At 32.2% G+C, this 55,830-nt stretch overlaps 7 protein-coding genes across 7 annotated transcripts in view; 4 read left to right on the top strand and 3 right to left on the bottom strand.

The window, feature by feature from the left end:
- Window positions 1-16,877: 16,877 nt before the first annotated feature.
- On the bottom strand, window positions 16,878-18,315 carry HELRODRAFT_182794 (hypothetical protein; the record flags this gene model as incomplete). The annotated part of the gene is made up of 3 exons (XM_009033522.1): window positions 16,878-17,102; window positions 17,237-17,588; window positions 18,272-18,315. The coding sequence occupies 3 exons, from the start codon at window positions 18,313-18,315 to the stop codon at window positions 16,878-16,880; spliced, it is 621 nt and encodes a 206-aa protein (XP_009031770.1).
- Window positions 18,316-25,043: 6,728 nt separating this feature from the next.
- Window positions 25,044-29,436, top strand: HELRODRAFT_182793 (hypothetical protein; the record flags this gene model as incomplete). The annotated part of the gene is made up of 6 exons (XM_009033521.1): window positions 25,044-25,061; window positions 25,322-25,455; window positions 26,292-26,450; window positions 27,810-27,876; window positions 28,512-28,669; window positions 29,190-29,436. 6 exons carry the CDS (start codon window positions 25,044-25,046, stop codon window positions 29,434-29,436), a joined length of 783 nt encoding a protein of 260 aa, XP_009031769.1.
- Window positions 29,437-30,717: 1,281 nt separating this feature from the next.
- On the top strand, window positions 30,718-31,955 carry HELRODRAFT_182792 (hypothetical protein; the record flags this gene model as incomplete). Its single annotated transcript, XM_009033520.1, has 3 exons — window positions 30,718-30,794; window positions 30,937-31,478; window positions 31,741-31,955. 3 exons carry the CDS (start codon window positions 30,718-30,720, stop codon window positions 31,953-31,955), a joined length of 834 nt encoding a protein of 277 aa, XP_009031768.1.
- A 360-nt stretch (window positions 31,956-32,315) lies between these two features.
- HELRODRAFT_182791 (hypothetical protein) lies at window positions 32,316-34,186 on the top strand (the record flags this gene model as incomplete). The annotated part of the gene is made up of 2 exons (XM_009033519.1): window positions 32,316-33,756; window positions 34,122-34,186. The coding sequence occupies 2 exons, from the start codon at window positions 32,316-32,318 to the stop codon at window positions 34,184-34,186; spliced, it is 1,506 nt and encodes a 501-aa protein (XP_009031767.1).
- A 5,910-nt stretch (window positions 34,187-40,096) lies between these two features.
- HELRODRAFT_182790 (hypothetical protein) lies at window positions 40,097-43,542 on the top strand (the record flags this gene model as incomplete). The annotated part of the gene is made up of 4 exons (XM_009033518.1): window positions 40,097-40,109; window positions 40,842-41,072; window positions 42,915-42,988; window positions 43,471-43,542. 4 exons carry the CDS (start codon window positions 40,097-40,099, stop codon window positions 43,540-43,542), a joined length of 390 nt encoding a protein of 129 aa, XP_009031766.1.
- A 2,092-nt stretch (window positions 43,543-45,634) lies between these two features.
- HELRODRAFT_182789 (hypothetical protein) lies at window positions 45,635-50,040 on the bottom strand (the record flags this gene model as incomplete). Its single annotated transcript, XM_009033517.1, has 4 exons — window positions 45,635-45,876; window positions 49,235-49,402; window positions 49,574-49,736; window positions 49,789-50,040. The coding sequence occupies 4 exons, from the start codon at window positions 50,038-50,040 to the stop codon at window positions 45,635-45,637; spliced, it is 825 nt and encodes a 274-aa protein (XP_009031765.1).
- A 3,494-nt stretch (window positions 50,041-53,534) lies between these two features.
- The window catches only part of HELRODRAFT_182788 (hypothetical protein), a gene marked incomplete at both ends in the record, with an annotated part of 4,284 nt that continues 1,988 nt past the window's right edge, over window positions 53,535-55,830 (bottom strand). The window contains 3 exons of the mRNA XM_009033516.1: window positions 53,535-53,706; window positions 54,439-54,644; window positions 54,811-54,997. Of these exons, the coding sequence (XP_009031764.1) occupies window positions 53,535-53,706; window positions 54,439-54,644; window positions 54,811-54,997 (565 nt within the window). The remainder of the gene's footprint in view (window positions 53,707-54,438; window positions 54,645-54,810; window positions 54,998-55,830) is intronic.

Here is a 55,830-nt window from a genome sequence, read left to right as displayed (position 1 = left end):
AAATTGTGTGACTTTAGTACGCGTGCGAAACTATGCCAATGAGCATAGAATCACGAATTAAGTCTCTTAGATACCAGAATAGGCACCGATTACTCGAGGCTGCCTAACTGGTGAACCCAAAGCGGACTCTTTTTGAGAACTTAAGACGTTTCCGTGTCAATGAGCATAGAATATCGAATTAAGTCTCTTAGAGACCAGAACAGGCACCAATTATTCAAGGCTGCCTAACTAGTCAACAACCTGCGGACTCTCCTCTTTCTTAAAGATAAAGAAACTCTATATCAAAGCAAAATTAGATTTTGTTTCGGGTGTTTTTAAACATAAAAATTTCCAAGGTATGTCCAATTAATCAAAAAAAACTACTAATTAAATTTTAAAATAATTTGTAATAATTTATGACGTCATCTAAATTGCAAAACAAAAAAATCGTTTAGCCACCTATCGAGTAAATTAACTTGCATCAGGCCACCTATCGAGTGAATTAATTTGCATCAAGCCACCTATCGAGTGAATTAATTTTGCGTTGAAGGACTTTGAAGCATTTTTAGTCAGTATTACTTCATAATTCTGACACTATTTATAATTTTTGTATTTGTTCTTACAAACTGCCTTTTTCTAATAAAAAACAATTCAGTTGTTATTTAAAAGAAAGATTTGTCATCGGTGAGTAACTGTCTCATAAATATAGAAAGAATATTTAAAAATGAGAATGGCGCTTCAACACTCCAGCTTGTTTATCTAATTTACTGTTTGTTCACGTTATTTTTTTTACTATTGTCATTCGGTCTCATGCAAACATGTATTGAAGCCATTTTTTATGAAACTCATTTAGGTTCATAAGTAAAAAACATCTGGAATATTAACAGGAGAACATTTGTGAACAACGCATTAAAAATTCAACGAATTTCGCTACAAATGCACACTCATAACTTTAACTGGGTGACAAATTAATGAGTTTTCTTTGAAAATACTGGCAGATTCAATTTATAAAAACATTTTTCAAAGCCACAGTGACATTTAAGAATGACGAGATAAGATACTCCATTTAACATCATTTTACTTCATTAAGGCGGCTTGCTGGTCTAGTGATTAAAGACGCCTGATCCTGTTTCGCAGTGCTTGCATTGACTGGATTCGAATATAACCAAAACCCGCCTATCACAGACTTTTTTTATTATTCTTTAAAAACCAGGACCTGACAGACGCTGTTGAAACATGCAAGGCAGTAGTACAAAATTAAACAAAGAAGTTAGTAAATAAATACAAAAACTGAGTAAGAAAAATGTTAATATGTTAATCATGCAGATCCAAAATTGATTCCATCCACCAAGTATTCGTCAAGAAGTTGTGTACACATAGAATTTATTAGGCGCATAAGTTTGTATATAAACAACGTTTTCCAGTTTGCGGACATTATGTAATAAAAGTTACGAAAAAGTAGATTATCATTTAGAAGTTTTCCTGTAAAAAATCAGAAATTATAAAAAAAGACCCCTACCTGTTCTGCTTTGACAAAGCAATGAAAAGTACTGTCATTCATGAACTAGTGTTACATTAGTGATTTTTTATCATTTAATTATTGTCGGAAGTTCAAGCATTGAACCATAATTTTTAGAAAGTTAAATTATATGTTACATTTTGTCATATAATTCTATAATATTTCTTTATATTTTTAAAAGCCAATTTGTTGAATTTAACGCAAATGCTATAAATATTTAATCAAAAAATATTTTTAATTTATCAGATAATAAATTAGATTTAAATGTAAGCTATATTTATTGAATTTTGAAAATGTAAATAAGGAGCTTGAACATCCTGGCGGCAAATTGTTGCAAGGGTCAGTTTGGTTGATGCCACTTCAATGTGTGCAGCTGAAGGAGTATTTTTTTTTAAATTATGTTTTATCTCAAAAAGATATCGTACCAAATGGACAATTCAAACAACGATGAGGAATTCATTAACAACTTCATATATAATCATGCATGCATATATATATATATATATATATATATATATATATATATAGTTTGGTACGAGGTTTTCAGAAAGACATGTTCGATTGAAAATAATACCCCAATTTGTAGTTATTTGCTTTTTAAATAAGACTTCAACAATTAATTTATCAATTATTATTTAACAATTTATTTATTTAATTAATTTATTAATTTAAGTAATTTATCGAATTCTTATTTATTTAAGTCAGTGATTTGGCTGACGGCCGTTTCGGCTAGCGCTAGAACTAAAAAAAAGTTTTTTAGTTCTATCATGCTGGATAATAAAAAATTTTGGTTTTGAACTCAAGAAACTTGGCAATGATTAACAGTTAGAAAAATCGAAAAATTAAACAGGAAGTTAATTAACGGGGAACAAGTTGCGATTTTCATCAGACAGATATATATATATATATATATATATATATATATCTATATATATATAAGCCAGTGTGTGCAACTGTAACAATAAATTAAAAGCACATTCAGACATAAAAATAAACGTGTTTAGTTCTTTTCGTTCATGTGCAAATAAAGATTGTCAGACTCAGTTACTGGGGCTCTGCCCGCTAGTATGATGAACGAGCGTTTGTGTGAATCAATTCGTATCTACTGTTGTGCCATTCTTTTTGCAACTCATGCGTCAAGAATAGCGTTATAAGGATTTCCGTTTTCAAAATGTTAAGAATGTCAGTCTTATATATATATATATATATATATATATATATATATATATATATATATATATATATATATATATATATATATATATATATATATATATATATATATATATATATATATATGTATATATAATAAATAAAAATTGAAATATCGTTATCATTATCGCAGACACATTTTTCATCTTACTGACAGCTGATGGCAAAAATTTGTAAGGGCCAACAATCACAACCACACTCATTTTAACCAACAGCCACCATCACCACCACCACCACCACCACCAACACCAACACCACCACCAACACCACCACCACCACCACCTTCATCCTTACCACCATCTTTATCATTGTTTTACTTCGGCACAAATAGAATAAAAAGTAGAGTTTTTTTTATAACAGATGGCATTGATCATGGTAAGAATTAATTGCGCATGAAACTGTGATGGAAGTTTCAGATAGGTTACGAAACCAAACAAACAGCTGCACCCACTGCAAAGGCGTTTGTTCTTTTTAATTCATGGCGACCACCTCTGAAAATTTCCACCTCATTACGACGACAATCAAACATTTTCGATTGATGAGAAATTGACAAGTACCACCGAATGGGTGAGGGAAAAGATAATTTTACATCGCTTCTCCTACTTGCAATCAAATCATTTCTACATCAATCACAGAAATCATTTAGAAACATTTGACGTCACTGACAACAGAATGCACACAGTTGACAAAAACGATAACAACAGCAGACACAATGCAACAAGACAAATATGAAGAATTTCTAATAACTGCAAACAACAACATCTATCATCAATTTATAAATTTAATTTTGTAGTGCCAACGAGATTTTATTTCACTGAGAATGAAATTATTATCGCGGAAAGAAAATGTTTGCGCTGGTTCGATGTTGAAAGTACTGAAGAATCTGGTTATAGCCCGATTTGAATACATTTACACAAGATGATGAACAGGTGGTGGAAAAGGGGTGAAAAAAATTGTGTTCTGAAGGGCGGTGTTCTGGATGGGGGCAATTCTAAAAGGGGATGTTCGGAATGGGAGGTGTTTTGAAGGGGATGTAACTATTTTGCTCAAAATATGTTTTACTATAAACGAATATAACAGCGTTTAAATTTAAAAATAGAACTATAAAATCAATAAATGTAATCAAGTTACTATTTTTCGAAAGTTGAAAATAATTTCCAAGCATGCTTACTGCGTATAAATAAATGAATAAAAATAATAGAAAACTTAAATTATCAATAAATTTGTAGATAAATAAATATTATAATTAAAGAATAAATAAATAAATAAACAAACAAACGAACGAACGAACGAACTAGTGAATGAATGAATGATTATAAAGTAAGCTCATTAACCAGCAAAAAAACAAACAAATGAAATAATAAATGAATGAAAAACCACCGATAAAACTAAACTGTTAAATAAATTTTTAATAATTATTTTAGAATTGTGTGTTGGGCATAATTTATTCCAGGACAATCGAATGATACACGTTTGAAAAATATCATCTCGGCTACAGTTTTTGAATTTGGCGGGAAACTGCACTCAATGCTGGAAGAGCGAGGAGGACGACGATGAGGAAAGAGCTGACGTAACAAATGACGTCACGGACGGCAGGGCAGCTTACGTGGAGAATGCGTGCGAGATGCCACGCTCTGCACATGCGACACACACATCCGGGGTTTTGCAAGGAATGCCGGTCACGTGATTAAGTATGTGGTGGTCACGTGATGAAGTAGGTGGTGGTCACGTGATGAAGTAGGTGGTGGTCACGTGATGAAGAAGGTGGTAGTCCTCTTCCTTCCCGTTGAGAGGTGGTCTCCCACAGATGTGCTGTCCCAAAATAATTTTTATTAGCCTGGGTGCCCTTCTAAGACATGTACTCCGTTTTGCATCTTACATGCTGAGATAGGTGCTACCATAAAATAAGCTTCCTGACGTGTCTTCTGATTTGTTGCACCATGTCCAAGCTTGCAAAAGTCATTAAACAGTCAATAAACTTTTTTAACGTTTTTTTTTTTTATTGGATTTGGGTAGTTTTTAAGTTCATTTTTCGCATGAATAAAATTTATATTGATATCACAGATTGTTAATTTAATTTGCAATAAAACTCGTAGAGCAATATAAAATGAAGCAATGTAAAATGAGTTAAGTTTTTTTTTATATTCATATTATTAATTAGCTTAAATTACTTTGAAATTTGACAGCGAAGCCTAATTTGCGTCCAAATTTTACTAAATTTTATGACTGAAATTAATGAATAATTCATCAACTTTTCTACTAAAATAAAATGGAAATATGTGATATTTCAAAAATAAGAACTAGCATAAGAATAATAAAACTAATAGTAAACAATAGTATGTAATAAAAAACTTAAAATTTAAAATCTAGAGGCCGTTAAAACGCATTCGGTTCCATACATAGGAGTATAATTTCCAACCAAAACCTAAAACGTAAGACTACGAACCAGCAGCACTAAGAATTCAAGCAAGCAAAGCACAGCTGGTTGGACAATAACGTCAATAGTAACAATGCAGGATAGGGCTGGCTAATGTTAAGCTTGATTTATAGCAAATTTTTTTCTGACTGAACTATTCAATCTGTGTACTATTCTGTTTATTGTCATCTTGCTTTTGCTTAATTAATTAAACAATTTTACATTTACAGAAAAAAAAATGTATACAGAGAAACTGCAATAGAATAAAAAAGCAGGAGGCAAGCCGTTATAAATTTAAAAGCAATGGAATAGGCGAACACAAATGGAGCATAATATTAGTAACATAGCATATATATGACAGTTTATTTTTTGATTTAACAGAAAATTTTTTCGTTTAATTTTCAATATGGATAACATTGTGGATTTCTTCCATAATTTCTTACACGTGCTAAAGTAGAAATAATCTGCAATGTTTTTAATTTTGCGGTACATTTGAAACATTTGCATAAAATGAGTTTACAAAATCTTGCGTTTAACGCTTTTTAAAATTTCAGAATTTTTACTTCAAATGTGATAAGGAGCACTGTATGGTTTGTTAAATAGTCTGACGAAGAATTAAACTGCCGATAAATATTTGATAAATAACAAACCATTTAACGTTTATATAAAATTGGAACTTTATTCAATAACAGCTTTGAGAGACATCACATCTGACTGACTTCTGATCAGAGTTCATTTAGCAATCACACATTCTAACCGAGATGAAAAGCGATCCAATGTATAATATTTTTCGGATAACCTTCCCGGAACCAGACAAAAAATTTCACTCACAAATCATTCTAAGATAGAGATGGATTGAAATGTTTAGATTGATGAATCAAACTTCCACCAATGTTATCGTTCAACTTTTTTCATTTAACGATAAATGTTTGTTAAAACATGTTCAACATAATGTGAATAAAAAATAATCAACGAGTTTTACGGGATAGCAATCAATTTTTTCTAAATTACAATATAAATACAAAAGATTTAAATGCTCGTTCATTTGTTGAGAAGCAGTTTCTCATGGCTTTAAATTGATCGGTAAAAAATTATTTGACTAAGTATTAATTGTTTTTATATGTTACATTGCAAAAAATTGTTGGCTATCAGTTTAATCAGCAGAATAAAAGCGCTAATAAAATGAGCCGCGTGTGACAGCATTTAATTAGGAAAGATGACAGAGATGCAGATGAATTTACGTTAATGTTCAAAAGTTCTGCCTGTACAAATTTTTTAAAATATCTAGAATCTTTTCTAAATCATTTTTCGTTTTTCAAATAATAATAATAATAATTATTATAATTATAATAAAAAATAAAATAATTATTATAATGGTAATAACAATGATGGAAACACTCTTTTATTGTCGCATAAAATAAAATGAACTAAAAGATTTTTAAAAACGGATGGATCTAAAATCGATTATAATTAAAACTTAAATAAAAAATGTGCGATCCGGCCACACTCATAGCCGATGTCATGTGCACTGGAGTAAAAAGAACATATTTAAAACTATATTTATTTATTGTCACAATAATAATAATAATCATCATTTTTGGTTTAAGCAGTGGGTATATTACATTCGGATATCGTAGATCTCAAAGATGTTTAAGAATGGGGAATAGAAAAGTTTGTATAATGTTATATATATATATATATATATATATATATATGTGTGTGTGTGTGTGTGTGTGTGTGTGTGTGTGTGTGTGTGTGTGTGTGTGTGTGTGTGTGTGTGTGTGTGTGTGTTATGTACTAAATAGTAAAATAAAAAAATGTTATAATTCACAAGAATTATTTGAAGTATTACAATTAATACTGCTAGATAAGCATCGTGATAAAACTGAAAAAACAAATGCAAGCAGAAACAAGTCAAAATAAAAACAAACCAAAACTGAAAAACCTCTGGAATGCTTACGCCCTAAAATGTTTGCAGTTTCTGCTGTTTTTTGCTATATTGTGCTCTTGAGATCATATCTGATGCGAGTATACATACATACTTCACTGTGCTCTGTGCGTGTGCTCACAAGACATTGTCGATACAAATGGTTGTAAATTTTTGTAAAATTTGTGTCTTACAAATCATATCCAAATTATAACTTTATGCAGAAAGCATGCAAGCGAGAAAGCAATAAAACTAGCCAGCCAGCTGGGCCGCCGACAGCCAAACCGGGCCCGTCATGTATATATATATATATATGTATATATATATATATATACATGTATATATATTATATATATATATATAATCTTTACCAGCAACAGTTCATGGCCCTTACAAGTCAATGTGAAAGAATGGACTTTCAAAAACATCAGCTGGGAATGAAGAAGATGGCATTTCCAATACGGTATTCTAACATGTCAAAGGGCTTTTGAGTAACATTGTCACAATAAGTACTACATAAGTACTTTAGTAACAATAATAATAATACTACAATAATAATATATTATATAAAAATATAATCATAGAAAAATATAGAAGCGATTCTATGCATAGTTATGTTATATGTGCGCGCATATTTCTTGTTAGTTATTCACAGTGTCACCCATTCGTCGAGACTTCCCATCCAGCCATCCATCAAAGAGTTACACACAAAAGCATACCAGCATATCAGATGCACACATTAGAAGTGATGTTTGGCAAAATGTTTACGAACGCATGACTGCACGAGCATAAAGCATTTTAAATATGTTTTTATACACATGTGTATTGAATCAGCGGGCACAAATAAGCATGCATGGCAGACCACACTCTACGTTTGCTCATCTCTGTATATAAAAGTGATCGCACTTTTACGCACACTACACACACACACACACACACACGCACACACACACGCACACACACCAAACACCCACATTAATATGCTACTACAACCAAAATTTAAAAAATTATATAATTGTAAAAAAGGATTATTAAATTTTGTGCATTTCCATTAACGATTTGATTAACGTGAATATGTGAAAAAATTAATCCGAACAAGTTTTTTCAACTCCGTGCATCTCAGCAGTGATGAAATTTTTTCTCAAACAGAGGTCCCTCGAACGAGCTTTCAAAAAAAGTTGCAGCCAGCCAGATTAAAATTTAATGCAAATTGGGCAGCAAAATATAAACAAAAAGTTAAAGTTCAATTTTTTTAATTCAAAACACGCATCTATTTGGTCGATGGCTTTCCAGTGTTATAGATCATGCTTTAAAATTCTAATTAATAGATGAATAATATTTGTTCAACATTACCTTCCAAATTTTGACAAAATTTGAAATTTTCTTCTGCAGATTCATTTTTTTAACTAACATTAACTTTCTATTTTTTTTATCATCGCACTAAACTCCAGCTGCCGCTCAAGCACATTTTACTAAGCACACTTTGAAGTTTCCTTAAAAAATTATTTTATTGCAAAATTAGAAAATCATTCACTAACAATCAAAAGAGAACATTTTGCAAATATCAATACATTATAGACTTCTAGAGTGTAATTTATCACATCACTTGTAGTTTTAACACCATTATAAAGTTAAATTGAAAAGAAAGAAAATTTCAACTGTTTCAACGAATATTTAATCATTTTAACAACAAGAAATCATTACATATTGATAGCAAATAAACACAATCAGTAATAACATGATCATTAGAGGTCCATTCCGAGGTCTTTTCCATCTGACTACTCTTGCAACGAAAGCATCTTTTACAACCTTACAGACAAACAGCCCCAGTGGCCATCGCATCACTATCGCCACCACACCAGCGACAACAGTTCAGCGCCATTAGCATGGACGTCACCGTAAAGCATCGACGTCAGCCTATCACTAATTATTGTACACATGCCAAGAGTAATAAACATCCCAGCTCTATATAAATGTTTTTCTTTGAATTTTTTTATTGCAAATATTTACGTTGTTATTGATGCGGCTAGAGCAGCCAGCGGTTGAATAGTACACATAGCATGTAATTCAGTACACATGTGAGAGCTGTTGCACATGTAGGTACGTATACAGGCCCTCGAACGCACCCGCGAACATCTTTAGACTCTGGTCTTATTGTTTAGTTTCATGAAATTCATCAAACGTTTTCATAAACTCATCAAATTTTACAATTATCATATTTTTATAGTTTATCAACGAATGTTTTTTAATTTTTTTTTAAATGTTATTAATTTTTTATTATTTTTAATTAATTTATTTTATGCATTTGTACAATATTTATGCATATTATATTATGCATATCTATTTTCTGGTGCATGTTGTACAGCCGAGCTGATTTGAGGTCGTCTTGCTTGGCAGGCCTCCCTGCTGTTGCACTTGTTGTTTTGCTGGACGTTCAACATAAAAAATTGTTTTTATTTAAATAATTAAAAACAACCTAAATTTTGTAATAATAATAATAACTCCCTGCAGCTGTCGTTCACCCGAATGAAGAAGTTGATCTAACTTAGCTGTGCTTCATATTTCAAATTCCGTGAACTTAGCATCGTTCATATTAATTAAGATAGCAATTCAGATAACAATGTCGTTGTTATGAGCTACATAATCTATTATAAGTAACATGATATTTAATAGTTAACAGTTTTATAAGTAACATGATATATTATATCTAGGTTATTTTAAAGCTAACGTTTCCACACTTAATATATTGAAGCCAATATTCTAGTAAAGTACCAGTAACGTGTATTAGGTAGATTTAGCAAGAGGTTAATTGTTTTTTTAGATGTTATTATGAGTGAGATATTTTTGTTAGTTACAATGGAAGGGTGGCACCGAATGATGGACGCCGATAGCAAAATGTCGATAGCATGCCGCCCAACAAACAAAAGTGCCAGGCACAACAACAAGCATGAAATAAAAACTTATCGCAAGTCTAAATGATTCGCTAATTGTAAAAAAAAAAATTTTTAACTTTTACTTCAAGACGTTAAATAAATGCTTTCAAATTAATGATAAAGTACTAGATACTATGAGAACATTTAAAATCAATTGAAGAAATTTTTTGCCTGGTGTCAATTATTATTATTTTGAACTTATACATCAGTGATGATTTTAATTTGGTACTTTAACTCGGGCTACTGATAAGTCACATGAAAGACAAAACACGTCTATCCTAAAACGAGTTGTGTGTTCACAGTAATGCACATGTGATCGTGGCGGGAGAGGGTGTACTTTACGTACTTGCACTGGCCAACCGTACCTGAAGAAGCAGGTCGGAAATTATCTACAACTATATTTGTATATATTTTTACAGTTACAAAAACAATTAAACATATGACCTGTTCATCAAATTACTTGGTTGAATTCAGTATAAAATAGAACAAAGAAAATGAATGTTCCATACGAAGCAAACCTTGCATTTAACAAAATTTATTTTTATTTGTAATATCGGACTTGAACATACATCAAATTAGAGCGCGATATACCCCAAGTAACATTTCACCAATATCTCATCCGACTACAATAAATCTCTGAAGGCCACATTATTCTGCCCAACTCAGCACCCACTATTCATCATTACAAACATAATGGCACTACTAACAATACGATAAAATGTACACAAACATTAGGCAATGTGAATGCTTGCAATATCACATTAAATAGGACGTATGCGTTGCATAATAAAAAATGAATGCGACGAGAAACTTCAATACCTCCAACAATCAATCATTTTTATCATTTGTTCGGCTTTCAAATATGTAAAAAAGTCATAACAACTGAAACTTACAACAAACAGCAACAAAGTAAAAAATTTTATCTGCTTTGCAATACAAAAACATATAATTGAAAAAAATAATGTCGTTGGTTTACAAAGACACGAGACAATAAAACAACAGCAGATATCGCATTTATTTCATTTTAAATTTGACAGAAAAAGTTGAACACAACTACGCAATAGCACATAGGAACTAAAATGAATAGATAAGAAAATATATAAAGCTAGAGATTTCGTATCAAGATAATTTTGTTCATCATCCAAACAACAAACCAAACGCCTTAATTTCAATGAATTAACAAAGGATCGGATAATTTTATTTTGAATTGACAAGCAGAAGTTTTTGCGAAACTCTACAGACACTAATGAGTGGCCATACAATTGCTTAAAATGCTTGCCTAAAATAAAAATAAAAGAATAATAATGAATAAATGAAAAAAAGACTAACTCAAAATGATCACTAGAAGTAAATAATAACAAGAAAATAAATAAATAGTGTGAACATATTTGAATTAATAATTTATAAACAACAGGGTTTAATTTACGTAGGTTTGTAAGTGAAGTGGCACGTGTTGTTGACACGCAAGACCGAGCTGCAGCAACCAAAATTTTTCAAACACAGTTTTGATACATGAAAAGTATTGGACAGCGCGATGGTGCAATGGTTAGCGTGCCTGACAACACTATTGTAGTGACCGCGTTCGAATGTTAAAGAGAACCCCGCTTATCACGTGTGTTTGTTGTTGATAACTCAGAAAAATACTAAAGAGATGAAAAATATAAAATTACGTTAAAACTAAAAGCTGTAATAAACAAAATGTAATCAACAGAAAAATATTATGAAATAATTAGAAAAAGAAAAGATTTCGGAGTTGGTTGTCAATTATTGTCCATAAAATTTATCATAAAATGTTTTTTCAAAAATTAACTTGATTACCAATCAAAATAATTTATTTTCCATCACTAATATAAATTATTACTTTTAGAAAAACTTAATCAAAGTTAGTTGAATGGGAAGAAGCCCAGACGGAAGAATATTTCGACTAATCAAAATTTCAGCTACGGCCTGGTATGAGCAAACTATAACAAAATACTTTTATATACATATTTTCCATTTATCACATTGATATACATATTGCAAGATCGAGATTTGACAGAAAGAAGTAAAACTTTAAATTTGAAATTATAAACAGATCGGCGTATTGTTGTTAACTGAGTTTGTACGTTTTGGATGAATCAAAAGCAAAAGACGTAAAATCTCAGTAAATAGAGACTTAAAAAATAATGCAGTGAGAAGAAGAGAGAAGGATGGAACATTAAAAGTGTGAGAAAGAAATGTATGATCGTGGTGCGTGCCAGTACATACAGATATCTCTCCTGCCTATTTGTCATAATTACGAATGAAATAAGACTACTTTTTTCCTGTTCTCTGTGTTTTTGTACTTCCATTTAAATAAATTGAGTGAAACTCAGTTTTAAGTTTTTTGTCATAAAAATTCAATTATTTGCGCACAACTACACAAATATGTGAGCATGAGGGTGTGAAATGTTGATTCAAAATGCAGGAATGTCTGTATAATTTAACTTTTCTCTCTATCGATCTCAACACAGGAACTAGTTTGCAACAATAAAATATGCTGAAACAGAATAACAAATTGTTCAATTATTTCATACAATATTGACAAATTAAAATGGATTGAGTCATAACATGCCACGAAACATATCAAGCAGGCTCCAGGATTAAATTTCAGTAAGATTAAAGCTAAAAAAAATGAAATCTCGATACAAATTTGTAAAAATTTTGACTAAAGGCATTTCAGCCCCCAAAATCGTTAAAATTAAGTAAATTTTTACACAGGACCGCTGATTTTAAAACTGCAAAATTTGTTTAAAATTGTTTGAAAAGGTGATAAGACAAAAAAACTTGTTTGTAGCAAGCATGCTCCGCGCTGCATGTAACAGTGAAAAGCAGAAAGAGCAATGGTTGGTGTTTACACAGTTATATAAGAAGAGCTTGCTTATATTATAATTATATACTTCATCACGTTTTGAATTGGATTTGTTAAAAGTTTACCACTATGATAATATAGTTAAAATGACGATAATTTAGTTAAAAATTAAAAGTCAAATAAATATTTATGTACCATAATTTCATTTTGTTTAACTTTTATAAATGTTAGACAAATCTTGTTAAATGCTAAACACTAAATAAGGTTGCGAATGGAATAATATTTGAGATATCTCTCAAAATGTCTTTGATTGAGTTACCATGCAAAATAAAATTGTCATATACTATCTCAATTGAAAAATTAACTTATTTCCATGAAAAATATGTAGAAAAAATTGTGAAACTTGAAAATAAATATTGTTATAACCGTCAAAAATATACTCGCTTCCATTTAAATAAATTGTTCGAGGAGGAACTAGCTAGAACCTTCCGACAGCGAGATATCTAGGACGTTCGAGAAGCGTCGGTAAGGTGGGTGTATATGGACGTGCGAGATATTGAGCGGTAGTTATTGAATATTTGATATTAGAAAGCGATTGATTGTTTGTGTCGAAAGCGATATTTGATATTTGACTCTGCGTCGTATTTTTACCGTATTTGCGATAAACGTTAGTGAATTGTTATTCGTTAATTTGAAAGTTTGTGGACATAAACTTTTAATAGTAAAATTAATTAACGGCGATTCTTGTTAAATTAATTAATTAATTTTTGTTTTGTAAGTAAATAAATTGGTAATTTGAAACTATAATGTCTTTATTTTTCACTGGGATTTAATGTCGATTGGCCACTTATAACAGCATATACGTCCTTTCAACAGTGTATTAGTGTTGTATATATATGGTTTGTAGGTATCTTTATGTGTGTATCTAACTGTGTTTGGATGCGTGCTCAGACTCGCAAGTACCAGAGTATCCGTACGAGAAAAATTTTTTTCTTCCTGGTGCTTTATTGTTAGCACCTGCCCCTTGTGAGTAACAAACCATTTTTTGCAATAACAAACAGCTCCTTGACAACAGCAATTTATCTTACACGGCATATATTCAATAAAATCCCCCTCAATCCGCAAAGGTTTTCAAAAACGTTTGCTTTTATATGACGCAGTCAATTTTTATAGTATTTTGGTCGGTGTGTTCAAATTTTAATCACATAATAAATACATGAGCTTTTAATTCATTGCGTTATTGCCATAATCTTTCTCGGAAATCGTATTTTTTGATAGACTTGTTCTAACACTGCACAAACTAAGTGCATGCAGCATATATATATTTTGTTTTTCAATGTAAAGAAACCATTATCATATTTAAAATATTTTGCACAGAGATCACAATCACCACACTACTAAAAATGTGTATGTATCTGATAAGTAAAAAAGCTTTGAACAAAATTAAAGATACGTACGTTCATTGATTTTTGGTATTATATATATAATCCATGTTTGAACATTTTTTAAGAAAAAAAACAAAAAACGAAAAAAGAATTTGCTTGTTTTCATACATGTAACTTCATTTTTGTTATATTCAGTGGGATTTCTAAGTATCAAAAAGCAAATGTTAGGTCTAGATATTTTGCAGTCAAGCCCCCAAAACTGGTAGCTCAGCCATATAAATAAATTTAAATACTAATTATTAAAAATGAAATAAAATAGATGAATCTGAAATAATAAATTTTGCTAAAGTATTGTAAATTTTGGTTGGCATATCTAAAATATCAACACTGTTACTGTGTTCTCCACCATACAATGCTGGATATGGTGTTCAATATTTTCCACCACATTGTGGTTTTTGTGATTCTGGTGTTATCGATTTTTTATGTTGTTTTTTTTTAAAGTTTCTCAATTTATCTGTTGGGTTGGAAAATAATTTTACTCACATTGCTTGTGTTGTCTTTGATATTCCATAAATGTTGTATAGATGATGGGAATGGATTTTTGAGATCGTTAAATTAATTTGCTTTAGATTAGTGACTTACGTTCGTTGAGTTATTATAAAAATTTACATAAGAAATGAAGAACCCATTTTTGAAATCTTTTTATCAACCAACAATTGCTATCTAAGTAAATGAGTTTTAATCAAACAAATATAAAATAATATAAAGTCCGACGTGATTCAACGCAGTTCTTGAGTTAGGAGCACTCTCGATCTCGAACCAAGTGGAACTATATAACTGAACAGAAGAATAGCGCGTTGAAACAAACAGACATAATTTTGGTTTTGAACTCAAGAAACTTGAGAATGATTTACGATCAACCGTTAAAAAAAAACAAAAAATTAAATAAAGAGTAAACTAACGCCGAACATGCTGTGATTTTCATCAATAATTGCATATATATATATTGATATTCAAATTGATATGTTGTGGTTGCGCCCAGATGCTCAAATCTTTTTTATATTTATTACATATTTATATATTATATTATAATTATTAAATATTCGAGCATCTGGGCACAACTACAACATATTAATTTGAACACCCAAGATGGTATAGGAATACCGAAAAAAGCTTTTCTGATCTATCATGCATAAAATAAACAAAATTTTGGTTTTGATCAAAAGAAACTTGAAAAATGATCAACCGTTAGAAAAATCGAAAAGTTAAATTGGAAGTTAACTAACGCCGAATATGCTGTGATTTTTATCAATAATTGCATTTCTGACAGACTTAATCCAACACATAAATAAATATATAAATAAATAAATATACATATATATATATATATATATATATATATATATATATATTTACAATATTCTATAAATTCTACCGAATGTTTGGCGTTAATATGTTTGTAGTTCGTTTTTTCTGCAATTTTAAGATGCGTGTAGAAGCAGTCCTAATTGACATCAATAAACCAAAAATAAATATTCAACAAAAAATGACAACCTCACTTCCAACCCGGCGCTTAACCAACAACGAAACCAAAGAAGTAATAAAAACTAGCATTGTAAATAGTGACAAAGAAGAATATGATGCTATCGATGAAGAAAAAGAGACCAAAGAGAATGATCAGCCAATAAAGAAACCTGACACCTAATTTCCATCTAAGTTCATTTTGACAAAGTCAATATTTCCCTATATAAACATCAAAAAGCACTGATGATGAATCATTCGGAATCGAAATATGGCCTTATTTGCAGCATGAATTCGGAAAATAAGTTTATTTTGAATTTTAATAAACTAAACGTTCACCAAAAAACTTTAGTGAGAAAAAAATTGAAAAAACGAACTACAAACGCCAAACATTTCGTAGAATTTATAGAATATTTTAAAAATTATGGTCTATTACCAACATATATATATATATATATATATATATATACATATATATATATTGTCGGAAAATTTAAATAAAAACAACTGGTGGTGTTGAGGCAATCTCCTCCTCTATCTTTCTCAGGGAATTTTTTTATGGTCCGACAATAATTTTTGTGTATATTTTTATCGTGAGTTCGACCAGTCCTGTGTGGCACTGGGCTTTTTCGAATTATATGATTTTACTGAGTACCACACGAACGCGTAAAAAAATATTGGATAACAATTTTATTAATTGACGGAAGTAAATGGAAAGGAATTGAACTAAATTAACTCTATAATAATGTAAAATGTCAATGAACAAACTGGAATACAGGAATTAGAACTTCTTCTTGTTGGGTCTTCAACTTGGGATATGTTTCTTGCCGTTTAATCGTACAACCTCGACGTGTGTGACCGATAGTGATGTCGATACAACTCCAAGAAATAAATAAAATGAATGCGTAAAAATTACAAAAATCAGAGCCTATGGAAATTCCAAACTGCGTGTGAAACTATACCAATGAGCATAGAATCCAGCAAAGAACCCTAGGTCTACAAATAGCACAAGAAACAAAACAACGAGGCGGATTCGTTTTCATAGAATCCAAGGCCTGTTTTCACTGGGCCTGTCAGTCGGCTTTTGCTCAACCCTGGCCTGTTTTCACTGGGCCGTCGAGTCTGATCGGCTTTCGCACAACCAAGGGCCTGTTTTCACTGGGCCTGTCTGTCTGTCAGTCGGTCGGCTTTCGCACAACCTTGGCCTGTTTTCACTGGGCCGTCGAGTCTGATCGGCTTTCGCACGACCAAGGGCCTGTTTTCAATGGGCCTGTCAGTCTGTCGGTCGGCTTTCGCACAACCCTGGCCTGTTTTCACTGGGCCGTCGAGTCTGGTCGGCTTTCGCACAACCAACACAAAACAACAAGAGTCAGAACAACACTGGAAACAAATTGTGTGACTTTAGTACGCGTGCGAAACCATGCCAATGAGCATAGAGTCTCGTACCAAATCCACTTTTGAGAACTTAAGACGTTTCTGAAACTATGCCAATGAACAATTGGGTGAAGAGTAACTTGCGTGTTGCTCCAATGTTGACTCTGGATTGCATCCTGTATTATCACCGAATAATTTTCAGCAAAATCCATTAAAGCAATACACTCCGAATTTTTTAAATTTTCTTTAGAATTGCTAAGATATTTCAATTGTTCTTTGCTTATGTAATGATGCGATGACAACTCGTCAAGTTTTTGCGAAAATCTTTCAATGAAACTGTCAACTGTATCCTGTACGGAAATCAATGAACTGCGATTATCATCATGGGACCATTGATAAAAACTGATTGTGTTGTCAGTTGAAATTACAGCTTCTTCGAAAATCGCTCTTAAGTTATTTTCGACACTCAGTTTTCCTGGGCATTCCTCACATCTGTGTAACATACATTCTAAATTTTAAATTGAAAAAAATAAAAAATATTGACACTTGAAAAAAATTTGTTTTGCCTGTTTTTGAAGTTGTTTTATTTTTCAAAGAAAGCAAACGCCAATTTTAATTTTTGATATGTTGTTAAGCTATAAAAGCACTATATAAACAAATTTTAAAAATTAAAAAACGTTTGGTTCTTCATAGTTAAAAATGGCGCCAAACAAAAGAAGTTTTTCATTTTTTTGACATTTTGAGCTCCGATAGCTCAAAAAATTCAAAACAGATTTTAACGAAATTTTGTGATTTATTTATGACTATAAGGTACTTCTAAAATAACAAAAAATATTTATTTATTTTGCGATAGATTTTGAGCTACGCTGTTTTGAAATCGGGGAAATTTTCAAAAAAATCATTTTTTTCTAGATTTTTTGTTCAAAATATCCTTTGATTCGAGACAATAACATTTATTTTTTTGTTATTACATTGTTTCACTGATATGCACAAAAAATTTCATCAAGATATGTTGACTAGTTCAAGAGATATAGCGTTCTACGTAGGTACACGTTTTGAAAAAAATTGCTCAAAAATTTGAGGATGCTGTCACAAAAATCTTCATAACTTGAAAAATAATTGAAATTGTTTTATAAAAATTTTATTTTGTCGATGAAATACATTGAGGTACTTACTGTTCAAATTTAAAAAAAATCGGAGATGGTCGGGCGTGGACCATGGTTCAAGTTGACAGAGAATGACCCATATATATATATATAATTATAAGAATATTAAACAATTTAAAAAAAACCTAACAAACTGCTAACTTAGATCGAATTAAACAAGATATGCATAGAAGAAAATAACCCTCCTAGATTTTCCTTTATATATTATTCCCTCTTACTATAAACAAATAAATGTGATTGTTGATCAGGTACATTAACTATACTTTGAATATTGTACAATTAATTAATTTTAAATATTTTACACTTTTGCATTTGTTATGGATAAGATAGGCGTTCAGACTTTTGGTCTGAACCCACCATTCCCACCGTCATCAAACCCTGTTATGTCAGTGGATTAGTTAACATTACCGTTGCCTACAAAATTGTGTTGCATTACATCGGCGCAGACGTCAGCATTGTGATCATTTGACGTGAAAACGTTAAACACACTTTACTTTACGAGCAAGACAAACTACTGGATCACGTGCTCGCGCATCCAGAAGATCAAGCCACCCTCACCCTCAAATAAGCCAAACTCGAAAACAAACTTTGAAAACGTTTTATAAGATGTGTCCTTGCTATTAATTTTGTTTTTAGTTAATTTTTAAAGGCATCAACAACAATAAATGCACGCGACTAATGTACGTGTTGTGAGATGGGCGGAGATCTTTCCGTGACGCCTCACTACTGCTCCGTCCTATGAATCAGTCAATAAACTTTTTAGTATTTGAATGAAAATATTGATAAAGTCATCAAGACAAGGGAAATAATAAAAGTAAATAAAAGTAAAATAATGTTTTTTACTAATAACTTGAAGATTGTGTTTAAATATTAATTTGTATATATTTTTTATTATTATTAATATTATTATCAAGAACAAAATATGGGCAAAACATTAATGTTTCTAAGACCAGATCAATGAAAGTTACATAAATTAAATGTCTTTTTCACATTAAACATTAAAAAGAATAGAAAAACAATATAAAAAAGTTATTTATCTACATAAAAAAATTCTCATTCATTAACCACATTAAGCAAAGCGATTGTTCTAACATCATACAGCAGCTTTCCAATCAAATTTAAAATCCACATTCATTAAGGCATCATCCAATTTTTTTAGATCCATTCACTCCAGAGGCATTGGCAAAATCTTCCTGTAATCCCTTCCAAATGTTTGATATTCTGTTATACAAATGACTCTTTCTCCATATGCAGCCAAATGGTAAAGAGTTGATCTTCAGGCCTCTTGTACGTACGATAATCTACTTTTGCTATTTCTGGAAAACCTCTTCGATCTTCTCTGTGCATCACATTGAATGACAGTATCAAATCACCACGTACTCTTCTGTACTGCAGCTTTTGGAGTCTCAAGTACTTCAGCCGGTCAACATATTTTATCTGAAAACATTCCTTAACCATTTTTGGGTTGACTATTAATTAGTCGAAATAGAAATAGATTTACACACACACGCACGCACGCATGCACACACACACATCCATACTCAACACTCGTGCATAATATTATACATCAATAATCATCATTTGATACACTCGGTTCTCTGTTATTGTAATGTACGTACGTACGCTGTGTTGAGTGGATAGTTTAACCCGTTTACAAAGTTTGTATGTCTGGTCGTTTGTCTGTACGTGCATGTGCGTGCTGTGTATATTCGTATTCGTGCATCCGTGTATACACTCGTGAATCAACGTAGATGCGTTTGTACATATTTGTATGAGGGGTCTCAAAAATCATGTACGGTGTGTGCTTGGAAGTGCAAGGACTTGTGTGACTGGTCAGTGTGAGCGTAGTTGTGCTGTGCATGCAGTAGAATGCTTATTAGTCTGCTGTCTTCAAATAATTTTTTCCGACATCAATTTTTATTTTTGTTTCAAACGAAAGATTTTGAAACAAATATGCAATAGTTGCCTTGAATAGGTTGCGAGATGGCGATAGTAGTGAAATACTGCAATGAGGCATCGTACGACCTTGGTCAGACTGTAACATTGTGCAAACAAATTTTAACGGTCAATTAGAACGTGGGAATTTTGATTTAATTTGATATGCTATAAGATGGTTTATTTTAAATTTGAAATTATTTTAAAATTAAATTCGAAAAATTTAAATATGTCTAGAATAAATGTTTAAATAGTAAAATTTAATTACGTACCAAAATAATTAAATGTACTTTAGCTTACTTATAACTGTTAACTATTTTATTCAATTAAAAAAACAGCTAACATGTTAATCACCATAGTAAATATAGTTTCTTAATTATTTTACTAAATTACTCAATTCACTTTGTTATTTGAATTTGTTTACGTTATTAAGTGTTGTTTTTTTTTAACCAAATATACAATTCAAATTCAACTAGAATGATACGGCATTACATTTTTTACCGATTTTTTATTTAACCATTAAATTAAGAGATATTTCATTTGTTCGTTGGATGAACAAACTTCAATTGATTCATCCATCCATTCATCCACTCATTCATCCATCCATTCATCCATCCATTTATCGATCCATCCATTCATCCTTCCATCCATCCATAGCACTAGATTCCATTCTTCTACGACTGCATTCTGGCACGCTCTTTAAATTTAAATCACTTCGTCTTGCAAGCGTTGGAGCTACGGAGAAGATTTTTGTTATTATGGATGTCGTTAATACAAATTTCATCTTTCGTGCTGTCTTCATTCCCCGACGGGACTTTTCTCCTTTGTTGTTTCAGTTGTTATTCGTTTCCATTTCAAATTTGGATGTTTTAACAAAATGTTCTTTGATTATTTTTATAACACATTTATTTACATTTCTACTTTGAGGCTAATTCAAGTGATCTGATTTGTGTCATTATTTTTTACTAACTAATTTTTTTTTAAATTAAAAATCATTTGATGCTATTGAAGTAAGTATTCTTTAAATATTTAATTAAAGTGTTTTAAAAAAATTGTTCAAAATTTAAAATTATTTGACCCTGAAACTTTAACACCCTCAAATGCCATTTATTTTTCTGACGATGCGTCACTCTGTTAAAGGAAACTCGCCGAAGAATTCAAAGTGAGCACAATTAGACCGTTTGTAAACTGGGCATTCACCCACTCTCCCCCTTCAGCAAACTGTGATGCTGAATTAAAAAGATTAACCGACCTTCTTGTGAACAACGGTTAAAATAACTCACTCTTCGTAAGGGTCATCCAGCAAAAGTGACAACCTCCTCAATATAAACCATCGGGATACCCAACTCCGGCAATGGAAATGACGACAAAGAGGAATATGACACAGCGAAAACGAAGAACGAAAAAAAACACTAATTAGCTTCAACTAACAAAAATTCCTTATTGTTCATAAACTATATAACCTCCACCCATACTGAAAATGATTTATTAAAATTGAATTAAGTTTATCTGAATTCTAATTTTAATATTTTAATAAATGGGATAATTTTTTTAAAAACCTTAATGAGAAAAATCGAAAAAACGAACTACAAGCCACTTAATATACATAATATATTAATAGATATAGGGATATATGTTTATATACATATACATACACACATATATATATATATATATATAATATATATATATATATATACTACATGATTGTTTGTGTGTGTGCGCGTGTGTGTGTGGTGTAAACTCTAATGACTATTATTGATGACTGTTGACTATTTTTTTGTTGTAACATCCAAAAAACCTTATATATATAAACATTTATTATTATTATTAAATTTTTAAACAAAATATCCCGCAATTATAACAAAAATTGAACTTTAAATTTTTTACATTTATTTAAATCAATATTTGCACAAACTCATAGTCATTGCGTTGAATTGATAGGATACTTATTGGTTGGAGGGGTCTGTCGGGCAGTCAATCAAAGCGATTCTCCTCTTCAAAGCAAATATCATTTTCACGGTATCGACATTTCATCAGCGCTAGTGCCATATTGCATGGGAGGTCACATGGCCATGCCGTCACAGCCAGTTAAGGGGTCGTTTCAAATATCTGAAGTGTCAAAAATAATTATAATACGAATGTGTTTATGAGGAGGGTATGAGCGCTACAAAAAAGTATGTGCTCGCGCATACTTCCACACTTTTATATTTATATCCGTGGAAACCTGATGTTATATGCAGTGTTCCAGGTAAATATGGTATATTGTTTTCTTGTTATTTCTGTTTTCTAATGCCCTCTGCTCATTGCTCGTTGGCTGCCTGTGTGCCGGTTGTCTTGGATGTACATCAATTATTTGTGTCTGCTCATCTAATTTGTGAATCATTACATCAGATACGAAACAATTACAACGCATGCGTTAGAATTAAAATTAATTTTTTTCTTACTGACCGTGCAAATGAAAAGTCATTTTTATCGTTTGATTAGTACAAGGTTGTTTCGAAGGCTAGCGAAAACTGTAAAAGTTTTTTGTTTGCTAAGCATGCGTACAAAAAGTAAAAAAAAATGAAACACAATAATCAAAAATAAGCATTTAATTTATGATTTCAGAAATGAAGACCTCAACTAAACTTGAATTTTAAAATGGATTTAAAACGAAAAAAATAATTTCTGTCAGAGTAAAAAATTACTTGTCACAATAAGTTCTAATAAACTCTCATCAAAAAGTCTAAATGAAAGCAATAAAGGTCCAATGCATTTGTGCTGAAAATTCTTCTGCCTCTACCACGCTAACCTTCATGCTAAAATTCGATAATTTTTTTTCAATGAAGATTTTAACGGCACTGCAGCTCCCAAGATGTTGCCATAATGTGCCAGTAATTTTAATATTTTTTCCCTAATTTTTGTTTTATTTTGTTTTTTTCATAATTATTTAGTTATTATTATTATTACATCCTCAAAATCAATCACAGTCGAAAAGGAAAAAACCGATCAAACTATATCAAGACATCAATCCAGAAAAATAAATGGTAATCTTTGACTTAAGTATATTTTAAGAGGTAAGTTGTAATAGTTTATTCCAGTCTTTTTAAGTTGACGGGTAACAGATTCAATACCACACCATAGACCAGAAGCACCAGAAGTTGACGTCAGCACGAAGAGAGAAAACTCACCCACAAAAGATAATTATTTCAAGCACATTCATGAAAATTATGGACGCCGGTATATGTGAATAATATTATGCGCCTTGATTCATTTTCTTATGTGAGCAAACAAAAGTTAAATTAATTAAAACATTTTTCAAGCCTTATTTAAAAGACTGAAATTTAATCATTACATCACTTATTTAGATATTTATTTATAAAAAATATTTTGATATACATCAGGAATGTCAAGAATGTCAAATATTCAACAATTTCTTGATGATAGATGCATTATTTGAATGATTTTTCTATTTATTCTAATTTTCCTCCGAGAAGTGTTTCTGGAGATCATGTTTGCCCTCCGTTCGAAACATCTCATTTTGGGGCAATCACGTTTTCTGTTACAGCAGCTAAGGCTCGGGACTCATTGCCGCTTGATTTAAAGTTGATACCAACATCAGCAGGTGCTCGGTAAACTCTTGAAACATCATTTCTCAACGAAACGAAGCACAACTGGGGGAGGCGCTCCACAAATGCACAACAATGTATGAACCTGTACGTACATACATGAATGGATGCCAAAGTATCGGCAAATCATATTATTATATAGCAAAGATTCGCCTATATTTGTCGTAAATTCCAAAATTTTCAAAATTTTATGAATAAATATTTTTTGAAAATTGTTAAAATTAGTCAAATATTAATTTTGTTTTATTAGTTTAAATTTTAGTTTTTTAAATTTTGTTTGAGTTAAAAATATAAAAATAAAATGCGATGATATCTGGGAGTGCAGTACATCGCGAAATTTTTTAATACCAGTTGGAACGTTCATTAATGAAATCAGGGGAAGTATTTAGAACGTGATCAACTGGCTCGACTATGAAAAAATTATTTTTAAACAAAAAATTCTAAGTATTTTTTTTCTCTCGCATAATTTACAAAGTATAAAGAACGACTGGCTATGTTGTAAGAAGTTTGTTGTGAAACAAGTTTGAAACTCTCGCAGTTACTTGGCACAACGACAGGCACCCCAGGAGCATACTTTGACACCCGTCAGCAGTGCAGCTCCAACAATGAACCATGCTACATGTTAACAATGCAAGCATAATCAAACAATCGTTAACATTTTCAGAATTCATAGGCATTGAAGCATAAATTTGCCAGGCTTCATAAATTCCAGGATGGTCACCACGTGCACTCACGCACTCTCTTCATTCTGATACTTTGAGCTGCAATCGTTACGTGGCTGCGTATTCACACCTACTCGCTTGCGTACACACGTAATTCTTTTTTTTTATAATTTTATAAATCAAATTTTTAAAACAAACTTTTCAAAACGTGCAATAAATAAAAACATTTGCAAGAGAATGAGATACATTCAAGCTATTTTTCTCGTATACGTACTGATGTAACTATGTGTTTTAGATCATTTAAAAACTTAAAAAATCTAACTTTAGAATTTTTCAAATTTGAGGTTTAATGCAATTTTTAAAAATAATTAATTTTCATATGCACAATCAATTTGTTTCATAAACATTTCTCGGTTTGTCAGATGTGTCATGATTATTTGTACCATGAAACTTAAATTGTTAAAAAATATAAAAAGCCTTAAACAATAAATTTCCTAAATTTAAATCAAACAATTAAATCGTTAAAACCTAATCCATTTTTATAATGTTTCATTTAACGCACACTTATTAGTGATGTCTCTTAAGGTCAGGGTCAGTGCGAACCAGGGGGCGGTCGGAGTGTAGAGTCACTTGAATGGATCTAAAAACGTGAAACACGTTAAATTTTAAAAGATGTGTTCAAAAGATTTCTACATTAAAACCCGCCAAACGCAACTACAATATTTGTAATAGAACGCAAACAAAACAGCGTTTCATGCCAACCCAGCATCGAGTTAAACTGACTGGTATGGTTTTTATAATATTTGTCACTGTAAACTGTTCTTATGTAGCTATGCCAATATGAACGGCAGACATGGATGGCAGGTAGAGGAGGAGGCCTGCAGACCTCGTTACGTCTCCATTCGAGCCTGCTTGACTTCCTATCCACACTCAAGTCGAATCCGACATGCTTCTACCATGCTCCCTTCTTATATCCATTTCTCCAGTCAGCAATTAAATTACTTCTTTTCTTTTTTTTCAACAAGCTAACAATTTTCACTGATTTGTAAAAATTATTTTGTAGGCTTTCCGGTTGAAGCTATTTTTTAAATTACCGCTTTCTCTTTTTATTTTATTAGTTTTTTTCATTAAAAGAAATTTTGACGGCAATAGATTTTTGTTTTTCTAACAACAAAAATAAACAGTGCTAGTTTTACTGGTCAATTAAAATCATTTTCCCAGCCCACTAACGTTTAAGCATATAACCAAACCTATTACAAATACGTGCTCCTCCCCACCTTCCATCTCCCACAGCAGTCCACTTCACAATCTTTCTAGCATATTTTTTTAAACAATTCAAATGAACAAAACAACATTTTTTATTGGCCTCTCACTTTTCTTTTCAATTTTATTACTTAAATTTATTAACGTACTGTTCACTTGTTCAATATGCTATAATTTTTATTAATCGATATTTGTTTGTCGTTTAGATTTGAACTTACAATTTTAATGCTAGTTTAGACGTCTGTAAGTTTTCCATTCGAGCATTTACAGAGCATCAATGAAAACATCATTTTGATTTAAAATCAGCACATGTAACAAAATAAAATGAGCTTAGTGTGATATTAAAACCATTAAATCCATAATTCTACCGATAAAATGCTTGGAGGATGATAATGCACTCTTTCATTCAGCAGGTTTTTTGATGTCGGCGTGTTTGATGGACCTGGAGGACCTTCCACGTGCGAGCAGCACCAACTTCCTTAAAAACAAAAAAATCCAGCAAAGAAGTTTTCATGGCATCAACTACAACAACTTGAAAACTGACGACGTTCATTCCAGCAGCGATCATCAAAACAGCAGAGACGACGACGGCAACAGGAATGAAAACAACACAACGATGTCCATCACGACCTCGACTGATTGGTGCCGGGTTGACACTGGCTACTACACCATCGCTATGGTCAACGGATCGAAGCAAGATGCATACTTGAGTTACAGGTAGGTTCTCAAGGACTGCAACTTAAAATATCTTTCAGATTTAGAAATCTAACGTTTTAATGTGTTGGTGTATTTTTGCTGTACCAAAATTAAAGTTTAACTTATTTGTTATTAAAAGCAAACTTTGTTAAAATTATTTTTAATATATTTTCTTATATTTAGAATATTGGTTTACAATTAGTTTTTTATTTAAAATTTATAACTATAATATATTTATGTTTATATATGAAAGAGTAATGCAGTGGTTCTCTCTATTGAACTTTAATTCTCATCCAACCGTTTTCAATTTTGATGGAAAATACGGTGGTACTCCCTATTAACGACTTTGAAAATGTCATAGAAATCAGGTCTTAAAAGGGAGGGGTCTTAAATGGGGAAAGCCATATTTACAACCATATAAAAAAAAGTTACAGAAGATGTGTACATTATTTTTTATTAGTAAATGTATACTGCCTTGAATTATATTTACAAAATATATAATTTGGAAAAACCATGTTGTATTGTTAAGCTCAAAAATTTAATTCATTTTGGGAGAAATGAAGTAAGTGGAGGTTGAAATACTGTTGATTTTTTTAAGATGTTTTGTTTGAATTTGACCAAGAAAATTTGCTAAATGTTCTGGAATGCCTTGAAATCCATGAGTCAGTAAAAAATGAATCAACTGTTGAATACTTTTAGCAGCAACAGTATAAGAAATCACAGGTTCAATTATTTCATAAATTTCGTCTTTTTGTGGATCTTCTTTAAACTATGACTGAATATCCAATCCAAGTTATCTTCTTCTGTTTCAGCACTGGTTGGGACTTTGTTATCTATTGCAGCAAACTCTTCTACTGTCTACTGAGAAGCTTGACTTCATTTGTACGGAACTCTTTTTCCATTTCAATTTGTCTTACATCATCTAAAAATTATTTTTTACATATTCAATATTTTTTGCTTGTAAAGTTGAAATGTTGTTTAAAGAAAAATGAACGTTCCTTAATTAAATTTTAAAAAAGACTAAAAAAGAATGGAAACAAACATAAAAACCAAAAAATGATTATCTTCGATGACATTTGTTTTGGGGATCTTCAATCCACACTTCAGAAAACACATGAAAAATTTTACAAAAGTCGTAAATTTTACGTTTTTTTTTGTGTTTTTTAAGGTCGATGATCGGGTTTTTAAGGGAGTCGTAGATCGGGGTGACGCTTAATGCGAAAACAATCCGTCAGAAACAAAACGGTCGAGAATGAGAGAGAGAGAGTCGTAGATGCGGAGGTCGTTGGGGAGGAGTATTACCGTACATTTTGATAGAAATAGTAATAAATCTTATTAAAATTATTAAAACCGAACCTAACTACGGCAAAATATCTTCAGACGTGACGGATCGGTGTGGATTCGTGTGGGGCAGGACTCAACCGAAGATTGGAAGTTCAGAGAAGAGGTGCGTGTGTCTTGTTTTGCAAATTTCAAACTATCATATGTCTGACTAAATAGAAAAAACCAATTTTAAAACTGTTAAATAAAAACCCCATCAAAATATTAATGATAAACAATAAATGACAACCATATACATTAAATTAACCATGTGCAAATTGGGTGTCGGAATTTATTATAACTAAACCAAAACTAAACGAAGTCAGTTTTTTAGTCAAATAACTAAACGAAGACAAGTTTTTTTAGACAAACGGTTTTGGGTTGACCACTTTTTCAGCAATGACTCCGGCAAATAGCAAATATTTTAATTTTCTGCTCGTTATAAAAGATGTAAGTGATGTGTGAATGGATGGATGGATAGATGGATGGATGGATGGATGGATGGATGGATGGACGGACGGACGGACAGATGGATGGATGGATTATGTATTTTGAACGTTGAACTAAACTGTTGTGATACTTTACCGATTGAAACAAGCGTCTTATTTATAGTTTCTTTATTAAATAGCTTATTTGTTCATATTCAGCTGTTGTTTCAACTTATGAGATGTATTAGTTAGTAAAAATTAAAATATTATTATATTGAAAAGTATGTACATCAGTTCACACATGCACAAATAACCCAAATGAATTGATAATTAGACCAGGGCAAAGTTCAAAGTGACCTTACTAAGCCAGGAGTTAATGAATTTCATTGAACAGCTCAACTACACTGATCAGTGTGTACTATCTGATTTGAATTTCAACATCAGGATTAATAGTGGCTTGAGACAATTTCACTTGGACGTGTATCTACCAAGGTTACTTTTACATTCATATATTTTTACATTGCAATTTATTCTTGCAACTGAATCATTTTGCAAAAGTTGTTGTTGTTTTGTTGTTGCTGTTCATTTGTTGTTGTTGTTTTTCTGTTGAAACAAAATAAATTAGTCAATTAAGCATAGGCCATTGTTTAAATTCATTTCAAATTTAACCAACACATGCATTTATATTCTGGCTTATTTAAAAAAAATTAATCGTTTGCAAAGTTTTCTTTTTCTTATAGTTTAAAAAAAAGTAGCATCTAATACTATTGACATAATTATTTGTTTTTTATTTAGCAGTAGTTTTCTATTACACAATCGTGATCAACTTTCTACCTCATTGAAGATCAAGCTGTTCGTTCCACAAAAGTTGTACATTCAAACGAAAAAACTTTTTTTTAGTCTTTATTATTACAGCTCTGACATACGCAAAACCACTTACAATGTTGCATATATTGATTATGTTCTTCATATCTTCAACCATTGATTTGAATCAGCCATCTTTGCCACAAAGGCTGTTTATCCTTTTCACACGACGTACACATGTATTTATGTGCACGCGCAAGCACCGCATCATATACGCTGAGTATATGATAGCCATTAAGAGGTTTGAACCACTGAGCCACCTCGCCGGCCAACATGCGACAACTTACGTTGTCTACCCATTTACCAGCCTCGAAAGGATGGACGGCTCGGTTGGCCGGGAGGTCAGCTACCCGGATGAACCTGTAAAAACTACCGGATTCGAACCCGGGTCATAGGAGTGGTAGACGGGCACGCTAGCCACTCGGCCACAAGACCCCCGCAAGTAAGAAGTTGAACTTACAGCACAAAAACTGCTTTATAACTACTCGAAATTTTACAATGTTTTTCGCTGTTGATCTTTGAAATTCTCACTCTTACATACGCCATTTGAACCAGGTCCGCCAATGAAACGACGTATTTTATCGTCTAAGTTGAACCTCCAGATTTTGGCTATTATGAACTATAAAAACCGTTGTAACTAATTATTTAGATGAGATTTAGTCAGTTGACGACTCTTGAAATATATTTTACAACAAAATTAAAATAACATAAATTTTTCAATAATTAGAAGTTAATTAATTAGAAATTAATAATTTTTCCCTAACCCTAACCCTTCCTTATCCGGTTGGCCCTGGAAGTGCATCATCAGAGCCTTATATTAAGTGATGCTTGAGTTTACTAACAAATTAATTTATTAATTTATTTGTACGTTATTTAAGTATATTAGTTATTTAAGTATATTTAAGTATTTAACTTATGCGGTGATGCATTGTTTGTTTTTATTTGTAAACTGTTGCTAAATGATTTGAAGATGCTTGAGTTTTGGGATGTGATTTAGCCAAAAACGTTTAGCTAATATTTTGAGCAATCTCCTCAACGAAGTTTTTTATATTTCAATCTACCTTTCTGTAAATAAAATGAATTATGACAAGGATATATGTCAAGGAATATGTCAAGATATGACAAGGAAATTAGACACAAAGCAAAACTTTGACATTTAAACACAAAACGTGAGATAACGACCTTTAAAAAAATTACAAATTGCATTGATCAAAACTCACGACTGGCACTTTAAAACAACATTACGACTTCAACGAATCCTAAGAAAAACAGTTCTATGTTTTGTGGGCGCTGTTATTTAAGCAAATTTATAAAGTGGCTTGCGTAATGTATTTAACATGGTTGAAAATTGTTTAATTTTTAACAGCTGTTAAGCACCCACTGTTATGCATCTTATGAAAAACAGACTAGTGTTGGCCCCGTTGTCTTTTATTGGAACAAAATTTCAAACGAAAAACTCTCTTCATAAAAACAGCTCCCTAACAAAAACGTTCACGCTATTTTTATCTGCTGCTTAACAATAAGTTGGAAAATATTTTTAAATATCAAACTAGTAGCAACCGCGAATTACATGATGTCAGTGCAAAGACAAAGACAAACAGACAAACATCGTTATGAACTTTCCCATAAAAGATGTTAAAGTTATTGTTCACGGAGACGTTACAGCTCAGTGAGCCATGTATCTGGTTCTGCTTTTCAAAATCTGTTTCAACTGCAAAGAAGCATCCCTGTTCTGCATAGGGCAAAATGTATGGTGCGTTATTTTCCGCAAGCGTGAATGTGTACGCTGTAATTTTGAACATGTTGAAAAACGTCACGGTAAACTGCGGAAATAGTGATACACTGTTGTCGATTGGTTTGTTCATTTTGTTATCATTTCATCATTCAACCAACAGCCTCAGACAAAATCGAGTTATATTGCCCCGGCACAACCGAACTTGTGGAATGTCAACAACCTTGACTTTAACGTCTAACAAACAAGCATTCAGCTGCGATGGCACACCAGGTAACAAAAATGCTTGCGGGCGAAGGTACCTGCCGGAAGTCGGCCAAACAACTCTCCCGCTGTTCATCAAGTCAATCAATTTCGATTCTACCTTTGTCGGTAATTATGATCAAAGTTGTACGCAGCAGTATCAAAACCAGCTGCAGTCGCCGGAGCACCAACAGCCATCATCCTCATTGGAGAACCAACATTCGTCCCACAAACCTTCTCAACATCATCTCTTACAACAAAACGACCAATTGAATCAAAACATAGATCGACATTTTATGTATCAGCAACGTAAGCAACAAAACAAGCTGATCAACAATTACCATCATTACCAACATAAACAACAACATTACCACGAGTTTCAGCATCCGTTCAATTATATAACGTTAGAAGGATCATACTACGTTGCCTATTTAAAAGTGGCTCAATGTCAACCAGCCAGAGGTTGTTGCGTTAATAATTGTTCTAATCAAGCGAAATGATTCATTTAGGCAACTTGATGAAATATTACCATTCAAATTAATTTAATTAATCAACACGTCAACTATGGCATTATCAAATCAAATCATTTTTTCATCAAATTATCTATTATATTTTTGCCATTAGCAAATTATTGTAAATTTTTAGAAATAATATTACCATTTGTAATTTGATCAATACAAGCAAGTTTTGCATTAATTTTGTAACATTAACAAACACTGTTCAGCCACGCGAACCTGGGGCCACGAGCCCAAAATACGAACGAACCCACACAGCAGCGAAAATTCGAAGATCATTATCGCAGACCCCATGCAATCGAATATAGTCGATGACGTCATAACGGCTTTCCACTATTACGCAAAAACCACCTCCATACAGCACGTTGTCTACTTCCAGGTTTGGAGGCCACAGAAGAAAACTACCAACAAGCGGTTATTATAACCAATAACATCGCAACATATAGCATCACAACAAATAACATTGAACCGAAAGCATTAGGTATAACAAATAACATTACAAACAAAATAATAACACAACAAATAACATTAAGCTAAAATTGAACTAAAATGTTTTTTGATTTGCCTAAGTTCTAAGTTCTTATTTTCATTGTGTTTAACTTTTTGTATATATGTTTAAAACTGATCCTTAGAGATAAAGCTTAAACAGCCGTATTAAACTAAATGGTATTCAAATAAAAACAACTGTTAAACATCACTGCTCAATGCAGAAATAATTAGTCAAAAGTAAAAATTACAATAAAAATAACTTTTTTCTCAATCCAGCAGCAGCATTAGTAGGAACATGGACACTTACGACAACGAGATGGCAGCACATGCGGGTGACGATGTTGATGGGATGATCTCTCATAGGACCTCCAACAACAAATATGCAACGACAACGATACGCAAGTATGTCTTAGTGGCCCAGGTATTTGACGTCCCTCAAGATCTCAGGTTTAATGCAATAACTCTGGATGATGATGAGGAGGATGAAGAGGATGGTGGCAATAGCAGAAGTGATATCGATTGGAACTTGGAAAAGAGTAGCCCTATTTTCTCCAATGACTATCACGGTGAAAGTAGTAAAACTGTGCATAGAGTCAAACGAAACGATAAAAAACATAACTTAATAAAATTAACTGACCTCGTCCATTCAAAAAACGAAAGCAGCGCAACAATCAACTGCACCACACAGAGGTTCTTGAATGGCGGTCATCGCAAAATTAAAGCCCATGATTGGCAAATGAAGACATATGAAACTGTTTATGCAAAGAATACAACGCGTCAACATAGTTGTGATGTTTGTGCAGATAACACTTCAAACAACACCGCCAAAATAAGCAACAACATCATTGCCAAGTACAGGCACGCTCCGCTCAATGAACAGAAAAACACCTTCAAAACTGTGAGACGGAAAAAGTCTTTTGAAACAGTTCGGGATAACAATTTATTTAAATACATTGTAAGCGAATCAAACAATATTTATAACATAAACAAAAACCACAGTAACAAAATTATTATTGATAGCAAATATTTAAAGACCAGTGACAATTCTACTAACATCTTAGAAAACATTGACAAAAATGCTGACAACAACAACAATAATAATAATGTAAATTTTAATGATGTTTCATCTAACAGTTCACGAAAAAATAACAAACTGCAGAAGCACACGCAATCAAGCAAAACTACCTTGCATTTTATACCCGCACATTCATTTACATCGAAACTAGTTACGTCAAAAATAAAAGTAACAACACAAAGGTTAAAGACGCACAATTCAAAGAGTCGTACCAAAACAATTTCAAAAACTTGGTCACCGTCATTACCCATGTTATCGTTTCCACACTCAGCAACAACTCCTCATTCTTCGGTTTTGACAACGCAACATCAAACGAAAGCTAAAGCACCGAAGCTGACATCTACACCAACGCCGTCTTCATCCACATCTGCGTACTCACAGCTGCTGTCATCACATTTGCCTTTTACGACGACGCGAAGATTTGTTCACAAAAATTTAAAAACTATAAATATTAAACGTGGTGACGTTTTGGGAATCTACTTTCCAATGGAAAATCCCATTGCCTGGTCAACAGTGCCTTGTTCGTCCATCAGCCACCATCACCTCTACCACCATGTTACTATGCCCTCTCGACAATTCCAAGTTGGAGATGCGGTAAATTTTCGCCAAGCAGCACCAGGAAGCACAGCTTGCAGACAATATTCGCTTGTCGCTATATTAAGTGAGTTGTTAATAATTTTGAAATATTTTCACGACATTTCATCGGTCTAGTTGTAGAAATAATACATTTTATTTATATTGATAGTTAGTAAGTTAGCATAACTTTTGCTATTCAGTGACAATATAAGATTCACTTAGTTACTTCTCCTTCTTATATGTCAATCGAAAACCAAATTTTAAATATTTTAATTAAGTTAATAATAATAAAAGTAGAAATAAATCAAATTTAATTTTATATTATTTTTTGATAAATTTCTTTTTTGTAAAAATACAATACTCATTTTATATGAATTCAAATTCGAAATGTTAATGATCATCAATATTTTTACGTTTTCCTCTTATTAAAGTGTTAATATGATGACGAAGACATATTGAAGTTGGATGAAATCATGGCAGAAATTGGTGGAATACCTGGTCCTACGTTACAATGACGTTGATTCTGTGCAATGTAGTCTCCACTTATTACATGCTTAAGTTGCAATATGTTAATGTAAAGCACAGTGGAAATGGTCTTGTATAGATTGCAGTAATAAATAGATTAATAAATCAAAAAACATTTTTGTAGGCTGAATAAATAATGTCAGCAAGAAACAATCTTTGAATATAAATATAAATTTGAGTATAAAAAGCCATCGGTTCAGTCGAGTCCGTTTTTCCTGATCACACCATTTCTATGTGTTGCTTGACGCGTAACAAACTGTTGTTGCATCCAGAATGGCCAAAGGTTTTGGATGAACAATTTGTTGTGTTATATTTGGAGTGATGAAAATAGCAAATTTGCAGTTAAAAGTTATAAAGTTCTTGAGAAAGTACTTAAATACTACTCCAACTCTCTGCTATATGGAATCTAATGTTCTTCCTTTAGCTCATTGGAAACAAACTCGCTTTGTTGAATTTACTTGAAAAGCATAGCGAATCAACTGCATACAAATGAATTTAATACATCAACTTGTGAACAAGTCTCGAAACGACTCAAAGGAACTTTTAAACATTCCAGCAGTTCTTAGTATTGAGGAGTCCAGAAAGTTAACTGAAGTTAACAGCAACAAAGGGTTAACACTGAAGTTAATAACAGCAATAAACTTGAAACATGATCGAAGTAACATTAATAAATTGAAATTAATTAAAATGCTGGTCGGCGAGAAGGCTCAGTGGTTCAAATGCGTGCTGAGTCAAACATCTCAATGGCCGTCATATACTCAACGTATATGATGTGGTGCTTGCGCGTGCACATAAATACATGTGTACGTCGTGTGAAAAAGATAAAGAGCCTTTGTGGCAAAGATGGCTGCTTCAAATTACTAAATGAAGATATGAAAAACGTATTGAAGATATTTAAATAATATATATGTAACAATGTAGGTGGTTCTGCGAATGTCAGAGCTGCAATAAAAAAGACTAAAAAAAATTAATATGTTATAAAATTATAAATTTTATTTATTAAACCTAGATAAAATTAGAATGGATGATTTTTTACTGTAAGAAATAAAAAACGTTTTAAGAGCATTTCACCAACGGTTGAAAGGATTCAAACAATTATCACTGGTTCCCGACCGTCGAACGTCGAACGATCTGAATATCATTGCCAGCCAGAATTTTTTTCAAAAAAATCTTTCAGTGACTAAACAGGTAATTAGTGACATCACATTACATCACAAAACGATTGACGTTGAAGTCACAAACTGCCATCTAGCTTTCAGAAAAAGAAGCATGGTGTTGGACCAGATGACTTCCAGTCAGCCATATCATTCAGGCTGTACATTGTTGCAAAATATTTAAATGTCATTTGTTCATGAGCCGAACAAGCCAAAGTGAGAAAATGGTCATTCAACGAAAATAGCAGTAATCAGCTTAAATGATGTGATAAAATTAAGTTTTATTAGCTTTTTAAAATTAAGAAATTAATAAGAAAGCGTGAAGACAACATTATAGCTCGTAATAATTTACATAGTATAACCTGGCCACCTAAACAGAAATTACAAATATTGTCTATAGTTTTTAATATATTAATTAATAATTAATTAATAGTTAATAATAATTAATTAGTCAAAATGTCACAAATAGTTCGTGGCTCTATTAGCTTAACTATGATGGTAAAACCATTTTAGGTGTTAGAAATATTGTTTCGTTGAGTTTCATAAATTATTTTGCAAGAATCATTTGGAAAAAAAGGGTGACTCACTGTTAACGAGATAGTTGAATTAAAATTTCATAAAATAATAATAGTTAAAAATTAAATGTTCGTAGCAATTGATCATTGTAACATAATAATAATTTAGAACAAAATGTTTGGTATCTGACCAGAAAAACACTGGTTAGACATTATGATTATTTATATATCAAAGAAAACTATAAATTTAAATAAAATTTAATTAAATTTTATCTCGAGCCAGTGGGTCTTCCTGAAGTTGTAGTGAAAAACTTCAATTATAATTTTTAACAATTGGAAGCCGGAGTCAACAATTTTTTCAAAATGTCGTCAGTCAGATAACTTTTAATATTGCATCAACTGTTTTTAATGGTAAAAGACTAATTTTGATCGACATTTTGATTGCAACACGAAGGATGAAAATAAGTATTCATCCTATTCATAAAAAGTTTTTGTTGAAAACTCTGCTGCTGATTATCTAACTTGTGCTTCCATCTTGACTTGCGTAGGTATTCCAAGCAGCGGAGCAGCCAACGGAGTTTATCTCAATTTTTCATCCTTTTTATTTCACTTATTAGCTGTTATCATAGGAGCTTATAGAATGTTAACAGCGACATCCTGAATTTTAATGAAGATGTATAGAGTATTTCTAAATTCATGTTGCCAGTTTCGTTACTTTGTTGTACTGCGTTGCGTTTATAATTCAATACATATTTTTTAACGTTTATTTGCAGCAGTTAATAATCAGCATAAAAGTTTAATTTGTTTAAATATCGGCATCTTTATAAAATTATCAAATTTGTCATTGCATATTGCATCTAAAAACAACTAACGTTAAAATTTTTATTATATTTTATCATTTACATCATATGCGCTGTTGAGTTACTGAGAAAAGCGCATTACGAATATTCTTGATAATAATAATAATAATAACAACAGTGTCAATAATAGTTTCAGTATTTATTTTTAAATTTGTGTCCAAAGTGGCACTGCATAATTTTTCCGTTGTTATTTTCATGTCTCTTTTTCAGACAAATCTATTGAACGCGAAGACATTTGTAAATTATCTAGAATCGCCAAGAATTGAATATATCATTATTTCATCTAAACATTACGTTAACTTGCAACGTAATAATTAATGTTGTATATTAATAATTTTTATAATAAAAATATTATTATGAAAATCATATGAATTTAAGAGTAATTGAAGTTGGCATCATCAAGTGCAATCAGACGTGATTAAAACGTCTGGATCAAGTGCAGTGAGAATCAAGTGGGCAGGATTGAGCGTTGCAAACCTAAATGTACTTGGATCGATATTTTAAAACTTTTGTTGACGATGAACTGATATGATTTTAGTGTATATTGCAGCTATTTATAATGTCACTCTCATGCTCCCTGCTGCATTCATTCATTCATTCGTTGTGTAAAATTTCATAGGCATGATTGCGTTTAAGTAACAAATATTGTTTCAAGTGTTTTTTATAACTCTTCACAAAAGTGTACCCAAGTTCATTTTTTAACTGGATACTTAATATCTTAAACCCCCCGGTTTTTGATCGTTTTCTTGTTCTCACTTCTTCTTAACCGTTTACGTACTCACTCACTTACGAAGTTCAGAGCGTATCTCAAAACCCATCTGTTTGAAAAATTTCTCTGAAAGGTGCTGTGGAACCTCGTGGAAATAGCGCTTTACAAACTAATTGAATGATTGATTGACTAATACTGCTTGTATGACTAAGGTAAAATATTTTTGTACAATAAATATCATTGATAGCTTTAAGTTTGACAAAAAAGAAACACTACTTCACAAAACATGTATGCTCATTTTATTGTTGTTTTCTGTTTTTCAACTTTTTCGTAACCGCATTCACAACAAGCAATGCTAACTTAATCTATCGCGCAAGCCATCTAATTGCAATGATGGATGGACTGTATGATGCTGGTTAAGTATTGATTTGACAGTCTGCCACTTTCGTTGCTGCATATTTAAGTTCTTTGGTAGACAAAAATGATAGTGATTTATTTTTTACATGCCAATAAAAAAAATGTGATACGATATATGTAACAGTTTGAATAAAAAATATAATGGTGTTAGAAGTTTGGGTATCAGTATGCAAAGCAACAAAAACAATCCACTATATCAAATCTTTATGCCAAGTAGCGGTATCTACAACTAATCATTTATAAATTAAATAGAATTTTTGGTAAAGATATAAAAATGTATGAAACAGATATTCTCTTCTGCAATGTGTTTGGCAAGCATGAGAAATGTTATGAGACTGGAACAGGCAGAGTAAGCATAACACAACATTATAATGTGAAACTGAAAAATTACCATTTATAAGGGAGATTACAGATTTCTTGTAAAAATTTACGTTTGCTGAATTAGTTATATTAAACGTCTTTGCATTCCATAGTCTTACACCAATAACAAATGTTGAATGGGAGATTAGAACTGTTCTATATGGTAGAATCGACGATGCAATCTAGACGAGATCACAATCGGAGTCCAACTTGGAGTTAGGACCATCAACAACCTGAGATATGCGGATGACGCAACTATACTCGCAGAAAGTGAGAAAGACCTGGAATACTTGATCCAACAAGTTCAAGAGGAAAGTGAACGCATGGGACTGTACCTCAACATCAAGAAAACGAAAGTAATGACAACGGCATGCAATGATGCAGTAAACATCAAAATCAACAATAAACAGATCGAAACAGTACAAGATTTCATTTTCCTGAGAGCCAAAATTGACCGAAACGGCAAATTTGGACCAGAGATCAAAAGACGGATTGCACTCGGCCGGGCTGCAATGTAAGGAATAGATAAAGTCTGGAGGAGCAAGGATGTGAGCATTGCAACGAAAACGAGACTCGTCACGCCATTGTCTTTCCCATAGCAACTTACGGATGTGAAAGTTAAACAATCAAGAAAGCGGAAAGAAGAAAGATCGACGTTTTTGAGCTTTGGTGTTGGAGAAGACTACCGCCTATCCCCTGGACATCGCGGACAACAAATAAGACGGTCTTAGACCGTATCAAGCCAAAAATGTCGCTTGAGGGCAAAATCGTCAAACAACAACTCTCCTTTTTCGGCCATGTTATGCGTGCAAATTTGCAGGAAACTTCAATGATGCTAGGTAAAGAGAGTGGGGCAAGAAGAAAAGGACGGCAAAGAATACGTTGGCTTGATACAATCACATCGGCCACCAAAATGACGATCTCAGAACTTAAAATAATCGTCGAGGACAGGAACACATGGAGAAGACAGATCCATAAAGTGGCCGAAAGTCGACTTTGACTAAATGGCTAATCATCATCATCATATGGTGAAATATACAATTCATGAGTATGCCATGTTGGCCTCGTGACAATTGATGCAGCTTGCTCAAGATGTTTTTGGAAATAAGAGAAGTTTTTATACAAAAATAATTTTATAAAAATAATAATAATTTTAGTGTATATAAATTTTGAACTCATAATGATTTTGATTGTTTTAAAAAGTGGTTTGTATGACGGTGGAAAGGAAGGTCATATATAAATCTAATGATCTTGTTTAACATCCATTTAAAATTGCTATATGTGATTTTATATTTTTACCTCAAACATTTGAACATTATATTAAATAAGGGTACATGAAACAAACGTGTAAATTGTATAAAATTTAATAAAGAAAAGTGATATTAATCTGTTCGTAATGCCTAGACTTTTAAAGATTTTATTAGATATCTGTAGTATGTAATCTTTCCAACATAGGTTGCTTGTGACTTATGCACCCATAAACTTAATGGTTGTAAATTAGGAATATGTACATTATTTTTATGATCAACAAAGTTTTTTTATCTTTGGGACAATTTTGGATCCAAAAAGATTACATTTTGTTTTGTTGGTATTAATTTTTAGATCGTTAGCAGACATCCAAAGTTGTATAATTCTTGCTTTATTAATATTTCCAATGATTTGCCGCTAATTAATATAGTGGTGTCATCTGCATAAAAAACACATTTCAACAATCTTATGTACAATCTCTACACTATTGAGCTTTCTATGTTCATTTATAATTTAATTTTCAGATGTTTTACTGTTTAAATTTTTACAGTGATTTTATTTTTATTTATAATTTTATTGACTTCAATAGATTTTAAATTATAGACTAATTTTACTTTAGAAATTCTATAAATTAACAATGATTGCTAGAGGTATTCTTCAGCAAATTAAACATTTTACAAAAGTTTTCTAATAGAAAAACAATAACCGACAATCAATTGCTTCACTAATTTTTCCGCACTGATAATGGCTGAAGCACTGGTTTTATGTTTATGAAATTAATTCATTTGATGTTTGTCAAATTTTACATACTAGATTGAAACGCGCGATGTAATTGAAACCAACAGTGTTTTCTATCCATGTCTACTAAAATTGAATTAATTTTTAGCCGATTCATTGAAATCATTTTTAGCCAGTTTGTGAAAGATTATTCTATATATATTTATTGAAGCGTTTTAAGGCAATTTGTGCCGTAACGTAAACAAGTTGAATAACATCTTTTCATTTTTATTTGATTAATTAATTTGAATCAAATGAATGATAAAAACATTTTTTAATTTTGAATATTATTACCAACCACGCCAGTTTACTTCTAGACCTAAACAGTAAATAAACTTATTCGTAATGTCTTTTTAAAAAAATTCTTTCCTCAACTTTGTGTTAATGTTTTATATAAACAAATATCAGTTGGCAGTTTAAAGTATTTATTATTTTAAAAAGGTTTTGTCTTACTCTATCTATACCAATTAATAACATATTTTTTCGGGTTTTTATAATTGAATCTTCAATTGATATTTGATAACGTCCGACGTTGAAGTTTAAACTAACAATTTTTATAAAATTTATTCATTAATATAATATTTCGGCAAAAAATAATCATACAGAAAATTATCCAACTGCAAAAACGGTAGAAGATTGGGAATGTCCATCAACTATAACTACTACTTCATTTCCAGAAAGCGCAGATTACAGCAACCCTCACCTCAAGCACCACCATCAAACTCAACAAATGAACCACCACAACTCAGAAGCAGAGGCTCGAAACCAGCGGCACAAATACATATCGGCTGTCAATTTTTTGTTAAGAGCAACTAATAAGAAAAAACGAAATGAAGGTGATGATAATGAAACTAATTTGCTTATGGTAAAAAGTGTATTTTTTATAATCGGTTTCTTTGTGGTCATTTGGCTAGCAGTTGGATTTTTTTCATATATAACCGCTATAAAAAAGTAACAGATTCGAGATTCGCACTTGTATATATCATCGAATGACATCAAGAGCTGTAAAACTTGCATACTCTTAAAATTATTACATAAATGAAATCTAACAATTCACATCAATATAAAATTTATTTCTTCACACTTGTTTATTCTGTTGCAAATTTTTTATTTACAAAAATAACAATATAAAATATAATGGAAATAATAAAAAAAATGTTCAAAGTTATTATTAAGTTTTTAGCAAGTTGATTCTTTAATAAAACAATTTTTATTTCAAATTGCATTTTTATTATAATACGTTACAGCAGTTTTCAAAGAATATTTAGAAATTTGTTCAGTATTCTTTCAGATAGCAATAAACTATCATTGTTAAAGTATTTTTAACCGTAGGTAAACACAAACAATGATGCAATTGTCAATAACACCTTTTATATAATTATAACACGTTGTTAAAATTATTTTAATTTTTAATTTTTAAAATAAAAAAACTTAAACCTATATAGATAAGTAATGAATAAAAATGAATGAATTTAAAAAAAAAATGAAAAATTGTGATCGAATGGATAATTTTGTCAATAACACTGGTACATTGCAACAGTATTCGGCCATGATTGTTGTTTCACGATTTTCTTCACTTTTTAACCAGAATAAAACCGCTAGCATATCTATTTATGCATTCATTCAATTATTAATTAATTAATTTATTTATTTGTTTATTAATTAATTAATTAATTAATTAATTTATTTATTTATTCATTTATTCATTCGTTCGTTCGTTCGTTCGTTCGTTCGTTCATTCATTCATTTATTTATTTATTTATTTATTACAATTATCTCTTCAATAGTTTTCAGAGACAACACCAACAAACATACAGTACATGTAAGTAAATATATGTTAAATGACGCATCCTACAGTATACGCATTGCAGGTAATCTCTTTGCAATCGAATCCATGCCCAGCAATAGCAGTGCTAGGCACTTTACCGTCGTTACACCATCGCGCCGCTCATATCATTTAATGACGGCATGCCTTTTCTAATTTGCCGATAATGCATTACGGTTGGATTTAGTGGAATTGCATTGTGCAATCATTAACTCCAGTTTTACTTGAGAACGTGCGCCACTTTAACTGCGATTATACTCACCTTCTCTTTTCTCAAATTTTTGTAAGCCCTTAACATGTAATTAGAACTATTTTGGATAACTAAAGCCCAATGTTGTCAATGTATTTTGAAAAGGAAATCAAACATAACGTGGCCAATCAATCAAACAATCAATCAATCAATCAAACAAACAAACAAACAATCAATCAAACATTCAATCAAACAATCAATCAATCTACTTTAACCCCTTAATGAACTGTTGAGGCTGTGATGTCCACCGTTTAGATTTGCGAAATCATCTTCTGTTTTTGCCACTTATAATAATTTCCCCTCCAGTTCATTTTATAATGCCGTCTATCAATTTCTTGTCATATCTTTACATTTTTTTAGTATCGTACTTCATTAATATACATTTAGTATTTGAATTTATATATTCGGCATTTTTAATATATGTCCAAATGATCCAATATTTTTAATTTTACTTTATGTTTATATTGTTTTTTTTTCTAAACCGGTTTTTTATTTAATTTTTTTTGGTTTCCGGTTGACACCAAACGATTTTTGTAGTAATCCTTTTAATTATTAATATTTTTATCCATTTTAGATTGTTTTTCATTATTCTTTATAATACAGCCGTCAAACGCAGAGCTGCTTACATGTTATTTTCTATGGTTTGGATGCTTACATCAAGTAGAGAAAACAAACAGGTTTTCATCATTTTTAACTTTGATTTATTGCCACTTTTTCAAGTCTTGTGCAATTTATAGCTTTGCTTCGGTTAAATTTGTTTGAGCGATTGTTGTCGCCGGTTACTAGAGTACCTAAGTTAACAACTGGTTGACTTGTTCTATTTCTTTGGATTTTAAATAAAATTCTACGCTGCTTCCATTCTTTCAAAATTCTCCTTTTTGTTTTGATTCTGTTGATATGCAACGTACAATTTTTACCGCCTTTGTGTGTAATTGTAAACCATCTACACATGATGCTAGTATATTAACAATATTAGCAAACCTGAAATCTTTTTTAATTCTGTCAATATTATCGTATATCTATTTTATCTATTCTTCTTTCCAATGATGCTGTGAATCGAACAATAGATGATCTTTTCGGTTTTTAATTTCTGCTTTGGCACATTTCCGAGTTATTGTTATTTAATTTAATGTTTATGGAAACTAAAAAATGACACCAGACCCTAAAGCGCATGAAAATGTTTGCGGGTAAAATCGAAGGCCAGTATAGGTATTGTAAGTATAAGATTTAGAGCGAATTATAAAAATGTTTTTTGCAATGCCAAAAAATAGTTTCTACTATATTTTCTAGTAAGGTCGGTAATTTTTAAGCATATTTACTAATATTAATTATTAGATTAATTTAGATTAACGACATCTTTCTTCTATTACATTTTTCAAAAGGTCGGTAATTTTTAAAGTTTTTCACAAAGATAAACTGTCTAAAATAATAAAACCTAAATATTTATGTTAGGAGGTTTAAGTAAACCTATAGATATGTATTGTATGTGTTATGTGTTGTAACAGACTTTTAGCAGCCAAAATGAATTGTCTGAAACAGATCGTGAGTGTCACTAAAATCCAAAAAATAAGAAACACCAACATCAGAAAAAAACTTGGTGAAGAGAGCAACAAAATAGAAAAAATCCGAAAAAGAAGACAAACTAGGTTTGGACATGTAAATAGGATGAATTTAGAGAAATTACCATAAAGGGCCTTATTCAACCATGTAGAGGGTAAGAAAAAAAAAGTCATCCAAAAAAGGCTTGGACTGGCAGTATCAAAAAAAACTTTAAAATAAATAACATAAACGTTGCAGAAAACGAAAAATGACAAAAGATAGAAGAAGGTGGAGGCTCTTTGTGATTAGCTACTACCTGGGCTGGCAGACAGCAGATGATGATGATAATGATGATAGATAGATAGATAGATAGATAGATAGATAGATAGATAGATAGATAGATAGATAGATAGATAGATAGATAGATAGATAGATAGATAGATAGATAGATAGATAGATAGATAGATAGATAGATAGATAGATAGATAGATAGATAGATAGATAGATAGATAGATAGATAGATAGATAGATAGATAGATAGATAGATAGATAGATAGATAGATAGATAGATAGATAGATAGATAGATAGATAGATAGATAGATAGATAGATAGATAGATAGATAGATAGATAGATAGATAGATAGATAGATAGATAGATAGATAGATAGATAGATAGATAGATAGATAGATAGATAGATAGATAGATAGATAGATAGATAGATAGATAGATAGATAGATAGATAGATAGATAGATAGATAGATAGATAGATAGATAGATAGATAGATAGATAGATAGATAGATAGATAGATAGATAGATAGATAGATAGATAGATAGATAGATAGATAGATAGATAGATAGATAGATAGATAGATAGATAGATAGATAGATAGATAGATAGATAGATAGATAGATAGATAGATAGATAGATAGATAGATAGATAGATAGATAGATAGATAGATAGATAGATAGATAGATAGATAGATAGATAGATAGATAGATAGATAGATAGATAGATAGATAGATAGATAGATAGATAGATAGATAGATAGATAGATAGATAGATAGATAGATAGATAGATATATGTATATTGATATGTTAAAGTAGGTGAGCAATTATAATGATAGTTAGTGACGAGTGATAGTGAAATTTGATTCTCTGGGAGACATTCTTCGTCACCGTTTGTATATCTAACTAGATACTGAAAAGATTTACTTTTGGATTTATCGACTACTTTATCAATTATTTTGCTATTCTGTAATGATTGAAAGTTGTTCGCGTTACTTTGGTACTTGCGAAAGTTGTCACTTTATTGAACGGCTTAAGAGTATTGCTATTTTCTGTGTATCTTAGCAGTTTGTTTGTTTTAAAATCTCTCAGCAAATAACATTTGTCACCCTTATTTGTCTCAACACTAAATGGTGCAACGTATTTTCTGTAAAGCTTTGCATATTCTCCTATCCTTCTTCTCCGACTTAGTAACTATACTTTACTACTTTCTTCGAAATTGATCTCTGCTGTTTGTCTCTGTAAAAAATTAACTTGCTCTTCATATGATTTCTAATAACATTCTGAATTGTTTCTTCCTGAATAATTCTAATACGTTCTACTAGTGTTTGAACGTAAAAATCTGTTAAGATTATTTTTTAATTTTGATTCATAAGTGATATCCTTAAATCGATTCACTTTTTTGCAGGATAAAATTTCAAAAAATGTTAAGATAATTGAATTGGTAGCTACAAAACTTTTGTAACTAAAAAGTAATGGTCCAATAATTGATGGTCATTGGTGTTGATCTGAGCAATACAATCTTATTGCTTGCAGGATGTGCTTGTTCAAAATTTCTGCTTGTGCATTTATTTGCTGCGGATATGCGCTTACTTTGATGTGCTTAACGTTAAAACATTTACAAAAGTGTTCCATGATCTGAGAAATTAAGTTAGTTACTAAGTCTGATAATATGGATTTCATTGCTCCATATCTTGGAATATAGTCATTGAAAAGTTTTTCAGCAATTTCTTGAGCTGTTTGCGTTTTAAGGGAAAGCGGCTCAGTGATTTAATGCATATCAACGCATACTTGTTACCTTCTGGATTCTCTGATAATGGCCAAATGATATCGATGTGTACACATTCAAATGATTCTACAACTTCAAGACGTTTCAAAACTGATTTCGATTGTCTGAGAATAATTTTTGTCTACTCTATCTTATTCCTAAAACATGCCACACTCGCCATATCACTTGCTGTTGTCCAAGCGCCTAGGCATGCCCAAACCAAAAAAAAATGCCATAGCGCACAACTTAAAAAAAATATTTCTTCACACAAGCAATAACTGTGACATACCCCCAACCCTAAAACGATGACGAGGGAAACAGATGTCATCGTCCCTCGCCTATTTCTTTCCCTCTATGATATTATCATCAGGTAGGTTTCGTGACAAGAAATCTGCCACGATATTTGAGTTACCTGGGTGGTATCCAAGCTCCATATTGAAATCTTGAAAGGATAATACCCATCTTGTCAATTTTACGCTTTTTGGTGCTGCTTCTGTCAGGTATTTTAATGGATTGTGGTCTGAAGACACAATTATTTTGGACAAACAGATCCACGGTCGAAACTTCTCTAGCACCTTCCAATCGTCGACCATCTTGTCTGCTAGCAAAGGCGATAGGTAACTCCTTTCGACTATATACATATATATACACCAAATTCTTTTGAATAATCGATCGTGTTCAAAGCTGTGACACTCATCAATTGTTGCTTAATTATATCGAAAGTTTTTTGCTGCATACTTCGCCATTGAACCCTATATGGGACGTTTTTACGGGTGAGATCGGTGATAACATTCATCGTCTCCGCCCACATCGGAAGGAAACTGCGAAAATAACTGAAGAATCCAATCATCTTCTTGAGGTCCTTTTTGTGGTTTGTGGTTTAATTTTTTTCTAGCCCATCTAACTTGCTTCGGTCTGGTTCTATAAGTCCTGACCCGATAATGTGTCCTACAAATTTAACCTTACTCTGAGCAAACGTGGTTTTTGTTATATTTAACGTTAACCCCGCTTTCCGAATTTTACCCAAAAATTGATCCAAATGGCGGACGTGATCCTCCCATTTATCTGAAAATATTGCGACGTCGTTTATGAATGGTTCTTCAAATTTTCTCATGTTCCTGAGTATATATTTTATCCCTTGTACAAACGTGTTACCTGCGGATTTAAGCCAAAATGGCATTCGTGTGAATTTGAACACGCCCTCTTCACTAAAAGGGCAGTAAGCCACTGTGATTCCGGTTTTATAAGTATCTGCCAATAACCAGCCTTTGCATCAAAGCAACTAATATATTTAGCCTTCCCAACTTTTTGCAGTATATCAGAAATATCTGAATTTGGGAAACAGTCTGCAACGGAAAATTTATTTAAATATCGATAATCTATGACCGGCCAGTCTCACTCCCCCTGAGTTTTTTAGAACGCAGACCATAGGGTTAACTATCTCGCTTTTTGATGGTACAATAATTCCATTTTTCAGCATTTCTAGAATTTGAGTTTTTACAGATTGCTTTAGCAACTCAGATATTTTGTACGGTCTCATTTGTTTTGGTTTATATCTAGGTAACAAGATAATTTCGTGTTCAATGATGTTACAAAAAAAAGCCCGTCGATGAGATTGTATTACCTTGCTAATTTCGTTTACAATGGAGCAACTAGTTACCAAGGCTTGCTGGATTCTTTCATGATAGCCTTTAGTTTTATTCGCATGAAGGTGTTGTTGTTTTCCATCAATTTCAACTATGTAAGAACACGGAGACTTTATTTTTACAATTACTCCTGGGCCTCGCCAGCGGTGGCATGATTTTGCTTCACTAGGATTTGGGGTTAATACGGCGACCTTATCTCCAATTTGGTATCGTCTATCCATACTACCTTGTTCGAACTCTGAATAATATTTTGCGTACGCTTTTGCAAAATCTAAATTTTCCTTTAATTTTTTAAATATTTTTCGGGTTTTTTTCCAATATTCAATGGTAAAGACCTTTCACCACTCCATGATTTTTTAAGTATAGACAAGGGTCTTCTGGGAATAGTTCCATAAACTAACGTGTACGGTCTAATGTGGGTAGTTGAAGAGAGTACTTCTTTCAAGCTCCATAAAATAAATCGTAACAATTTATGCCAATCTCTTAGATTTTGTTGAGCATGATTGATATAGAATGGATAAATTAGTTGTCTATATATTATAAAATTTGATCTATTAGAGTAATAGGTAATTATAAGTTTTCTAGATACAGTCCTATAGAGCTTTATTTTAACTATAAATCTATTATACTAAAATTCGGTTGGGGCGACCTAGGAAATCATCGTCTTGAGGGTTTGGTTGCATCTTTCAACCTAACCCGCTGCTTCGGAATGTGCGAGTGAATTAAGGCGCGGGTTACATCCAAATCTTTTTAAAAATTCCTGAGTAATAACTTGTAAAATTAGTTCCACGATCCGAACTAATCACACGAGGTACTGAAAATGTCATAAATACTTGTAACAACGCATCGCAGTTGGCTGTGGTCTTTAACGTTCTTAATGGGTATGCCATTGGCCATCTGGAAAATTTATCAACAACGACTAACGCGTAGTTATAATCCGTTGCCCTGCGCTTTGTTTCATCTGGTGAAAATATAAGCCCAATACAGTCCATTATTAAATGTTTAAATGGCAATTTTTCATCTCTTGGTATGGGTGTGATAGGAACCCTGTGCGCTATTTTGATTGGTGCCCGCAACTGACAAATCGAACTCGACTGGCAATATTCCTTGATATTTTTATCCATTTTCGGAAACCAAAAATTAAGTTTAATGCGATATCTTGGGTTTTTAACTGCCATATGGCCTGCAAAGGGCGCGTCATGTCCCATCTCCAAAACTGTTGAGATCCTACTGTCCGGCAAAAATAACTGAATTATTTTTTGTCCCAGCAATTTGTCCTGATAGTAAAAGATGTTGTCTTTGATAAAAAAATTATTGATAATTCTTCGGAGCTTGCCGATCTTTCTTTTTCATCGTCGTTGTCAGTCGGTCGAACTACATGTTCTATATCCATACATCGGTTATCATCATCATCGTCAACGTTGGCTACAGCAACATTTCTGACTCTTTTTAATATACTCTGGCTTGAATTACTATCGTTATTACTTATATCAATAGCTAATCTATCGCGACTAACACTACCAACACTAATGTTATGGTTATATCTAACACTTTTACTAGGATTATCATCATCGTTGTTGTCGTCTTCGCGTTGCGTATCGTCATCAAATTCATTTACTTTTTTAAGATCATATTCATATTTATCAACGCCATCATCACAATCATTTCTACAAACCTCACGTTCGCAATCTTCGCCTACGTTGTGATCGTTTTCATCTTTTTCGAGTTTATCAGATCTAATTTCCGTTTCGGCATTAATGTTTAAACCTATTGCATTCGATGTCTCTAAAACGTCTTCTTTTGAAAGTACTAAACAATTTTTTATTTCCTTCAGCAAGTTTACTACATCTGGTGTTGTGATCAAATTTTCGTTCAGGTCCAGCACTACTGCAAACCAAACTGTTACTCTAGGTGCAATAATTATCATCCATTCAGAACCTTCCATTTTAGGTTGCACTTCTAAATTTACTACATTTACAATATTTGCTTTTCTTTGAAGTCCCAAAACAGAAATCTTACCTTGCAAAATTACTCTCGACCAATCGATAAACTTTGGATGGATACAACTAATCTCTGCCCCTCCATCGACAAGTGCCTTTGGTATTCTTATTCCATCGACAAATTTAAATATCAAATGAGGATAAAGGAGGAAGAACTTGCGATAAGACAGAAAAGCTTTAACCTACAGAATGAACAAGAACGATCGCGATTGAATGAGAGAGATATCAACAAACTTCCTTTAATTTATTTTTTTCTTTTCGATATTTGCTGGCTGATCTTTCTGTAAACAGAAATTCATCTTCTTTTATTTCGGATTCTTGATATACTGAATTTCTTTGAATCTTTACCGGCTGAGTACAGTTTTTCGCTACATGACCTGACCTTTGACATCTGAAACATAGTCCCTTTTCCATAGCTTCCTCTTTGTTTTTGTTTATAATGCGCTTATCGTTATACTCTTCTTTAACACCAACATTCAATTCCATTTTCCTATGATGGGGTTTGGTGCTTTCATATGTTGCCAAATAATTATCAGCTGCTTGAGCCAATGTATCGTAGTCCAACCAATCCTCCTGTTCTTGACTGAGAATAAAATTTAAACATCCTCTGGGTAGTAATTCCTTCATTCTATCAGCCATCAATAAACTCAATAATCTGTCAAATTTTTCTCCAACATTCCGGCTTTTTAAATAATATATCCAAGTGTTTTTCAACTTTGACAATAGGAGCTGGTATGTTTTATTAGGTAATTTCCTGATGTTAAAAAATTGTTCTCTTAGCCTGACTGGGCTCACTCTGAACTCGTTCAGCAAAAATTCCTTCAACGTGTTATAGTTACTAAATTGTTTAACTGTTAACGAGATATAAGAGATTTAGCCTTATCTTGTAGACACATTTGAAGTAACTTGGCTTTTATATTTTCATCAACACCAAATTGGTCGAATTGGTTTTCTAGATTTTCAAAAAAAACTTGGTAATTCGCTGGGTTCCGGCGGATATTTCTCCATCATATTTTTCATTGAGTCGCTTAATGTTTTAATGCAATTTAACATTGAATCTCTCTCATTCAATCGCGATCGTTCTTGTTCATTCTGTAGGTTAAAGCTTTTCTGTCTTATCGCAAGTTCTTCCTCCTTTATCCTCATTTGATATTTAAATTCTTCAGTTTTTCTCCCCATCTTCCTTTCACGTAATTTACATTCTCGTTCGTGTTCTTTATTATTTTTTCTCTCCATCTTTTTTTTTGTAAATTTAATTATTGCTGCTTCAATTTCAACTCGCTGAGAAATTTCCATTTCTCAAATTCGATAGGATTCTGAGGCTCTTCTAAAGTATTTTCTTCTGGATTTTCATCTGTTTCTAAAAGTTCGTTGGCAATATATCGATCGATTAATTCTTGCCTAGACCTCGATTGTGCCTCCGTTTCATCTACTCCGAACTTGATTATTTTCTTAATCGACCGTTCGGTCGACATTTTTTTTATCTCTGCTGGTATATCTTTTTCCATAATAATTCGATATCAAACCCCAACCAAGCGCCGTCTATGTTGATATAAAATCTCCGTCGGTAATCGGAATCCTCCAATAAACCGACAAAAATCCGTCGACGTAAAACTTCAACCAGCAATTACTCCTTGAATTACTTGGTTGTCACTGGATATTCCCCGATAATCAGAATCCACTGATTAACCACCGAGGCAATATATCCCACCGCTGCCACCAAAAATGTCACGGACTTTTACCCGAGATTATTATATCATATAATGATCACGCAAAGTTCTGTTTAATATCCTGTCGACTGCGCCAGATGTCAGGTTTTTTTTCGAAATCAATAATTCAAACTACGAGACGGTTAATTTCAAACTTCTTTTGAAATATAAACTTAAAATCAATAAAAGAAACTTTTATATAATGTCATAAATCAAATGTTAACATCAAATTCAAAACGTTCAATAACGTTCAATTCAAAACACCACAAACAACTAATTAACCATAATCGTTCAGTTCAATTCAACATATCTACTCTATCTTATTCCTAAAACATGCCACACTCGCCATATCGCTTGCTGTTGTCCAAGCGCCTAGGCATGCCCAAACCAAAAAAATGCCATAGCACACAACTTAAAAAAATATTCTTTCACACAAGCAATAACCGTGACAGAACTGATATTCAACAGTATGTTTAAGTATGAAAATTTTAAACTGCTATTATATTTTAATGAAATATGATCTGTGCAAACAGTAAAATAGTTGTTTAACAAATAGTTCGAGTATGCTCTGCACCCTTCTAAAACTGCTAGACATTTTAATTCTGTGACTGTCGAGTTTTTCTCTGCTTGTTTCAACATGCGACCTCTAATGCGATTGGTCTAATCATACCTTTTGAAGCTGCAAAATATAAGATATAGCAATTGTAGACGCATCAGTACTTAAAATAAATGGTTTTGTTGTGTCAGGATATTTCAGTGTTGAAGTTTTTGCCAAGGCATTTTTCAAATCATCAAACGCTTACTGGCAATCTGTTGTCCATTCGAATGTTTGATCTTATTTCTGCAAATGGAAACGTGGTGCTGCTAGGCTTGAAAATTTTTGAATGAGTTTAAGTTTTTCTCGATCAGTTTCTAAAACTTTGTCAGTGATGCAGTAATCTAGGTAAAGTATTTTGTCTTTTGCGAACTGACATTATTTGTGATGCAATTTTAATTTTGTATCACGAAAACGTTCAAAAATTATATTCAAATGTTAAACATGGTCTTTCATACTATTAGAAAAACAAATGATATCATCAACATATATACTATTTGTTAGTTAAACGTTTTAAAACTGAGCATGTTAGCCAGAAACTGAAAGAAAAAAAGTCAGTTGGCAAGTCCTTGAGGAATTCTTGTGAACTCGTAGTGTCCGTCGTGTTTGTTGAATGCGCTTTTGTGGGCTGTTTCAGGATCAAAAGGTAAAAGATAAAAACTGTTTGGAAATTTTTTTCTTGTTTTCTGCATTGGCAGGATAAACTCGTTTGCGGATAGGTGAATGGTCTCTGGTGTCGACGGTGTGATACACAAAGTCAGAACAAAATAAATCTGTCAAAGATTTTGCAAAAACATCTTTTGTAGAGTGTGAATGTTATTCAATTGTCAAACCTGTATCTGCAATTATATCTTCATAATATTCTAACAAAGTAAAATGATGACGACGATGAAGATAATTTTTGTAAGTAGGGTTAAACCGACATTGACTGGTGTTGTTTGCACTACCTGCTGTTTGTCCGTTCGGTATTAAAGATGTTAATATGTGATGTTAGTATATGGCCTAATATAAAAAGTTTTATTTGACAGATTTATGACGCAGCATGAGATTTTATTAGAACTTGGTTGCATTATAACATGGGCAACTATTTAATGTTGTTTTGGTGATTTAATTGGTTCAACCATATATGTCTGCTGCTTATAATTAAATGATTCAGATTGGTATAGGTTAGGTGGTATAGTTATATGTTTGGTTGTGTATGCATAAATATTGTTTTAATATTTGTGTTGGTTAATGTTGAAAATAATAAAATCATTACAAAATGAAATCGTGTTTTTTAATATTAAGTGTAGCTTGCTGATCAATTAAAAAATCTATGCCAAGAATAATATTTTGGCTTAAATTTTTAATAATGTGAAACTTAACGTGCAATCTTAAATGTTGTATTTCTACACAAGTGTCAATAATGCCTAATACTTTAACTGGTTGGTCATAAGCCGCATACAAACGTGAATGTTGTGGGTTCGAATGATGCCTTATGAATTTTAAACGTTTTGTTACATCTGCATTAATGCATGATACCATAGCACTTGTATCAATTAATGCCTTGAAATTATGCTGATGTATACTAACATTAATTTTATTGTTATTGGGCGTTAAAAAATGAATGTGTAATATTGTGTATGTGTGTTAAATGATGTTATGTACTGTTGGTTTGCGCGGAGAGTGGCTAATCGTCATGGCATGTTGCAAGATATACACATTCTTAAAACTAATTTAGTTTGTGCACTTATGACATTGTTGATTACTTGCTGGGCATCGTCCTCTCGCATGCTCTGTGCCGCAACTGTTACATTTGTCAAAAACTGATCTACGCCTTGTCGAATCCTGAAATCTAACTCTAACAATCTATTATGTGAATGACAGTTTAGGTTAGGATGAATAAGTAAATATTGGTTTTATATAGATGTATGTTAAAGTAGGTAAGAATTATAATAATTAGTAAGTTATACAAATAGTTCCCGACGAGAGAGCAAATTTATGGGCGTAAAGCAGATTAATATGAAATAATATAACGTATAATTAATCAGAACGCATATAACTTTATATAATAAAAACGAGGTGACATACAATAGAAACTGACTGGTTAGAAAATGTCAAATAACTAGTTAAGCTCTGTGGAGTAAAATCTCCTATTATAAAACAGGCAAGTTAAAGGAAGTTATCTTTTTGACAATCTAACACATTTTAACACTCTCCGACAGTCTTTATATTAATATTATTATTATGAAACCGTCAGTATGGTAAAGAAAGCTAGATATTATTTAATGTGTCGAAGAAGGCGTGGTTTTATTATGAAAATAAATTTGAACTCTAGCAATTGACGGCCACGAATGACAAAAGCAACCAGACACTAACCGTTGATTAAAAATAAAATATGAAAAAAGGAAAAGCCTACAGCACCCGGTATTCTCAGGCGGTCACCTGTTGTGTTTCGTTGTTTTGAAGAGTTGAAACACAAACACAAACTAAATAGAAAACAATAAGCCTAAAAAGCATGTCACAGTAAGAGTCACATTGTACATTAATTATTGCCCAAAAACAAATAGAATAAATAGTGATGTGCCCTGCACATAACACCTCCCCAACAAGCTAAAGTTTGTGGGCAAACTTATGACGCATACGTTCCGATCTTCTTGGGAGAGATATCGGGTTGAAAAGCACTTGACTATTTTCAGGCGTGGTTGGTTTGGCGATTGAATGCCTTGAATCAAATTGGGACTGGGACCCAGTGATTTTCCCTGGATCGCCATCTTGGTTGGCACCGTATCTAGGACGGATTTGCTCTACGTGTCGTTTCCATAGAAGACCATGTGGTATCGATTTTACCAATATGTGTCTTCGACCTAATCTTCGAACAACTATTGCAGGAACCCATCTGGTTTGGCGATCTCTTCTTGGGCCATACTACTTGACATAACACGGTTGACCTATCAAAATCGAATATTTCACCTTATTGTAGTTCTCTTCCCTTTTTTTCCTTTTTAAAATTGGATGGAGAGTATCAATTTTAGTTTGTATTTGCATGCCATGCAGTAATTGATTTGGCGAAAGACCGGTTGAAAAAGGAGTTCTTCTGTATTGCATGAGGAACTCTCGTAAAGCAGCTTCGGTCGGCAATGTTGATTTTGCCATAGACCTTTTGAAAGTTTGAACGAACCTCTCTGCCTGACCATTAGTCGCCGGGTGGTATGGAGCGCCTGTAAGGTGCTGAATCCCCCTCTCTTTTAAATAGAGTTGAAATTTTTCACAAGTGAAAGTTGCAGCATTATCAGTTACTATTGCGAGCGGGTATCCGAAATGTGTAAACTTCTGTTCTAGCAAGTCAATAGTTGACGATGCCGTAATTTTTTTTGTTGGGCATTTAGAAAAAGCATCCACGATCACGAGCCAATTGGTTCCCATAAATTTTATGGCATGGTCGATATGTAATCTACCCCAAAGTCTATCCGGAACAGGCCAAGGCTCGTTGGGCGCTTTGGGAGCATTGTTCTGATGTTCTTGACATGATGAACATTCTCCGCACAATCTTTCAATGTCTCTGTCCATGTTTGGCCAATAAATCGCTGATCGTGCCAGTTGCTTCATTTGTTGCACGCTAAAGTGTCCCAGATGTAAAAGTTCGAGGGCTTTTTTTGAAAGATTCTGGGATTACCACTCTGTTTCCCATCAGCCTCCTACCTAACTCAAAGAATTCTTTAATTTCATAATATGTAGAATTTCCTTGCTTGAAATTTTTCTTGGCCAGCCTTTCTGAAGGAATTTACTGACAGAAAAAATAACCGGAACCTTTTGCGATTCATTTTCAAACAACTGTGGATCTAAAGGCAACATTTTTTGGCTGACTGAGCATATTGTACACACCTTTGAAAAATCCAGTTGCTCCTCTGCAGCATCAAATTTTAAATCTTCACCCGATGGTAAGCGAGTCAACACATCTGCATTTCCGTGTTCTGAAGTCTTTCAGTATTA

This window comes from Helobdella robusta (genome assembly GCF_000326865.2).
Source record: "Helobdella robusta unplaced genomic scaffold HELROscaffold_93, whole genome shotgun sequence".
Classification (NCBI taxonomy): Eukaryota; Metazoa; Annelida; class Clitellata; order Rhynchobdellida; family Glossiphoniidae; genus Helobdella; species Helobdella robusta.
Note: the sequence above shows the minus strand (reverse complement) of the source record. Positions and strands in the feature narration are given on the sequence as shown.